Genomic DNA, 72,089 nt, shown 5'->3' with positions numbered 1-72,089 from the left:
ATGGAAGGTATCACAACACCAACCTGATGAGACAGCAGCGTGAACAGTTGAGGATGAACTAGTGGGCAGAGCCAGTCTCTCAGGTTCTCTGGACTTAACACCGTATGGGCAGGGAATCTTGAGGGAGGAAAGAAAAAAAGTTCACATTTAGTAAGTTTGAGTCTAGAGATTGAAAAAGTATTTTACATAGGCACATGAAGTTATTTGATAAACCAGGTTGGTGAGGAAAGATGGATGGTCATCATTATTTGAATCCCTGTGTGGTGGTTATTGGTCACACATCTGTATGACCAATCATTACGTTACATTAAATAAACAAATATTTATTTTCATGAAGATCCAACTCCTAACAACGTTTTATATTTAGATAGTCACCAAGTTTTCTTTTTGTTGAATATTTAGCAAAACATAATGGACTCAGAAAAACCCATAGAAAAGAGAACATTAAATGCTATCTATGTGTTTGAATGTCTGTGTGTATGTGTGTGCACTATGGTAACATGTACATATTTATTTATTTATTGTGACACATACATGTTTAAAACATTAATGGCAATACCAGTGTGGACACAGAATAAAAATTCTCAGAAGTTTTTATAAATGCTTATTTTTCTTTAACATTTTTTTTTACAAATAATCTATTTTTATCAAGATTAAAATAATGTAAAAGGATATACATACAAAATGATGTAGAAAAATATTTAGTGACTGATTTCCTACTATCTCCTCTATCCTCCTCTATCCTCCTCTATCCCCAAATTCCCAAGTTTGTTATGAACATTTCTAGACATTTTCTGGAAATCATTTCTCTCAATCACATGCTTCCTTTGTCAGTTTAAGGAGACATCAAAGTCCTTACACAAATGAACCGTTGAAGTAACCCTGGAGCACAGATTTTTATATTCAGCCAAACACAATCATTTTAAAATTTATTTTTAGTCTTCTTTCAAAGGACAGATTTCTTCACTTGAAAATTTTCTAACCCCATTTTTAAACAGAAAATTATGTGGACATTTAGAGAAAAATTTATATTTGCAAAATTCTTGATATTAACCATTCTCCGAAGATTTAGTTCTCATTCTGTTTGTCTTTCACATAGGTCACGTACAACTTTTTGTAATTTCTTCCTCCTTCAAGTCCAGAGATGCTTCCTTCATAATTTAAAGATAATCCTTAAATCAATCACAAGCAGAGTCAGGATTCTACAGAGAAGTAAAGAGTGCATGGATCTGGTAGAATTTTTTTTTTTTGGCCACTTGACTTTGTAAATTGCATGAGTCAAATCAAATTTCTAAATTGGATACTGCCTTTTTTATGTGGTGTCATTTAATTTTACAGTAATCAACTCATCATTTCTCTGTGGTTAATCCCTTATATTAAACCACCATCTTTATGAGGAAATAGGTCTCAACGGTAACTCACAAGATCCCACTGAAGGAGTAGTATCTGTCTCACTCATTATGACCAAAGGGATCATTTCTTTCCATTTGGCTTCATGAAATTTGTTGTTACAATTCTCTTCATCCGTTTGTCTGTGTCTTGATCCTCTCACTCACCGCGAGCCTCCCACCCTGGAGCCCTCACTGGGACTTACATTTCCTTTCTCTAAAGACATAAAGAAAAGCATTACCCAGTCTGAGAGCCATTTCAGTGTTTTTTAGCTCTGTTGTTTCCAGATTTGAAGTCTGTGCTCTTCTATCACCAATTCTAGGTCAAGTGGGCTGAATTTGAGTATTTTCTCAGGAATCAGCCTCCTAGGGGATGGGTTTCAGGGTACTCCCATTGTGTTGTGATGCCAGGTTGCTAGTTCTGATTTAGAAGTGGCACTTGGACTCAGAATTAGTAAAATATAGCTCAGAGGAGAAATCATTTTACTCAACTGTAAGTCTACATTGATCCTGATGATGTCCCTAAGACTCTGATTCCCATAATGCTTACAGACTTCCTTGACTTTATCACATCCATCACATATTATTTGTTCATCGAGCGTGGAAGATCATCTTAAGCCTGCCTGTTGCATAATAGCTTAGTAGAGAATTTCCTTGACTTAAATCTATGGTCCTGGAGCAAAAATGCAACCATTCTTCCACTACCTGCTCTTGGGGTTAACAGTTGCCTGAAGTGTCATTGTCAACCTACAAACTCAAGCTCATATAAGAATATTAGTAAATAGAATTGACTGATTCTATAATAATTTTCCTATTGGCCTAATGGATGCCAGAAACTATTATAGCTTATAGATTACTGTAAGGATAGTCTAAGAATGCTGCATCCTTATGGGCCAGTTGGGGAGATTTTTAAGGAGTTAAATACATGTAATGGGCAAAGATGAGAGCCTGGAACATAATAAGAACTCAAGAAATATTAACTATTATTGATGCTACCATCATATTCTCGGATTGGTGCCAAAGGTGGATGCTAATTATCTTCTTCCTTTTTTGTAGCCATGCAAATTTGTTTTCCTATGCAAATACTGAAATATACTTCTCAACAGGAGCAAACCCCAGCAAGCAGAACCAGACTCCAAGTCAAATTTGAACTCTGTTAACACTGGCTGTATGAGAATACATAAAAATCCTGGCAGAATACGTAGTGGTCTGGGTAAATGATTAATTATGAAATAATATTTCTGTGTGGAAATGATACACAGGAAATACTAAAGAAAAAAAATTAAATGTAAGTGGGTCTGAAGACCTTAAAAACTTCCTCCTACTCTGAATATCTTTATGTATTTGACAAAAACAGAGATTGAGTATTCACAGAATTGAAGAAAAATATTAGAGCTGCCAAATGAAATTTCATGACATATTTGTGAATACAGTTGAGTTAGCAAACTGTGATTCAAAAATATTTTATGGGTATGTTATTAAGAGAAGACTTTGAAGGTCAGAAGTTTAAATTTTACTTAAAATTTAGATAATTGGATATGGACATTTATTGCCCCCTCCCCCAATAATGTGTTAGAATATACACAATATTGTACCAAAAAATAATATGTACATAAAGTACATGCACATCATCTAATTTCACTTCTTGAAGATCTTTTAAAGACTTTGTGTTTATCAGGCAAAACCATGGATCTGTTACCCAACATGGCCTGGACAAGCTCTCAGCTGTTTATGTCAGTAAACACTGCTATAAATGACATCTCTAAAGCAATTCTGAATCCTGGGGCTCAAAGGGCAGAGAACTTTGGAACATTTTCCAAACTGGAAGCTGGGTATTGCTTCACAAGGTATGCCTTCTTAATGAGAGTGTTCAACCTAGGCTTTTATGAAAATTGTTCCAATTAATAGTCTTATATGATGGATATGGGATTGTGGTTATGAATTTCCATTCCAGTTCACTTCGTGCAAGAGCAGTCATCCTTAAAGGCTCATAATTTCTTTTAATCGGTTATTTCATTACCAGGCAAGGGTACAGAGAGCAAAACTAATTTTCCTCTCTTTTATTTAACCCTCTTGATTTGGGAGTAAGTGCTTATGATGTAGGCCTAAAAAGCAATCATTATTCCTGCTTCTAAAATTAATTTGCTGAACAATGGAGAACAAATGATTTCTTCTTCAGTACCTCAGTTTCCCTTTTGGAAAAATGGGTTGCTGACAACTACATTTCAAAAATAAAAAAAAAATTGAGACATTAAATTGAACAGGCTCTTCCCCTATAGGTTCACTTTTCTACTCGCCAAGGAGTATCTATCTCCTCAAACTTTTAACACCTATTTCCTACTCTCACATTCAGCTGAAAACCTTGTCTCGAACTTTATGGAGAAAGTAGGAGTCATAAGAAACAAATTCTTGTATCTTCCCACCAGGAACCCTACAAATCTTCCTAAGTTTACTTCCATCTTCTCTTTGCCCCCTACTCTTACTGAAAGCAAATTCTTCATCTTTTTCTGTACTGGATCATTTAATTTGCAACTTCCAAACTGCTAAATTCAACTGATATGTTTTTATCCTCATCTTGCTCCATCTCTCCCGGAATAGAATAGAATTAACCATGCTCTTCATCTTAACACACACTCTTCTCTTGTCTTCTATCACACCTTTGCCTTCTGGTTTCTTTCTACTTCATTGACATTCCTTTTCAGGCTCCATTATTAGCTCCTCTTTCTCCACCTGACCATAGATGGGAGTAGTTGGAAGTTCCATCCTGGTTTTAATTCCTTAGTTATATTTCCTCATCAGGTGATCTTTTTCTTTTCCTTGCATTTATTAGCAGTATTTATGTTGAGAAATTAAGTCATCAGCAGGAATTCTAAGTTTACACATTCAATTTCCTGCTTTTCATCTTAACTTGGATGTCTTAGAGGTATCCTTAAGTGACTAGGAACATTAAACTCTAAATATTAACCAGGAAAATTAAACTCTTGCCTCTCATCTCAATGAATCCTGTAACTTTGTAACTTCCCCTCTTCTCTCTATTGTTCAATCCCAAACCTAGGTATCTTACTTGAATGTAAGCCTTCAGTAAATCCATACCACTCTCTTGCTGAAAGTTTTTCATTGACTTCCATTGCAGCTAAATTAAACCCAAACTTTTTAAAGTGCTCTCCATGGTTCAACATGATTTAGCTCTTCAGCTGAATCTCAGCTTCCCAGAAACCAAAGTTCTCTTCCCAGCTCCAGTCAGGCTGGTCTATTTTCACTTCCTGGATCGTGCTAAATTCTTTCCTACCTCAGGACTCTGGCACGTTCTCTTCTGTTGGTTTAGAATCCCTTCCATCATTCCTAGTGTAATTAGTTTTTTTTCTCTTACTTTGGATATCAGCTTAAATCTCCTCAGTAGGGTGTTTATAGCCACCATATCTGAAGTAAAATGTATTCCCTGTACTCACTCCATTATTCTCCATCTCAGCATTTCCTTTTTTCTTCATGGGAGTTACGATGACTTTTATAATTATTTATTGGTCCCTTAACCTATTTTGGGTATCGTTTCCCCTCTAGTATCTCTGTCCCTGAAGCAGGAACACATTTTTCTTCTTGCTGTTTCCAAAGTGCCTGGCTCATTTCCTGAGCATAGTAGTCACTCTATAAATATTCATTAATGAATGAATTAAATAATGAATGAGGAAAGAGGCCTACATAAAGTTAATATAAGGGTCAAATGAAATTATGTAGGTCAAATCACCTTTAAATATATGAAAGTGTTAAAGCAAGGCATTTTTAATTCCATTTTTTTCTGTGGTGAGTGATAGGCCTAGGGTGATTTCCATCCTCCTATCTTCCATGCCACCTTTTTGCCCTCATTCATAAATCTCCACAAATTCTATCCCATGCAGGAAGCCTGAACAGACCAGGTGGGTTGGGAGAAAATTCTCACCTCCCTCACATATTTATGCCTAGCAACTGCCTTTCCCATATGTCCAATTATGTCTACAAGACAAGAAAAGTGAAAATTATGTGGAAAGAACCCAAGAACCTTAATTAACTCTGAAGGATGAATGTTAATTCTTTTCATTTGTGTAGGGATGTCAGTGCGTGTGCTGTACGTTGGTTTGCAGCATGGGGTTGGGGTAGGGTTGAGCTTCATGACTTTTAAGTCTCCATCCACCCTATGATCTCGGTTCTTTTAGCATTATGTGGGATGTAGTCTTAGCCACAGGACAGGCTTAAATGTTTAATAATGAAGGACTTTTCTTCCTTGTTCAAAAGGTTTATTTAAACTGAGGTATCTTGCTTGTGGGGTCCCTTCAGTTCACCAATGGGTTAAAATCCTTGCATCAATGTTCCTTGCTCCTACAAGGTAAAGCCTATACCCTTGGCATATCAGAGACAAGGTCCCTTGTGAACTTGAACCTCACTTTCTATCTATAATCTATTTCTTTTTTTAAGCCTCTTTTCTGTCCATCTCAAACTCCTCTGGATACTTTGAAAAACTTACAGTTTATTGGCTATAAACCTCATGCTCTCTCATGCCTCCTCCACTTTGTTTATTCCGTGCCTTCTTCCTGAGAGCTTTTAGCCTTTTTGCCCCTCCACTTTGGAAAGCATCTATTTATCCTCAAGAATCAGTGAAAATTTTACTTCCTCTATCAAGCTTTATTTAACCTCACTAGAAAGAGTTGGGCACTCTTTCTTCTGAGGTGTCATATCTTCAGAATATTCCTTTGGAATATCCATATCCATATTCATATTCACAACCCCCAGGGTACCACTCACATCTTATTCTATGTGAATTATACTGTTTGGAGTACACAGTACATAGTCTTGGCCAGATGTGATCCATCTCTATATGATATTTTAATGTTTTTCTATACATGTTATATGTATCTCTTCACATCACAGCTGTCAGTCCTAATTCTTTTTCTTACACCCTCTATATTTACCAGTTTTTCTTATCATTGTAAGAGGAAGTATTGTTTCCTTTGCCTCATGTTTTTAAAAAATTTTTATTTAAATTCAATTTAATCGGGCGCCTGGGTGGCTCAGTTGGTTAAGCGACTGCCTTCGGCTCAGGTCATGATCCTGGAGTCCCTGGATCGAGTCCCGCAATGGGCTCTCTGCTCGGCAGGGAGTCTGCTTTGCCCTCTGACCCTACCCCCTCTCATGTGTTCTCTCTCATTCTCTCTCTCTCAAATAAATAAATAAATAAATAAATAAATTCAATTTAATCAACATATACTGTATTATTAGTTTCAGATGTAGAATTTAGCAATTCATTCATCACATAGAACACCCAGTGCTCATTACTTCAAGTGCTCTCCTTAATGACCATCACCCAGTTACCCCATCCCGCCACCCACCTCCCCTCTAGCAACCCTCAGTTTGTTTCCTAGGGTTAAGAGTCTCTGATCATTTGCCTCCCTTTCTGTTTTCATCTTATCCTTTGCCTCATGTTTAAACGTGGTGGAATTTCTAGAGCAACATACCTGGCCTCTCTACTCATTCCCACTTACATCTCTCAATTGGTTATAAATTTGGCGGTAGAAGACAACTGCTGCTTATAGGTCTTCACTCAAATCTCAAGACTAATCCACAGATTAGTTTTTCTCTGAAACACAAACATTGCTTTATTGGATAAAGCCTCATGGATAAGATTTAAGACAGTCGGAGTTAAAATGTGGTAATTTGGCTAATAAAAATGTTTCAGTTTTGTATATTGGAAACTTTTAAACTTTTTAGTGAGGCTTATTCCGCAGTGGTCCAATTCTGTTGCTTTTTCTCACTGAAATGTCATCTATAATTTTAAGCAGTGAGCCAAGATTTAAAATAGAGTAAAGCAAGTCTAAGTCTTGTGATCAAGGTTTGGAGTGCATTTGTACTTTATTGGAAATCATGTCACTTCTAATAAAAAGCAGAGTCCCCTTATAAACTCAGAAATCGATAGTTTTTTTTGGTCTCTGCTTATTTGAAGATCCTATCTATTTATTTTTTATTTTTTAAAGATTTTATTTATTTGATAGAGAGAGACAGCGAGAGAGGAAACACAAGCAGGAGGAGTGGGAGAGGGAGAAGCAGGCTTCCTACGGAGCAGGGAGCCTGACGCGGGGCTCGATTCCAGGACCCCGGGATCATGACCTGAGCCGAAGGCAGATGCTCAACGACTGAACCACCCAGGCGCCCCGAAAATCCTATCTATTAACAATTGTTCTTCTGCTAGGTTTTGAATATTAAAAAGCTAAAGAGGACAGATACTTCCCTTACATAATTTGTTTGAGTTTAGTATTGCCAGTGGCTAGAGGGCAGTGATAATGAAGCCAAAATCACAGGTTTGATGTGAAAATCCACCAGTAACTTTGCTCTGGTATATGGCCTCAATTACACTGTTAACCCTGGTTGACTTATGATTGTGAACCAATTATCCCAATAAACATTAGAGGGAATAAAAATACATGGATGCTAAATCCACTACCACTAACGTGAAAACAACTCATGGCTTGGCTTAACATAATTTACTCCATTTGTCAACAGATTAGGTGAACTTTACCAATTTTATGGCATTAAGTGTAATTTTTGTGTTGATAATGCTCCAATTTATGTCTCCTCTTTTGACTCCAATTCCAAGTCATATGCTTGTTGATATCTTCATTTAGTATCTCTTTAGCATCTCAAATTTATGACCAACAAATCAAAACAAATAAAACCATCAAAAAACCTCCAAAAAAGCAACAAACCCTGTTGCTTTCGTTTCCTGCCCAACCTATTTTTTTTTCTCAAGTCTTCTTGATCCCAGTTAATGTCTTTACCACCTACCCACTTGCTCAAGCTCTCAACCTAGAAGTCATTTTCAATTTCTCTCTCAATGCCATCCCTCAAACCCATCCATCAACTGGTTCTATCATCATATTCCCAGTTATACCAACCCACTTCTGCCTCTCCGTTGCTATCAGCCTAGCCTAAACTACCTACGGAGCAGGGAGCCTGACGCGGGGCTCGATCCCAGGACCCCGGGATCATGACCTGAGCCGAAGGCAGATGCTCAACGACTGAACCACTCAGGCGCCCCGAAAATCCTATCTATTAACAATTGTTCTTCTGGTAAACTTCCAACTAGCTGTCTGCTTCCATTTTGTCTCTATTTAATTTATTCACTTCAAGCCAGTCAGTTACCTTTAAAAATGGAAACCTAATTACAGAACTCTCTAGTCACTTCCCTTTGCACTTAGGATAAAATTCAAACTCCTCTGCATTGCCAATAAATGCCTAACTAAGGTGGTCTTTGCCTACTTTTGCAACCTCACCTCAATTTATCATTTCTCTCCCTTGCTCAACCCATTCTAGACACATTGACCTCTTTCTTTTCCTCAGACTCACCGAGTCTTCTCCATCATAGGCCTTGCATCTGCTGCTTCTTTTTCTTTAACTGCTCTGTTCCTAGATTTGATTTCCCCATGTTTGTTTTCTCATCCTTCAGGGCCAAATTCAATGTCACTTCCTATCTGAGATGTTCCTTTGAAGATCAGATCCATAGTAGCTCTCCTATTTCTCAGTCACTTGCGATTACATCACTGTTTTGTAGTCTTTGCTAAGACTTATTCTGATCTGAGTTTATTTTGTTTATTTCTTTTTTTTTTTTAAGATTTTATTTATTTGTTCAACAGAGAGAGAGAAAGCGCACAAACAGGGGGCAGAGGCAGAAGGAGAGGGAGAAGCAGGCTCCTCGCTGAGGAGGGAGCCCACCATGGAGCTCAGCTCGATCCCAGGACCCCTGAGGGGAAGGCAGACACTTAACTGACTGAGACATCCAGGTCCCCCCCCCTTTTTTAAATTTCTTTACTTGTTTATTTTCTAACTCTTTTAATGAAAGGGGGAACTCTATGAGAATACAGACTTTATCTGCTCTGGTCATGCCTCTGTTATATATCCAGTATGCAGAGTAATGTCTTAAAGCTAATGGGCCTTCAATGAATATTTTTTGAAAAAATGAAAGTTGGTTTGCTGTAGGAAGATTATGGATCATCAGTGACAAATATTGTTCCCCATTTGACAGTCTGGTACATTCCTTAATTAATAGTTCTCTTTACATCTTCAACTGTTTAAAAATTTGAGGTTCAGATTGAGTCTTCTGAATAAGAATGATGAAAAAATTAATATTTTTGAGAAGGTAGAAGGTCCAAAGTGAGCTAAAAGTAGCTCATGATGAATTCCATGAGAAATATAAGATGAAGCAAATATAATTGGAAATCAGTAATAATAAATATTGTCATAAAATTGTAAGGGACACGCAGAAGATAGGAGATCAGAAAAAAAATTGGAAAAGCTTAAAGAGAGATGCTGTGAGTTTGAGTTAGGTGAGATTGAATAGGAAAAGGATGAGTTATTTGTAGATTATGTTCACTTGTCAGTTTTGTGTGGTGGAGAAAAAAGTTTGTGGTTATTCTCCTTTGCAGAGGGCTATAAAAAGCAGATAAAAGTGTCACTTCCTCTGGGAAACCACTGCCTTTGGTGGTGTTTCCTTTCTCTAATTTCTTTGGAATATTTGTCTAAAGCATGTATTTTCCTATTCTCATTATCTGTTTGGTGCTTTATAATCTCCAGAGAACCCTGAGGGCAGAAACTATAACTTATACTTGCCCTTTGCACCCACTTATCCACAGGTTCAATGTTAAGCACGTGGTAGATGCTCAGGCCGTACACATTTTCTGTGGTGGTTACAAGCATAAGCTTGGTATCAGGACATCTGTGTTCTACTCGTGGTCCTGCCCCAATCAGTAATGCAGTCCTTCTAAGATTTCTATTGTGGCAATTTTTACATACAAGTTTGGACTACTTGGTTAGCTATAGAATCCCCCTTTGTTCCAGTGAATTCGTAAGCAGAGGCTTGCATCTAAAACAGAAATTGGCCGAGTTTGGCTGCAGAAGCTCCCAATGTGCCACAGAGCACTATGAAATTGAAGGTCTTCAAATTTCTCCACGGTCTGAAAGTAAGAATTCTATGGGTAGCAGGACATCAAGTGAACTTTTCCCATTATCTGAAAATTACAGCTAAGGTATTGTGTGGTCGGGGATTAACCTTGCCCGAAGAAAGATTTGGCCTTTCTCCCCAGCTCCTTGGAGGTAACCTCTAAGCCCTTGGTGTATCCTGCCTGAAAAGAGTGTCTTTATTTACCTGAGAGTGGTGAGCCATGTCAGAGAGTCAATGCTAACAATCTGATTTATAATGGAAGCTTGACCTCTGGAAGGGTTGGAGACTAAGATCAGCTATGTGTATATAATCAACCCTTAATAACATCTTTGGACACCAAGGCTCAGGTAAGCTTCCCTGGGTGGTACTACTCTGTGCATGTTGCCATACATCATTCCTGGGAGAAGTAAGCATTCCAGAAATTGGAAGCTCATGCTTAGAACTCCCCTAGACCCTGCTCTAGGCACCTTTTCCCATTGTTGATCTTAACATTTATCCTTTTGCTATAACAAGCCATAAACATGACTATAACAGGTTTGTTCAGTTCTGTGAGTCCTTCTAGTGAATTATTAAACCTGAAGTTTGGGGACCTCCTCTGCTCCAGGCACAAAGCCCCCAATAAAAGGCACTAATACTGCCCTACCAAGCTGCCAGACTCTTCCCGTGGGACTTACTTAGAGGTGAGATATAAGTTCAGCACCATGAAGTACCATCCCGCCGCCCCTCCCCGGTCCACATAAGAAGTCTGAGAAGCACGTGGTGTGGGGGTGTGGGAGCGAGCAGACATTGGCCTTACATAGAGTGCGGTGTCATGGTGAGAGACTTTTCCACCCCTTGAAGCAAGCAAAGAATTCTAAGAAACTCAATCATAAAGGTTGAGGGTAGATTGGCAACTGCTCCCAATCAGATGCTTTTGTATGGATGGTTTATAGCCCGCTCAGTGCTGTCTTGGCCATAGTAGGTGGGAAGGCTCTTGAGAGAGCCTGACATGAGTCTTGGAAAACCTGGGGATACATGTGATCATAAAGATTGATGCTGATGTCTACTTCTGACCTAAATGTCTTGGAAGGAAAGATCTTCTCTGAGTATCTCAAAGAGCGGGACTTAAACAGATGGTTGTGCACCCTGCCCAGCCCCTGTGGCTCTCAGAGGGTGGTGTAGAGGATCTCAGCACTTCCAGTGGGTCATGTGAAAGAAGCTGGAACTTAGAGAAGGGGCTTGACACACGGGATGGTCTGCATGGCTGCTCAGGGGAGCACTGGTAGTCTCAATCCCAGCGCAGATTTGTGGGTGAGTACCTCTGGCAGGATTGGGGGATGATGTAACTGTCCTCCTCTAAAAACATCCCCAAGGAAGGAGGAAACTGGGGTGATACTGGATGTCATTCACAAGAAAAACATCCACATCCATTCGGGGCCCCCACATCACCTTGGGTTACCAGCGGTAGATGCGACGAGAGAGAAGCCAGCACCACCTTGCACTGTCCTGTGTGACACAAGACCAGTCCGTTCTCTCCTATTTCTTTCTGCTCACTTCCCCTTTCTGTTTCTTAGCAAGGGAGTGAAAGGGTGCCATGAACAGTCACATCCTCCTCCCCACCTCAGCCACATGCCTACCCTGCACTAGAGGACAGGAAGCATTTTGGAACAAATAGGAGGCTAAAGTTTTAAAATGAATTGAACATGTTCAATAACTGAATATAATTGGAAATGTATGGAATCCAAGACATCATAAAAAAATAGAAAAGGGGATCTAGCATAGAGTCAGAGAAATTTATGACTTAAATAAAATTTATATTTATATCCCCCCAAATGGAGACTTCTAACAAAATCAGGAGTATTTTCCCTTCCCTCCTTTTCACCTCCCTCCCACCCTCCCTCCCCCTACCTCTCTCTCTTTTATCTATCTTTAGTTATCTATTTGTCTATCTTCTATCTATCATCTCTCTCTCGTCTCTTGTCTGTCTGTCTCATGGCATCCCTGCTTCTGAAAACTGATAGTCAGAGGTGGCAAACCACATACCATACAAGAATTTCCATCTCCACTAGTGATTGAATGACAGAAACTTTGCTTTCCATTTATTATTTTTTCTGTAGACATTTGTTGAAGAACAAAAGGAAAAATGACTATATACTATTCTCATTATATCGCTTTTTAAAAGACATCCTTAAAGTTCAAGGAAACAAATGATTCTTTGGCTGTATTAGTCTCCAGTAGCCCCATTGTTAAGTTTGCAAGGTAGCTCTGACTTCAGGATGGCTGTTTTTCAGCATTGCTTCAACATGGCGTTCAGTATGAAAGCTTTCCAAGTGTGTCCTCTTAATGAGACAGCCCAGACAGGCGGCCAAGGCCATGGGTAAAGAACTCTTTGTCTGGATGAAAATGGTATCTGTGAGGTGTTGTGTAATGTCATGATCCACATGGAATTAAGGCCATGAAAGATTACACACACCTTAGGAGGTACTTTTTCTGCTACCTTAAAATATTACACTTTATGTAAGAAAGATCCTGAACTTTTTAACAAGCTTTACTCATTAATGACTCAGGTTGCATTGATCTCCCAGGTCTCTTTAACCCCTAAATTACATTTGTCAAATAGAAACAACTTAGCCTTTTAGGGTCTCAGTTTCCTAATTTTTTAAAAAAATAAATGCTGGGATTAGGTCAGATGATCTCTCAGAACTTTCAAATTCTAAAGTCTGTGATTATTTGAAACACCTAGTAATGGGAGCAGCAGGGACGTTTCACTTCGGGACCAGCTGCATGATGAGCCTGTTATACCAATGGGACACCAGCTTAGCAGCAACAGAGTCCAAAAGACTCACAGGCTGGGTGGTTTCCTTGTAGATTTTGGTCATCAATTCTCAAACAAGAAATCACAGAAAACTCATCTCATCGTCTTCACAGTTGGAGAGAATTATTGTACTACCCAAATTAGGCCAAGGACTGAGCCACAGTGGGGACTGAACTGCCTCCTTAAAAGCTGCAGTCTCTCCAAGTCAGGGTAAAGGGCATCATCAAGGGAAACCTGCATCAAGGCTAATGAGGACCTTACTGAAAGCAGCCATGGGAATACTTTAGAAAAACTGCCTTCCTGCCAGTGCCCGAATCTAAACTCTACCGTTCTCCAGGAAAATAGACTTTACTTGTGCCTCCTCCCTGCTGCCAGCCCACTAACTTAATTCAGAGGGAAGGAGAGCTGGTGCTGGCTGTGTCTGTCCCACCCGCCTGTCCCCTTTCACCTTCAGGGCAGCATGGCAGGACTCACTGCAGACCAATAGAGAGAACCAGGGAACTCCGTGCGTTCCCTGAACAGCTCCTTGCTGACCACTGACTTCAAGTGCATGTCGTTGTTGTTCGGTTGGTTGTGTTTCCTCAGTGATTCCACACTAGACTGTAAGCTCCATGATGGTAGCAAGTGTATTACATTTTTGTCCCCCCCCCCCCCCCCCGCCGCCACTATATGCACTTAGTGTCTAGCACTGCCCCTGAATCATCACTGAAACCTAAGAAGTATTTGTTGGGTGAATGAATGGTCTTCTCTAGATTCTCAGGAAGTATTTTATTAACTTGGGAGGTCTTCTCCGTATCATTTTTTTTTTCATTGAACGAGTATTGGTTGAGCACTCTTGCAGGCCAGGCACTGGTTTGCATGTTGTGTACATAGCAATAAACAAAACTGACAAATCCATGTCCTGCTCGTATTCTAGTGGTGAGAAAGTTTTTTTTTTCAACAAATAAAAATTGGATACGGTTAAGGCATAAACGGGATGTTTTTGATATGGTGAAATGATTGCCACAGTCAAGCTAATTAACATATCTGCTACCTCACATGGTTGCTGTATGTGTGTTTGTGGTGAGAACATTTGAGGTTGACTCTCAGCGAATTTCAAGTGTGTAACACCTGTAGAAATGGGGCAGAAGGGCATTCTAGTCATGAGCTAAGAGAAGAATGTGGGGGAAAGGTTAAATACTATTGCAGTGCTTTGGGTAATCTGTTAGTTACTTGAGCATATGCATGATGGGGAGTTGTGGGCATCAGGACTTTGAGAGTTAGGGTGGGAGCAGACCAGGGGGACTCTGCCAGGCTAAGGATCACAACCTTTATACTGTGGGTGGTCAATAATAGCACAAAGTCAATAACAGTGTAGGCAGAAGAGGGCCCTCCCTCATCAGTAGTGTATTGAAAAAGATTTACTTTGGGATATTACACAGGATGGACCAAGGCTGGAGAATTTGAAGGCAGGAAATATATCAAAGAGGACACTGCAGACACTTGACGTGACAGTGACCGAGAACTAACCCAAAGCAATGGGACTGCAAAGGAGAAGATAGACAGGAGAGCTATTATGAAGAAAGCTGGCTGCATTGGGTGATGGAGAAGGAGACATTCTAGGTGGAAGGCAATTTGGATTCAGCATGAAGCGCTGGTTAAAGGGACTGGCTGATAAGCCAGGATTAGGAATTCCTGAGATAAGATTAGATAAACCTAAATTCAGGTTTAGAGATGTTGAGTTTGATGTGCCATAGACATCCAAAAATATTGATAGCTAGGAGGTAGTTAAAAATGTAGATCTGGGGGGCGCCTGGGTGGCTCAGTTGGTTAAGCGACTGCCTTCGGCTCAGGTCATGATCCTGGAGTCCCGGGATCGAGTTCTGCATCGGGCTCCCTGCTCAGCAGGGAGTCAGCTTCTCCCTCTGACCCTCCCCATCTCATGCTCTCTCTCTCTATCTCATTCTCTCTCTCAAATAAATAAATAAAATCTTAAAAAAAAATGTAGATCTGGAGGTAAAAAAAAAAAAGAGGCTACATACATGGTTAAAAGGGTCAGGGAAGTGACATAAATAAATGATAAAGGATGGAAATATATAACATAGAAATGTATGAACTAGAGATTTTTTTAATACAGAAAATGAAAACTACAAATAGAACAACATAATTATTTATGATCTTTCATAATTTGTTACTTCTTTGATTTGGAACTCAAACCCTTATAGCTTATTTTAACAGAACGAAGATATGAATGTTAGCCTTGCATTTAAAAAAAAATTTTTTTTATTTGAAAGAGAGAGAATGAGAGAGAGAGAGCACATGAGAGGGGAGAGGGTCAGAGGGAGAAGCAGACTCCTGCTGAGCAGGGAGCCCGATGCAGGACTCGATCCTGGGACTCCAGGATCATGACCTGAGCCAAAGGCAGTCGCTTAACCAGCTGAGCCACCCAGGTGCCCCTAGTCTTGCATTTTTAAAATAAACATTTATTTATTTATCTGAGAGAGAGAGAGAGCAGGAGTGAGCGAGGGGAGGGGCAGTGGGAGAGAATCTTCAAGCAGACTCCCCACTGAGTGCAGAGCCTGACTTGGGGCTGGATCTCACAACCCGAGATCATGACCTGACCCAAAACAAGAGTCTGACTCTCAACCCATTGAGGCACCCAGGCGCCCTTAGTCTTGCATTTTGAATTTCAGTGTTCAATAATATTCAACCATAATGCTTTTAAGTGGGGGCAGTGTTTACATTTTATTCATTTTCATAATTTGAAAATAACTGATATAGGTAATTCTGAATATGGATAGTATTTTAGCACAGTTGTTTTTGTATTTAGTACAGCTTTATCTGAGGTACATGTGGAATTCTTATATTTTAATATCGTTGTATTTGGTTTCCAGTCCTTGGTTGCACTCTACTTTAGTATCTTCTGTTTGGTTCTTCCTTCAAAGAGGAAGGCTAACTGCAAAATGTTTGGTCATTTTTATAAAACGTAAAGTCAGATGATAGTTTTTCGAATTCAGTCCTCAATTCCACAAGTTCAAGAGTGTAGTTGAGGCAATACTTTCATTTCTAGAAATCAGTTTCAGGGTAGGAAGGTGACCTAGTTATTATTCCTTGCCCAAGGCCTTCCCAATGCCACGATTTTTCTAGAAGTGAATGGAATCATACATTTTTGTATAAGTACATATGAACACCATTCAAAGAAATATTCAGGGTTAGGTGGGTTGTGAATGTCTACTCAAAAGAGCAAACCTGATCCAGTTTTGACTGGTAAACTAGTCTGGGGGTTTTTCTTGGATAACACAAAGCAAGTAAAGTTTTTTTGAATAGTTTAAAAAATAACCTCAGCTCTGTATCACCACTAACCCAGCTCCTTTCCAACAGACAGTGTCTAATTCATCAAGCCAACTACTGGGTTGTCTGAGATTCACACAGTCTGTGTAGTAATGGCTACTTTGACAATGAATTTCATTTTTAACTTTTAGCACAGAGATCTCTCTGGTGAATGATGCAATGTTCTATAACCTAGGAACATGTTGCTATCTTGAATTAAACTTGTATAGCACTGACCATTATAGGCCCACTGTCTGTAGTCTTGACTACTAATTTTGAATTTGTCCAACATGACCATTTTCCTAACATACACAAAAAATCATTTCCTGATGTTATTCCTATCATGGGCATTCTGCCCAAAAGTCCTTTGGTCACATCAAAATTCCTTTTGACATCATGAATAAATATAGCTAACTGTGTGGTGTTATTTATATCTGTGCTTTCATCAGCTGCAATAGAAAATGCCACAAAAGATTTAACTTTTTCATGCACTGTGTCCTATAAATGCTTAGCCAAATCTACAATACATTGAGCTACAATATTTCTGGCTGGACGTATTTTTGCAATTGATTATTTCTGCTTAATGCACATAATTTGAGGCATTCCCTAGACACTTTTTCTTTTTTTTTTTTTAATAAGCTCACCACCTGCAAGAGGTTTTAAAGCCTGAGGAAATTTTCACTTATTACATAGTGGCATTGTACTATAGCAATGCTTATTTTACTTACCTTGAAAAGTTTAGAAATTTCAGTTCTTTCTTTGAAGTTCATTGATTTTTCATCACTCACCTTTTCTGTATACTGATCATAGTTTGCATTATGGTTTGCCTAATCGTAACATACTAAGTCATATTCTCCTAACACCCACTTTCTTTGCTCAGTGAATACATTATATACCCATTTTTCTTGAAATATTCCCATTGGCTTGTCTCTCCTTGCCCATTTTATTTATTTATTTTTAAAGATTTTATTTATTTATTTGTGAGAGAGAGAGTGAGAGAGAGAGCCCAAGAGGGGGTAGGGTCAGAGGGAGAAGCAGACTCCCTGCTGAGCAGGGAGCCCGACGTGGGACTCGATCCCAGGACTCCGGGATCATGACCTGAGCCGAAGGCAGTCGCTTAACCAACTGAGCCACCCAGGCACCCTCTCCTTGCCCATTTTAGATAGTGACATGAGTATCAAGAAAAGCTGTTTACTATGCAAACCAACAGAATGGCTAGTAATGATAATGCATCATTGCATAATGATGAATAGCCACTTCATTCTGTCCCGCTTCTGGCTCAATAGGGACTAGTAGGGACTGTGGTAAACTAGATCTGGAATTCCCATATACAGGGGATTCCAAGCTTATATAATATACGTTGTTATCTTTGAGTTATTGATTTCTTCATTACTTGCATTTTGGTTAGAGAATGTCAGCCATGTGATACCAATCCTTTAAAATGTAATGAGAGGGCGCCTGGGTGGCTCAGTTGGTTGGGCGACTGCCTTCGGCTCAGGTCCTGATCCTGGAGTCCCTGGATCGAGTCCTGCATCGGGGTCCCTGCTCGGCAGGGAGTCTGCTTCTCCCTCTGACCCTCCCCCCTCTCGTGTGCTCTCTCTCATTCTCTCTCTCTCAAATAAATAAATAAAATCTTTAAAAAAAAATAAAAAAAATAAAATGATATGTGTTTCAAAATATACTGCAGGTATGGGTGCAGTATTCTATGTAAGCTCATATGTCAAGCTTGCTAATGGACAAGTTTCCATGTGCTACTGATTCTTGTCTGCTTGATCTATTGGTTCCAGAATGATGTGTTAAAATCTCTCATTTCACTGTGAACTTGTCTATTTCTGCTTATGGTTCTGTCAGTTTTTGCTTTATATCTTATGTTTTGATACTGTGTAATTAGGTGCATAGATAAATTTAAAACTAACCAATTAAAAGTCTTATCACAACCTTCCCTTATTTCTTGCAATGCTTTGTACCTAATACTTGCTTTGTTTCTCATTAGTATACATGTACCAGTTTGTTTTGGGTAGTATTTGCCAGACATATCTTTGACTTTCAACATTTCTGTGACTTTATTTTTTTTTTTTTTTAAAGATTTTATTTATTTATTTGAGACAGAGAGAATGAGACAGAGAGAGCATGAGAGGGGGGAGGGTAAGAGGGAGAAGCAGACTCCCCGCCGAGCAGGGAGCCCGATGCGGGACTCGATCCCGGGACTCCAGGATCATGACCTGAGCCGAAGGCAGTCGCTCAACCAACTGAGCCACCCAGGCACCCTCTGTGACTTTATATATTAGATCTATCCCTTGTAAATGGCATATAGTGGGATAAATATAAAACCTGGTGCTTGTTGCTCATACTAGGAATTCACATTGCTATTTTATAATGATGAATTTGAGATTGTGCTCTCTCTCTCTCTCTCTCTCAATTTTTACTTTTTAATTTGAAGTGATTTCAGAATCATAGAAAAGTTTCAAGAACGTACAACACCTGCATACCCTTCACTCAGATTCTACTTTTCTTAACATTTGACCACATTTGCTTTATCATTCTCTCTCTCTGTCTAGCTTTCTCTATATTTTCTGTATCATTTAAGAATAAGACACAGATATGATGCCCCATTAACTTTAAATTGTTGAATGTATATTTTTCTAAAACAAGGCTACTCTCGTACATAACAGCAGTAAATTTGTCAAAATCAGGAAATTAACATTGGTACAGTACGACACCTTACCCTCAACCTCCATTCAAATTTCTTTCCACTATCCCAGTGTTGTTACTTATAGCAACAATCAAAGCAAGAATCAAACAAAAATATTTGACCTGCTTCTTTTTTTTCCTCTTTTCTTTCCGGTCCAGCATTGAATCTGGGATCCTGTATGGGATTTAGTTGTCAAGTTGCCTTAGTCTCCTTCACTTTGGAACAATTTCTCAGTCCTTCCTTGGCTTTCATGACTTAATACTTTTAAACTGTAGAGCCCAGTTAATTTCATGACATATTTGTTAAATATTTCCTCATGATCCAATTCAGGTTCTGTGGTTTTGGCAGAAATATCACAGACTTGTTACTCTATTCAATCCAAGGTTGATTTGTCTCATGGCAGCTGATGTTCATTTTTATCACTTGGCTAAAAGGGTGTCTGCCAGATGTCATCACTGTAAGGTCAATTTAAATTTACTTGTTAAGTACCACAATTAATACATATTTCTTGGAGAGCTACTTCCAGATTATGAAAATATCAAACTTCACCCACTGGTTTTAGCATCCACTGATGGGTCTGCTTCTTAATTTGTTATTTTCTTGAAGGCTAAGGAGTAGGAAAAAAATGGAACAATTAGGATCTAAGTGAATTTCTTGTCTTTCTCTTTGATAAATGGATGGGTATAGAATTTGTTGTTCTCTCGCGTATGGTTTCATCCTGTGGACCACCTACCTTTGGAGTCACTTCAGACATTTGTTAACTCTGCCCCACCTGGGATCTACTGAATCAGAATCTGAATGTTGGGAGATGGAGATTGTAATTTTTCACAGGTTCCTAGGTGGTTTCTAATTATAGACAAAAACTCTAATAAGAGAGTCAAGTGACCCTTGGTTTAAGAATTTGCCTAATGCTAGCAAATTGTGTACAACAGATACAGAGGTTGCATTTAATGCAATAGGTTAAAGAATATTGCATCAGATATGCCTTTGAGACAGGATGAATTTATTCCATTTAGGATGCTCACGTTCTGTCCCCAAATAGATGAATGTGCAGCAGACCATTTAAGCAGAAGGCTGTTCTTCTCTACATAATCCAACAAATGAAGTGGAAAAAAAAAAAAAAGAGAAAGAGAAAAAAAGAAAGAAAGATACTTTCTCTATAGTTCTAAGGTCTCCACCCACAGTCTAAACTTTGTATTTTGCTTGGTGACTATCAAAGCACATGGCATTTCAGTCCTATCTGGTTTATTCAAGCCTCCCATCTTCAGCTCCTTATTTCCTCTGCTTTCTAGTAGCAAACACACTATTATCCATCGAGTTGCTAGGTTCTTTGTCTCTTGAAAACCTCAGCTGCTGTGCATCATGAAAGAAAATTCTATTTTTGTGTATAACACCTTTTCAGTGGCTGTTTTACCTTGGAAAATTTATCTGAGCCACAGTCCCAGACCTGTTACTTCTGGCCACCTTTATTAAGTCGCTGGTATGAATTGGCATCCCATGAACTTTTCACAATTATAGTCCTATTTCAAATCTCCCCCAAGTGCCATAATTTTGCCCAAGTGGATTTATTAAGTACTCTTTAATCAGCTCAAACCTAAATCTCATGAGTAAAATGCAGTCTGGGCTTCCTCAGTTAATATTAATACCTTTTTCATGCAGGCTTTTCTGTAATTCAACCATAGGGTATTTCTTTGCAAGGAAATTGCCTACCAAAAATGGTCACTCATAGTTTTTCCTGGTTTTAAGTGGATTGGTGGGGTTTTCAACTTATTTAATATGACAGACACATAGTTTAGAATTATTTTTCACTTGAAGACTATTCTTCATAATTCTGAATAGAAATGTTGTCATCTTAAATCAAAACATAAAAGATGGAGGTATAAGGGAAACCACCTGCAAATAAGAACTTTGAACACAGGAAAAAAAAACCAACAACCCTGCCATTTCTTGAGTCTTAAAGAACAGAATGATGAAACAGTAAAAGTAGTTTGGTTAAAACATTTGTATGCCGTTCTGAGTATTTATTAATACATTAACGGGTTATCTTTTATTCATTCCTCTACTGCTTACCAAAAACTGATTTTACATACACATCATGTTATTTTGACACAGCTGATTTTTACAGATGTAAACGGGTGCTCTGGAAGGCTAAATAACCTTTGCTAATATTAGAAACAGCCACGCCAGTCTAACTTTAAAATTATGCCTCTCCTTTTCCATCATCTTGTTCATTATGATTCCCATCACATTAGGTACAGAAATTATGGTCCTTGGTGAAGTCAAATATTGGCATAAATCTGAACCCATTAGGTTAAAGTGACAGAAAATTTAAATTTTCTTAATTTCAAACAAAAAAGAGTTATTGCTAGATTTTCCTTTGCCTCAAAAACAAAAGATGATTTTTTGCAAATGAAACATTTTTTTTTTCCCATTTCTTGCAGAGGAGATTGTGATTAGGAAATTATATTTCTTAGAAGGATTTGTAAGCTTAAAAACTCCATGGGCTTCAAGTTGTACTGGCAAACTTAAGTGCTTATTGGTTTTTTCCTACGAATAAGAGCAATGCTAGCAAAACCAAATAAATAAAGTAAAAAGGTTTTCAATGTCCCATTATTTGGAGGCATTGGCAGTTTGTACACCCTGGTGGATATTTGAGCAGGCATATGTGTGCCTTCCACCTGTGCACCCAGATACCTGTTTTCTCCCCTCCCTTCCCCTCCCCTCCCTTCCTGGCCCCTTCTGTCGCCTTCCCTCCTGTTCACTTTTCTTCTGTCTCTCGCTCTGTGTTCTATTTCTAGTTTTCTCACTTGACACTTAGAAATCAATACCCACCTATAGTCAGTGTGCATTGTGCCCACTCCAAATTCCTCCATCTCCTTTCAAGATGCATATATATTTAGTCACTTTGCCAGGCCTTGGCAAATGAAAAATAATCATGTTTCAGTTTCAACAAAAATTCTGATTCACTCAACATTTAATTTACTAATTACTTTGGAACTTTCCAAGATAAACTAAAAAAAAAAAAAAAATCACCTTTTCACTTTGAGGATTGAAATCCTCTCAAACAAAATACGTTTGTATTATTGAGAAAGAAACTATAATATGAAAGAAAAACCAGTTTTTAGTTGTTCATTCTTGTATTTTATTTTTGTAATATGTGCTTTGCTTTCTCAATTTATAAAAGCAATTCAATATATTATTTAAAATTATAAAAAAGTTTATTGAATAAAATAAAAATTTACCTGCCATTCTATGAATGTGAAAATTACACTTTTATTTAAGGTTTATTTCCTTCTAGTTAGTTCCCAGGGACCTCTCAGAGTTGTCATCTAAAAAAATCAAGGGATTCTTCCTTGTTGCCCTTCCTCAACTCAACTGGATTGTGTCTCCTATTATATGTTATCATAATTCTCTGTGCTTCTCATTCATAGCACATAAACACTTTAGGTGTAGTGGATTTATTATCCACCTCCACTTGAGGCACAGACTCTGTCTTAGTTCTTTGCTTTGATGGCCCAGCTCTTAGCAAAAGGAACAAATTAATACAAACATACAAAATTTTGAATGGTACTGTATTAGTTTTATAGTCTGTTTAAAAATTAACATGTGCAATTTCCCTTGTTATTATTTTCTGAAACTATATATATGTGTGTGTGTTTTATGTGTATCTATATGTATAACGATAGGTAGATATAAATGTAGATATTTTCCATGTATTCAAACATAGTAACTTTTTCCTTGATAGATTCTACCTACATTGTTACACGTTATAAAGACTTATATATATGTTTACCAATATTTTCCCCAATATTTTATGGGTTTTTTATTTATATTTAAACATTAACTCTCCTAGAATTTTTTTTTTTTTTTTAACTTCTTGTTATGAAAATGTAGAAAATAACGTAAGGAGCTCTTATGTGCATTATAATGAGATTTGCACTTACAAATTTAGGGTCAATCCTGTTTCATTTATATCCCTACCCACTCCTTTCTTCTTGATTATTTTGAGGTGAATCCCAGATGTCATCTCATTCTTCTGTAAATATTTCTTTAGGTATCTTGAGAAGGCCTCTTCAAAAGGATATAACCACAATACTATTGCGGTAACTAAAACAATGAACATTTATTCCTTAGAGTATTAATTTTTTATGTACTGAATGAAGTAGCGGGTCTCTACCATTTTCCCTCTGGGTTCTTACTGTCTGTCTCATAAGCAATTTTTGAACAATCCATGTTTTCAGTGTAGTTCTTTCTTCTTGAGGAACCTTGGCAGAGGGGACTGCCTGTCTTTGTCTTTCTGTGTCTGGCCCCTGGGGCTCATGTAGTTGTCTGTACTAGTTCTCCACCTTCTTCCTGCTGATTCCTGCAGTCTTTCAGTTGGCAAGGATAGCGTGACAAATCTGGGGCTTTCAAGTTTCTTTTGGATGCTGCTCATAAGGTGTTACCTACTAGACAGCATGGAGTTGAATTCCAAGTTGAGCCACGCCTTCCCCTCTCACTGTCAATGTTCTTCTCAATGCACAGCCTTCCAAACTGGGAACGTTTGATTTGGATCTTCCAGTTTCCTTGGCAACTTGTTCCATACTGCAGAGCTTTCTCAGGAGGAGGAGCTACAGTGTGTATCTCACGGATTGTCTTCAATGTTTCCTCTGCGTGTATTTTTCAGAGTTTTCTGTTTGGGGCTGCATTTTTTCTTTCCTTCTGTATCAGATGTAGACTTTTGCCCGGATTAATGTTCTGCTGTCCATTTATTTTAATAGAAACTTGGAAGGGGGGCTGGATATCTGAAACTACATGATGTTACGGGAAGCCCCCTATGAACTTTTTTGGGAGAAAATACCTTAAGGATTATTTCTGAAGAGGCAAAAGCTGGTAATTGTCCAATAATTCAAGAAGCTTGAAGCCTTTACTTATTATGTTAAGAAACACATTTGGCAACTTGGTAATAACAGCTAAAATAGCACTCTGAGATCGGGTAATGACTTACATTAATAAATGAAATGCCAGCTCTTTTCAACATAAAATATTGACTTCTTTTTTTTGTTGTTCTTGTTCTGTCCCATAAAACCATTTTTCATCTGGCCTTGGATTCAGATTCTTTGCAAGACAAGGTACATCCACATACTCTGGCCTCTGACTCCACAGAGGCGACTGTGACTTGTGAGAAAGAGAACACACTTAGAATCGGAAAGACTTGGTTTTATTTTCTCATCCTCTCTGTCCTAGAGCATGTCACTTCACATCCTTCAAGTTTGGGGTCATTAACTGTAAGATGGCTTAATAATTGTTTCACTCACAGGATGGTGGTGAAGATGAAGAGATGGAATAAATATAAAAGTTTGAAACATATACTAATATTAGTTCCTCTTATGAGGGCGTGTTTTGCAAATTAAGATGGTTGGTGATAGCTGGTCCTCATTGTAAGATGTAAGATCCATGGAAAGGAGAATTTGAATGTCCACTAATCTTTTTTTTTTTTTTTTTAAGATTTTATTTATTTATTTGACAGAGAGAGAGAGAGAGAGAGTACAAGCAGGGGGAGCGGCAGGCAGAGGGAGAGGGAGAAGCAGGTGCCCCGCTGACCAGGGACCCAACATGGGGCCTGATTCCAGGACCCTGGGATCATGACCTGAGCTGAAGGCAGACACTTAATGACTGAGCCACCCAGGCGCCCTTCCACTAATCTTTTTCTGTGGGAACCACTGGCCTACTTAGTTTTGGAACTCACTTGCAGTTCACAAATTCTTTGATTCTATAAACTAGAGGAATTGTAAAGCTAGTGCGATTCTTGTGCGGTTTTCTCAGGTTAATTGTTAGTTGCTACAGACACTGTCTTTCTGAGGTGTGAAGCAGACTATTTAGTAAGTTGGGTTCCCTGGGAAAGCAACTGAGGAGAGATTTGCATGCAACGTACAGAGGCTGCTTTTAGTCAACAGGCTTGAGCATTGGAAATCTGAGTGAGGGAAAAGGGCCCATAGCAACGGACAATGGACAGACAGAATGCAAACAGGGAATGCAAACAGGCTCATGAAGCAACCTACCTCCAAATAACCCTAGGCTCTAACTAATCAATTACAACCAGGCACAGTTCCTAAGATTACCAAAGAAGGGAAAACGCCATACTCCCTCCCTCTGCCCTATCACTGTGGCCCCTCCTTACTGCCTTGTCGCCCACAGTCTCTCCTCTGCTGTCCTGCCCACCGCTCCCTGAGTATTCAATAAACTTCTCTCTCTTTTGTTCTGTCTTGGGTGAATTCTTTCACCACCTATATCACTGGCTCCCACCCAGTTGGGACGCCCCACAGAATGTTTATTGGAGAGTGCTTGTTGTGACAATGTCCTGAGGGGTGGAGGAAGTAGTTTGGGTGGGGGAGATGTTCAGCTGAGATGTTCAGCCTCACAACAGAGGCTTCAGTCAATCCCATCAGGAACCTTGGAATTTGTGTGGCCCTCCTGAATTGTTCTGCCCTAAAGCAAGGGAGCTTGACCTCAGTATTTTCCCCCTTCACCACCAAGGGCTGCCTTAGGGGAGAGGGCATGACCTTAGTGGAGGTGGTGCTCTTTGGCCAAGGGCTGAGCTCTTGAGTTGTCAGTCATTAATACTCCCAGCAGCTGGGGGCTTGAATACCTCCAACCTGAAGGAAGATCTGTCTGTACAATGAATATCATTCACTACAACTGTCTTTATCTTGGAAACACTAGTCTGCTACTGGGGTCTCAATTTATCTTCACAAATTGCATTTTCATTTGTTTTCTGTAGCTAAATTCTCTAGCATCTAGCATTTATATAAGCTTGGGCAAAATAAATTCACGGGTCTGAGCCTTAGTTTCCACATATAAAGTATATTATTCTCACTGTTTTTTTTTGTGAGGATTAGGTGAGATTCCATTCATGTTATAGATAAGGCAAGTTGCAAATCAAGTGCATCATGGTATCTTGTGGGAATGAAAGTCTTGAGACATGACTTTAGGGTTCTGGGACATGAGAAATTATAATGTCTGGTTATAAAACATTCTAATCTGATTGCTAGGTCAGAATGGTAGAAAGGCTCCTTTTTGTTTGGGTTTGAATAACTTCAAAGGAATGCCCAGCTTCCAGGGGACACATTTTAGGAATTAGACTGGATTTGGAATTTGAGTAAAAAAAAAATCACTGCGTGGCTTAAACAATGGCTTGGTGTAATTGATACCCTATTCCTGCTTTTTGATCAGCAATGAGAAGTAGAGGGGGTGCCAGAAATCTAGGGGGCAAGATGGGTATTATTATTTATACTGCTTCAACTCACTCTCTGATTATGGTAAACCCTTTGAATTCTTTGAAGGAAGATTAGTGGGTGTTAAAGATCAACACCTACATAAGAACCTCCTCTTAAGAGTTCAAAGTACCAAATGGCCACACCACCTCTATGCATTGTAGTCATCTTGTCTCAACTGGAAGACATGAAAGCAATTCTTGATTGTTAGTTTTATTTATTTATTTTTAAAAAGATTTTATTTATTTATTTATTTATTTATTTATTTATTTATTTATTTGAGAGAGCGAGCACGACCCAGCAGGGAGAGGGACAGAAGGAGAGGGAGAAGGAAAGACTCTCAAGCAGACTCTGCGCTGAGTGCAGAGCCCGACTTGGGGCTCAATCCCACAACCTTGAGATCATGACCTGTGCTGAAACCAAGAGTCAGAAGCTTAACTGACTGAGCCACCCAGGTGCCCTGATTGTTGCTTTTAGATCTTGACCTTAAGTTATAACACAATCTCATGTGTATGGGTTGTGCTAATATCCTGTGATAAAAAAAGCAACTAGCTTATACTGAATTAAGTAGTTTTCTAGAAGAACTTTTTTTGAATGGGAAGGTTATCCATTGAGGAGTTCTCTTAACTGGGCTGAAGGATCTTATAAATCCATTCAATTATATTTATAGGCCTTAATTCCTCCTCTCTGAGGTCATAAGGGCCAAGGTCAGCCACATCCCTGGGTGCTACCAACAGATGGCCTTGTACCTTCAGCACTGGCCAGCTACCGACATTGAAAATACCAAAGTTTTCTATTGTTTTTTGGGGGGCTAAATAGAGTTCTTTGTTATAATGTGAATACCCTAGAGATAAGAGTACAAAAAATGGTTTTCCATTAATACCCTTGGTATAAATCTGTTAATTTTTTTCAATCAGAAAAATAGCTTGCAGCAAGTTTTAAAAATAGAGAAAAAACATAGAGGAGAGCAAAATACAAGCTGCTTGAGCCTCCCCTTTCTAAAAATAATTTCTAAAAGTTCAAAAATTCGTGTATCATTGTGAAAAGAACATTGTATTAGAATTTAGAGGCCTGAGTTCTAGAAGAATCTCTGTGAATTTTGGCAAAAGTACTTATTCTTTCCATGTCTATATTTCTTGTGTTAAAATTCAGGACTTTGGACTAGATCAGGACTCAGCAAATTTTTCCTATAAAGGCCAGATAGTAAATATTTTAGGCTTTGGGGGGCCAGACTGTCCCTGATGCAACTACCCAACCCCTGTAGCAAGAAGGTAGTGGTAGATAATAGGTAAATGAATGGGTGTGGCTGTGTTCCAGTAAAACTGTGTTTACGAAAACCTGCAACTGGCTGGATTTGACCCAGGGTCTGTGCACTAGACAACAGTTTCTAAACTTGAGGGATTATTCCTGAACGTATCAGGTATTTGTCGCCTGGCATCACATATATTGTGAATAGAGTCCCAACCAAAAATCTCAGTTGCATACAACAAAAAAGTTTTTATTTATCATGTTCCTGTGACTCCACTGAGTTGGTCCTGCTGGGCTTGCTGACATGTGTCCAGCTCAGCTGGGTTTAGCTCTGCCTCCTGCTGCAGATATGTGGGTTGGTTGGGACCTGCTGGGATGGTTCTCTTCCATATATAATCATTCTGCAGTTATTCTAAAGCTACCACCGAAGCTTTCTCTGTATCACTGGTGCAGACACAAGAGTGCAAGTGTGAATGAACATGGGAGGCTTCTTAAAGGCCTAGGTTTGAAATTGGCACAATGACAATGTTACTTCTGTCCACATGTCATGGTCCAAAGCAAGTCATAGGGACTGGCGCAAGTGAAAGCGTGGAGAAGTATAGTCTACCCGTGATGAGGTCATGGCAGGAGTGTGGATAGAGGGTCATTTGACTCATCAAACTGGGGATTTATTATTATTATTTTTTTTTTATATCACACTTTTGGGCCCCATGCCAGAGGTTCTGAATCAGCCGGTCCCCGGCTGAGTTTAGAAATATGTAGGCGCTTAGCCATCTTGATGATCAGTCATTGCAGAGAACCACTCCATTAGAAAGCATTAGATGCTTTCTCAGGCCACTTGCAACTCCATTTCATTTGATTCTATGAAATGAAGAATTTCTTTTTTTTTTTTTTTTTAAGTGCACTTGTTCTCAAAAAGTTTTAAAATTTGATAGCCAGGGTCTGCAGCTGCTTGGTATTTCGGGGTCACAAAGCAGGCTGACCACGTCCTTGATGGAAACTCTGTTCGCCCCCACACAGAGCTCTGACCTGCTTTTTTCTCACCGGCTCCTCCACCTCCTCCCCAGAACCCTCCTGGTGGGGCCGGCTCATCAGGCACTCGTGGAGGCAAGTTGGTGATAGCCATCAGTCGGCACAGCTGGACTAAAACCAACTCATTTCACACTGCAGTGGCTGGTAATCAAACGGTACTACATGCTTTATTAATTTGTAATCACCCTTCCCCCCCGCCCTTCCCTTTCCTTTTCCTCATAGGTCACTTAAAAATTCCTTGATTGTGCAACAGTGGGGAATAATCTTTCTCTAAAAGAGGTGGCACTTTCATTATACAAGTGCTAAACTCAGCATCTTGGGGGCATTGCTCATGAATATTAAATGCTGCATTTTAAAATTTATATTTGGGGTGATTTTTCTTTCCTCGTTTGAAAGAAGCTTTTAATTGTGGCATAATGGCTGGCCTGTCACCATCAGTATCTGTGGGTCAATAGTGTATTAGCAGGTAACAGTGTTAGGTCTCTGTTAAATCATGGCTGTGGTTAGCGGGAACATGGATGCCCGGAGAAGCTCTTCTGTGAAAGCTGATGTCAGCATGTCATTGCCAACCACAGAAGAATTATATTCATCATTTGGCTCGCTAAAATAACATGAATTTCTTTTAAAAGTCCATACATTTAAATTGCCAGCATATGATTTATGCAACACCAGAATTTGTCAGCTGGTTTAAGCCTACAGAGACTTATGTAGGCAGTGGGTGGGAAGAAAATGCACGATGCAGAACCCAGAAGTACTTTTTTTATGTTAGATATTACTCATTTTTATTAATACATTACATTTATATAGAAACGTTCTTTCACTTACCATGAAGCTTCTTAAAAAACGTATTTAATGAATTCTACTAATATAACCCAGAGTAGTTGGGCATCACCCCCTACAGGTGGCTAGAGGTAGGACATTTATTGTGTTGATGCTATTTTTTTTTTAAGTGACAAGTAAAACGGTATTCATATTGTCTACAGTATTTCTTTCAGTTGGTTTGTGAATGGTTCCACTTTGGGGAAAAAGAATCCACAAAAGGCCCAAACTGTCAGGAATCATTTAAAAGACAAGAAGCAAGTAATAGAGGGCAGTGATCTTACAAGGGTCAGCAGACTTTTTTTTTTTTTACAAAGGGCCAAGGTGTAATATTTTCACCTTTGTGGGCTCTATGATCTCTGTTGCACTATTCAGCCCTGCCACTGTAGCATGAAAGCGGCCGCAGACAACACATAAACAAATGATGATGGCTATGGTTTTGTTTCGGGAGGCACATTAATGCTCAGAGACTTGAGTTTGTATTTGCCAGCAATTTATTTAACACAGGTTCACTGTAGGAATTTCATAGGCCAATAGCGTATTGGAAAATGTTTCTTTATAAGCAAAAAGAAATAACAAACTCCAAACCAATGACAGATTAATCACACTATTGTTCCTGGCAAAGGAAGATGAAAGGAGTAAAGTCTAAGGTCTAAAGGAGTAAAGTTGAGGTGTAGCATTATATGAGGCGGTCCTCGGGAGAGATGGCTTGGCCGACCCACAGCTGATGTCTAGCTGCCATTGCAAAAGTACAAGTCCCCTGTTACCAGAGCACGTTGCTAGGGAACGATGGCACTGGTGTTGACAGGCAAGAGGATCTTTCTTGGGGCTGCTTTTTGGCTTTCATTACTGCCCATAAAAGAGTTGCCTTTACCTCAGCGGGATCTAATTGTCCCAAGGTTCAGAGAGCTATTTAGATCAGCAAAGTGTCACCCTGCTCAGATGGAACACTCTCGGGTACTCCTCACACACTCTCAGTATTTATAGTCAAATGTCCCCTTGCCATAGTTGCTTCTTCATGTTTTTATTGATAAGCCCCAGCCAGGCCCCTCAGCAGCTGAGCTGAGACTTATCAATGACAACAGATGAGATGACAATATCCTGTCACAGCTTACTTCACTCTTAATCAAAACAACTTGACTCTTAAAAACAATTTCATTTTTTGTCATACACAAGTGGATTTGAAATCATATCAAACCAATATACAACAGCTACAGTCCAATAAAATTTTATTTACAAAAATAGGCAGTGAGAAACACCAATTAAAAGACAGAGATTACCGGAGACCCAATCATATATTGTCTATAAGAAACCTACTTTAAATATAAATACACAGATGAATGAAAAGTTAACGGGCTAGAGAAAGATATATGGAGCTAACACTAATCAAAAGAAAATGGGAATAGCGATATTAATTTCAAACAAAGCAGAGTTCAGAACAAGAAATATTATCAGGGATTAGGAGGGCCATTACATAATTATAAAGAGGCCAGTTCTCCAAGAAGACATAATAATCCTTAATGCATACATGTCTAGCAATAGAGCATCAAAATATATAATGCAGAAACTGACACAACAGTAAGGAGTGGTCGACAGGTCCACTATTATAGTTGGAGACTTCAACACCCCTCTATCAGTAATTGACAGATCCAGGCGGCAGAAATTCAGTAAGGACATAGTTGAACTGAACAGCACCATCAATCAGCTAGATCTAATTGACACTTACAGATTATTTTGTCCAACAACAGCAGAATACACATTTTTTTCTCAAGTTCACATGGAACATTCACCACGATAGACCCCATCCTGGGCCATGAAACACACTTTAACACATTTAAAAGAATAGAAATCATACAAAGTATGTTCTCAGACCATAGTGGAATTATATTAGAAATCAAAAACAGATAGTTGGAAAATGCCAAAATATTTGGAGATTAAACCACACACTTCTAAATAATGGGTCAAAGAAATCTCAAGAGAAATTTAAAAATATTTTGAATTAAATTAAAATGAAAATACAGTTTCTCAAAATTGTGAGATGCAATAAAAGCAATGCTTCGAGGGAAATTTATAGCATTGAATGCATATGTTAGAAGGAAGAAATACTAAAATAAAAAAGAGGCAGTGGACTGATTTAACCCATGGCCATATAGTGTTGACCCTTGATCTACCTGAAGGGTGATCACTTTGATTCTAAAATAAACCAAATAATTTCACTCTACTCCATGTTTATAAAACTATGGAAAACCATCCTAAGCCACTGGGGTATCTATCAAAATGGAACTGCAAGATAGATTAGACAAAATAAATGCAGACCTTTGTTACCCTCAGCATCCATCTAACGGATGATTGGCACTAGTACCCCCATCAGGCACCCAGCTCCTGCTACCTTATCTAACCCTCCTTTGAACCTGGACAGCTCCTTCCCTCCAATAATCTCAAACTGGTCTTCCCTCTTGCCCTCATTACAATTTACACTCTTCATGCAAGAGCCCAAGTCATCTTCAAAAAATCATTCATCTGCTTAAAATTCCTATGTTTTTTTCCCACGCCATTCTGATTAAAAAAAAAAAAATCCTTAACACCTGCAAGACCTGGCATAATTTAGCACTGTCCTCTCTCCCCAACCTAATCTCATGCTTTTGTTCCCATTCACTTATTATTCCTCCAAAATATTGAATGCCAAGGATTTTCTTCTGTTGCACGGGGTATCTACTGTTCTCTAGAAGACATCTTCATATTCCTCTCTCTTCTTCTAGATAACCCCTTCTTGCATTAATTTCCTATTTCCTAAAAATAACACAATTTATTACAGTTCTGGAGGCCAGAACTCCAAAATCAGTTTCACTAGACTGAAATCAGGTTATCAGCAGGGTTGACTGCTCTGGAGACTCTGAGGGGAGGACTTGTTTCCTTGCCTTTTTCATTTCTAGTGGCTGCCTATATTCCTTGGTGTGTGGCCCCTTCTTCCATCTTCAAAGCACATGATCCACTCCCTGCCTCTGTCATCACATTGCCTTCTCCTCTGACTCTGGTTGCTCCTGCATTCCTCTTACAAGGATACTTGGGATGTCATTTAAGGCCCATCCAGATAATCCAGGGTATCTCCCCATTTCAAGACCCTTAACTCAATCACATCTCCAAAGTCCATTCACCACGGATGGTAACATTCACAGGCTCTGGACATTAAGATGTGAACACTTCTGGGGGACATTATTCAGCCTCCCCCACTATTCATCTTCCACATCTTGGTTTCTATGTCTTTTCCCCAGAGGGGATGACTTGACCTTCCAATCTCTAGGTGCTCCCTCACATTGCCTCCTGCAGCAAACCCTCTCTTTTTATTTCATCTCAAATACTTTTTGGTTTAACACCTGCCTCCTTCACCAGACTTTAAGCCAAAAGAGGTCAGAGAACATGTCTGTTTTCTTTATCATTGTTGAATAAATGAGCTGGTGACGTAGGGATGCATTTTTGCGTTTGCCACCAAAGGGCACAACTTGGTTTCCTTAAGCAACTTGAATTTATGATAATGACATTTGAAGTAACATTTTCTTTTTTTTATTGCTCATTTTTCCCAGTGTGCTTTCTTTCACAATAGCATTTTTAGGAGGTTTTTCTTTCTGGCAAGAGAAAAAAACCCCAAACACCCCAAACTAAAAGCCCTGTAAGCATATAAGTTAGTTATCAAGTGTTTTCACATTTAGTGTGCTCTGTCCTCTTCTCAAAAAAAAAAAAAAAAAAAAGAAACTATAATATCTGCACAACAATCCTTACCAATTATGGGTTTTTTGCATTTGCATTTATATGGAAGTACATTTAACATACAATAAAATGTGTAAGTGTTAAGTATTTACCATTCACATTTTAATTAACAACTGAATGCTTGAAAGCTAGGTCTTTGGCAGGTCTATAAAAACAAAAAATAAATGACCTTCAATTTTTAATTACTTTTTTATGGCTTTAAGCAGTATACCTGTTTATGGTAAAAAATATGGAATAGAAAGAACCCAAATAGGAAAACAAAAATTGTGAAGAATGTCACTACCTAGCAATCATTAGTTTTAATCCTGAGTGGTCAGGCATCATTCTTGGTCCCTTCTATGAGCTCTCTCCTCACTATTCTCAGGCAGGTCTCTCCAGTCTCAGGTGTAAATACTGTTTATATGTCAGTGATCCCCAAATCTATTATCTCCTGTCTTTTACCTCTCCCTGGCCTATGGAGTACTTGACATCTCTGCTTGAATGTCCAGTGAACATCTCAAATGTAACATTGGCTGAAATAGAACACGTGACTTTTGCTCCTTCTCATTGTCCTTCCCAGTAATGTATCACCATGCACTTATTGTCTCAGTCCAAAAATTTAGGTTGTGTCAATGAAAAGTGATGATGCCAAAAGATCACAAAAGTAACTTAAATTAGTGCAGAACTCTTTTTAAACTAGTTAGAATTTAACACCCAGGGAAATAACTAAATATACTCTATACACAAGAAGTTAGTGTCTGGAAAAGGTCAGAGGGTAGAGGGAAAGAGGGTTTTGTAGTGATGGTGAATATGTCAAGTAGCTAAACATTTGAGAAAGGTGTAGGTTCTCCAGCTCTCTGTCTCCTTCTCTTTTTTTGTCTCCTACTCTTCCAAGTTTAAATTCTCCAAAACTGTGAAACTGAATGATTCTACCAATTGTTACTCAGTATAGGGCATCTTTTGAGAAGAGCATTCACACCAGCCTTTATAGGGACAAGCCAGTCTAGATCTTTGGGCTTTGGGTCAAATATCTCTAAGCTAGGCCTACTCCATGGGTATGTGACATGTGTAGTCACATGCGGTCCCATGCTTAGAAGGGCCCCAGGCTTAGAAGGGCTCCATGCTTGGTTTAATGCTCTGCTTTCACTACCCGGAAATTCTTAATAATTTTTGAACAAGGGACTTTGTTCCATTTTATTTTGCACTGAGTGCCACAAATTATGTAGTTAGTCATATTTTACTGAGAATGGTCAACAGGGGTTTAGGGATCTAGAGAGGGGCTGTGGTACACAGGGGATCTCAGGCTTCCAGAAAAGCATACTGTGACTTGAAGTTATCTTGCTTGGATTCCCAGAACACTAGTACAAAAGTAGAAACAGTAAATTAAAAATTATTAAATCTGTCCATAAAATTTACAATCACTCTGTTAGTAAAAATAACTAGCAATACAGTTAAAAGACAAATGAAGGGGTGCCTGGTTGGTGCAGTCTGTTGAGCGTCTGACTCTTGCTTTTGGCTCATGATTCCACCACCTATGAGATCATGACCTGAGCTGAAATCACCAGTCAACGCTTAACTGACTGAGACACCCAAGTGCCCCCAGTAATAACTATTTTCTTAAAATATACATATTCTAGCAGTGCTACTTCTGGATATTTGTCTTAAGAAAATAATTACTTTTATATGCAATGATATAGCTATAAAGCTGTTTTGAAACATTGTATTTGTGAAAAATTGATCTTACATGTACAAAATAATATAAGTAATATATTTTACATCATATATAGCATATATATGTATATACACACAGTATACACAGTATGTAGAAGAATACATATTAAAATTTAAATGAGTGATTTTAAAATTTGCATTTAAAAATTAGAAGTAGACATTATATAAGCAATTGTAAAAGCTATTTCCAGAAAATGTAAGCAGTGACAAGTGGAAGGATATTTTTATCAAGGAAAAGGAAGCAATTTCCTCCAAGGCCCAGTGCCAACTTTTCCTAAGTAATTCACCTCCAGGAGTAAGTCCTATCCACTGCAGCAGTCCTGGTCTTCAAGGACCTTCAGATTCCTTCAGTGCATGGGAGAGAATCACAAATCATGCCGTACGTCTCAAAAATGTGATCAATAATTCAGTAATTTTACTTCTAGGACTTACTCTAAGCCAATGATTTAAAAATGCACAGAATGATTCACACGTAAGAAGGTATATTATTCCATGATTTATGATGAAAAATGGAAAATTTCCTGAAAGTCTAACAAGAGCATATCACTAAATAAATTATGGCACATTCCCATGCAATTATTTAATTTCCCATATCCAAAGAGTATTTTAGAATATGGACATGAACCCATTAGCCTTTGTGAAAAGAAAGGAAACCTCATGTAAAATGGAGTTGGGCAGCCCTGAAGGGGCGCTCTCATGCAGAACCACTCCTTGCAGCCTGCAAAACCAGCAGGAAGAAGGAACATAAGAATTATTTTGACAAGGGAAGACATTTTTCACACAAGAATTTTATCTTCTGCCTGTAATGGAAGGAAGGAGGACCCCTCCCTAGCCTGGCAACAATGCGCTAACCACTGCTTGCAGCCAATGAGAAACCATTACAACTCAAATTCTTCTTCCCTAGTAAACTTTTGTTAAAAGCAACCCTCCCCAATTTCCTTAAAACCTAAAAAAAGCCAACCTTCCATTTGTCTCTTTGGACCTGCCTATGATTCACCATAGCTTGCTTGTCCCACCTTGCCATTCCTCTGCTTTTCCTAATAAACTCATTTTTACTTAAATAAAATTTCTCTTAGCTGTTTCAGGTTAATGCCTTCCTGAATTTATTTTACAAACATTTAAGCCTGTTAAGGATATCTTGCTAGGTTCTTCTGGTCGGTTGAATATTGGCCCTCTAAAGATGTCCACATCCTATCCCTGGAACCTGTCAATATGTTACTTTACATGGCCTAAGGACTTTGTAGTTAAGGATCTTGAAATGGGAAGCCTATCCTGGATTATCTGGGTGAGCTAATGTAATCACAGGGGTCCTTTTTAATGGAGCAACTTTCCCCACTGTATTCATAGAGAGATGTTGTTGGCCTTGAAGATGGAGGGAGGGGCCACAAGCCAAGGAATATGGGTGGCTTCTAGACTCTGGAAAAAACAAGCAAATGTATTTTCCCCTAGAGTTTCTTCAAGGGAACACAAACTTGCTGAACTTTGGTTTTAGCCTGTGTTGGGACTTCTGACCTACAGAACTGTAAGATGAATTAATGTTGTTTCAAACCACTATGTTTGCAGTAATTTGTCACAGCAGTACAGAAAACTAATACAGTTCCTCTTTTGAATGAGAGAGAGAGGGAGAAAGAGATTATCTCTAGATTGGAAAAATACTTCCTGAGTTTGGAGAAGACACGGAAGTTATGAGAAGAGGGAGGTCTTGGGTCTGAGAGAAAAAGATGGCAAGATTCTGAGGGGAAGTATGGCACCATGAGTCTAGATATGTGGGAGTGAAGAACAGTATGGAAGCAGCAGAAGGCTACCAGATTCGAAGGGGCCATGCAGCAAAGAACAAGGAATGTCACAAGGTGATGCTAATTTTTTATCCATTGCTTCTTTCGTCCAACACCTTGATATTGCGTAAACTCAGGAACTCATCTAATCCTAGAGAAGGAATGAAGAGGGGGGTCTGAAGAGACTGAGGACAAAGACAAAAGTTTCTTGCCAAACCAGTGAGAAGGGGGTGCAAATTATATGTTGAGTAAAAAAAATTAAGGAAGTTATATTTTTTCACAGCTGAGTTTATAGCCTGACAAGGTAACACACAGAATCAGATCATCAGATCAGACTCATAAGAACCAGAACCAGAAATCTGACCCTGTATGAAACTTTGCTAATAACTTTAAGTCCATGGAAGATCAAGAAGACAAAGCAGAGAGAGGTCTGAGACATCAAGGGTGGCTCCCCAAGTACTTTCCCACATGGATCCTACTCTCTTTAGCTGGAATAAGGGGGTCACCATGAGAGGTTTTCTGGGTTTTTGACATAGTAGGCACTGTGTGAATTATGAAACATTGCCATTTTATACCCTTCCTATTATATAGTTAATGTGACATCTTTAAGGGAGCCATGACTCATAGATGTATCTATTGTCAGTAAATGGGTTTATTTTTTATAAGTGGTCCTTTAACCATAGGCATCCTGTTGAGGCTGTTGTTAGATAAGGTCTCTTTCTCTTTCTCCTAGGAAGTATCATTAGTCTAATTACCCAGTGGTCCAGTGGAAAAGGATCTTAGGTATATTTTTTTCTTTTATTTATCTTTTTTCTTGACCTTGGGGGCATCCCTCCAGTAAAGAGAATGAATGGATCATAAGCTGGTGGCTTTAACTCCTTTCTTTCATCTGATAATTTATAGCAACTATAGTAACTATTATCATCAGCATATCCCTAAAAAGAAAAGGGCTTTAGAAAATAGTAGGCAAGCTGGAAGACAAAAGATAATGTGGAACATACTTTTTAAGTACAATCCTCAATTTTTAAGGTGTCCTCAATTTCCATACCAGTTGCTGAAGTTAGGACAGTGTACAAAGCTTTACTATTTGTGACCAATTTAAAGTCAAAGGGAAACCTGGGATTGATCTTGTTGTATCACTGATCTGTAGAATTACATCATGAATTCCTTGATAGCATAGATTCAAAGTGTCAGATGGAGCAGAAACCTTGCTTATAGTCCAGTCTCCCACCAGAGTTGTGTGGAAGATGAGATGGAAAAATAGGTCATCATTACATCTTCTGTGTCCCAGGACATTCCTGTGAGGTTTTGGGGAGGGAAAGTTATGGAACAAGGCAGAGTAGGGGCAGTAAATTCTGTGGCATGGGTTTAGTCTTTTTTTATTGATAGATGTGAACTCTTTTAGAGAGAGCAACTGGTAGCTCTTAAGCAATTTTCTTGACTTTAGGAATAAAGAGATGTGGTTGAAGCCAGAGTAATGGATTATCCCCTTATCCTCCCCGGTTCAACACACACACACACACACACACACAGAGCACATTCAATTTTTTCCTCACTCTAGATTGTGGAAGAAGAGGGCTTGGGTTGGGCTTCATGCCAGAGATTCTTTCCTGGGTCAGTGGGAGAGGAACAAAGCTCCAACAGGCTTCTAAATAAAGTACTGGGGACCATCACTCTAGGGCTTCTTTAATACTCTCAGTTTCTACTATGTGGCAGACATATTCCTTGAACTCCATCTTCCATCTCTCTTGCTGAGGACCAGAATAGTTTATGCCCAAACTGATGGTAACTACAAGATCACCTAAAGTATTTCCATTCCAGAATATGGACTGAGAAAAAAATACATATATCTGTTCTATTTCTTATTTATTTGTAGTGTCTTTCTTTTTTAAATACAAACCTATAGTCTTCAAGCTACTATTGGTAAAATAGGTTTTTCCAGTGAGTCTGAGACTTTAAGCTCCATTTAACTGCATTGTTTCTATGCATTTTGAGTTCTCAACCAGCACCAACCTGCCTAAGAACTTTTGGAACATAGCCCATTTGTAGCCTGGAAATGTAAATAAGTCCCAATATAATTATCAGACTCACTTATTCACAGTGTCATTCCCTGAACTAATTTACATGTTCGTGTTGTTGGCAGCACACACCCTTTAATGAGCGGGATGCCCCCCATTAGATCGTCCTGTTTTACCCCAGCAGGCCATGACACCCTGAAACACTCAGCTTAGAATTAGTAATCTACCATAGTAATTAGCAGCCCAGTAGAAATGAAAAGATCACAGCTAAAGTCATAGCTATTTATTTAAGAGAAAATTATTAAGTAGGTGTTCAAGATCGTTTCTGTGCGCTCAACCTCAGGGAGTGTTCTTGTAAATTTCAAGTTTGCTCTCTCCAAAATAAAAAGACCAAACAGCAGCAATAAATATATTCTTTGGAGGGAAATATAGACATTCAATGTGGATGGTTGGCTTTATCAAAAAGTATTGTCTCAGTCATATGTGAAAACACACACACACATGCACACACACACACGCACACACATGTGCATGCACACACTCACACAGACCCACACAAATGCATATACACAAAGCGAAAGCCATGGCTGGTAGTGTTTTTCAACTGATGACTCTATTATATCACTGAAGGTTCCACGGCACATAAATCCACTTTAGAAAAATGGAAATTTACAGAAAAAAATGAGCAGTTTATAGATGAGTACAATCCTCATTCTTTGATTTATAGCTGTAGAGTTGTGAAAAATACAGTGTTTAAATAGAAATAATTTTATCATTAGCGTGGGTGATGGTCAAAGAATGTTATTTCTCAGTCCAAAGAAAATTGCCAAGCATACTTCAATGCCACAGTTAATTGGAACCATGGTATTTGTTACTGTTCTGCTCACAATGAATATAATTCAAGTGTTTTCTTTTAGGAGGAGAATGTCCCCTGCAATGTAGAACCTTACAGCTAGAACAGGAAACCACATAGTTTAAATCAGATTTATTAAACAATTAATTTCATTTTCTCAATGTACTAAAGTTTAAGAGAAGTCAGATACTTGGGACCTTTGATAATCCAATTCTAACTGGTATTCCCCCCAGATTTTATTTCTATTGCCCTTGAAAAGCCTGTCTGTTCAGATGTATATAATGCTCCTTAGACTTCTTGATCTTGTCTTTCTTGCTGTCCTAGCCACAGCTGCCAGACTCTGAGCATGTCCACACAATTCTATAACAGGCAAGGCTGGAGCAGCTCGCCTTATTAACACAAGTTTGAAAGTTTTTCTTATTGTCAATTTTAACAATATAATAGATGAGAAAATGGAAGAGAGGGAGGGAAAAACAAAACAAAGCTTCAATCCAGAAGTCATCTATTACCTTTAGCCAAGAGATCTCTCCAAGATTTATCCTGTGTTCTATGATGCAAGATGAGAAGCAAACCATATTTTGTTTTTTTCTAAATTATTTCCCTCAGAAGCAGATCTATGTCATGGTTTATTCTAAGGGCTTTACAAAATATTACTCATTTTTCTTGCTCATTCTCTCTTTTAATTTGTTCTATTTTGTGTTTTTAAGAAGAGATCCCCAAGACTGTTAGATAATTGCTGTTTGTCAGAAATAACCTACTCTTTAAGCTAGTGGATGGGGAGGAAAATAATAAGAAACATATACATGATGACTCTTTAAAACCTTTTGCCTGAAAGGACCAATCTCACAACAGGATATCATTACCCAACACAATGACAGTCTTTTCTGATCCGATTGCATAGAATTATTTTCTTCTGCTCTATTCAAAACCACCCATTGGCTAAAGAACTTCTTATCTTTTCACAGAATAAGCTCTAGAGAAAGTACAGTTGATAAAAGAAGTTCTGTCTAATGGTTAAAGCTGAGAATTAAGTTAGAATGTCCTGGTGTAAGTTGGTCATACAGAGATTTTTATATTTCCTGCTCATCTTGGTTTAGTTATCACATCTGAAAAGTATTGCCAAGCCATGAAATAGGATTACTGATCTTACTATTAGTGAATTCTTTTTAATCTTCAGAGGAGTGTTTTTGCATGGGGATAATAATTTTCCCTCACATTTGATGGTGTTTTGCAATTAATTATCTATTTAGTTCTTTTATACTGTCTCTGTATTTATATCAATGTCTCTTGGCTTTCCAACATAAAAATTAAAATAAGTTACTATAGGGAGGGAATCATATTTATCATATACTTTGGTTGTATTTCCTCATGTAGGGGAGAGAAAAAAACTGTATAAACTGATAGTTATTTAATAAATACTTAACTGGTTTGGGCTGACCAACTGGGAATATGTTGTATCACCTAATAAACCTGTCATTCTTCCACATGCTGTAAAGTGAACAATCCTATAATACTTTTCACTAATTCACCACAATGTATTCCCACCTAACACCTTTTGCCTGAATTTTTTCAGTAGTCACTAAAACTTTCTTAATATAGATCTGGTACTTTTGGCATTGGGAAAACTTTTCGTTTCCTTCGACTGCAACCTCAGAATAAAGAAAGTTATTGGTGAAGTTGTTTCTCTAAAGAGAAGGCATCTCTGTGCCTTGAATGAACTCCATTTCTTCAATGATTTACTGGAAAAGGAGTAAGGATGTGATATACTGGAAAAGACTCCTGCGATGAATTTTAAATGGGAACTTAGGAAAAGGAGACAACATATCCTTTTGTGTTTGCTTGTCTGTTGATGTTTTAGGAACAGAGCTGAATTAGTCATATCCCATATTTAATAGCACATGTTACAATTTGTCCTTTCAATGTTTTTCTGTTATCTTCTGTATTTAACACACTCCATCCCTATACGAAGACACCTAGTTTAATGTGTTTGATACATGTACTAGGATATTTATGCATCCTTGAAAAATATGTTGTGTTATTTAGCAAATATTTTAATTTTCTCTAAATAGTATTATAATTTCATGCCTTTTTCACTATTTTCAATCAATATTCTGTCTACTTTGCTGTATCATTGCTTAGATCTATGGTATAGTCTTATATAGTGTGCATCCATCACATTTTACTTATTCTTTCCCCAAATAATGGGCATCGAGGATGCTCTCAATTCCTTGCTACAACAAACAACACTCTGTAATATCCTTACATATGGCCTTTTTGGAATGTCTCTGACAGTTTTTTAGGGAATAGGCCTAGGAATGGAATCAGTGAATCATATAATGTGATTCACATATTTATTAAATATTGAAACATCATCCTCCAGAACAACTCTACCAGTTTACATTTCCACGGGCAATGAAGGGAGACTTTTATTTCTCCATGTTTCTCTAGTACTTGGTGTATCTATTTCTGTGTAACAAATTCCTCAAAATTTTATGACTTAAAAAGATTTATTGTCTCAGTTTTTGTGGGTTAGGAATATGAGTGGGTTCTTAGCTGGATGACTCTGGGTCAAGGTCTGTTGTAAGGTTGCAGTGAAACTGTGAGCTAGAGCTGTGGTCTCATCTGAAGACTCAAATTGGGGAGGAGTCACTCCAAGTTATTGCTGTGATTGTTGGTAGGATTTAGTTCTTCATGAAATTTTGAGCTGAGGGCCTCAATTCCTGACTGGCTGTTTGCTGGAGGCCTCCTTTAGTTCCTTACCACAGGGACCACTTCCTAGGACAGCTCACAATATGGCAGCTGACTTCATAAGAGCAAGCATGTGAGAGAGGAAGAGAGAACAAATGACATAGAAGCCACAATCTTTTTTTTTTTATGATTTTATTTATTTATTTGACAGAGAGAGACACAGTGAGAGAGGGAACACAAGCAGGGGGAGAGGGAAAAGGAGAAGCAGGCTTCCTGCTGAGCAGGGAGCCCGATGTGGGGCTTGATCCCAGGACCCTGAGATCATGACCTGAGCCGAAGCAGACTCTTAACGATTGAGCCACCCAGGCGCCCCTAGAAGCCACAATCTTTACAATCTAATCTTCAAGGTGACATCCTCTCACTTTTGTCATATTATGTTAGAGGCAAGCCAGTAGGTTCACACTCTGTTTTCTGCCCCAGTTGAGTTGTTAGGAGGCAATCATGCATAGCACTTAGAAAAGGGAGTTTTGGAGTTAGACATTCCTGTATCTGGATCCTGGTTCTGCCTTTGCCTCATTATGTGATTCTACGCAAATTGCTTACTTGCATAAATCTCAGTTTTCTGATCAGTACCATGAGGATAATACTAGTGTCTATTTAAAGAAATTATTTTGAAAACTTAATAAAATGAAACATTAGAAATGCTTAGCATAATGTATATGGCACATATAAATTTTTTAACCAGTATCTCCTACCATTATTTTAATTAAAGAATGTCTTTCATACTGAGGTTTATATGGAGAGAATGCTGACAAAAATATGCTTTTTTAGGGTGTATATTCTGCAAAAATGGAAAGGATTGGAAATAAGATGACATTGGATGTTAACGAGAATATTCTTGAATATGAAAGAATCTGAGCCTATCTGGAGTATGGTCAAAATAGACATTTTTTCTGTAGGATATGAAATATTTTTTTTTTAAAAGATTTTATTTATTTATTTGAGAGAGAGAGAATGAGAGAGCACATGAGAGGGGGGAGGGTCAGAGGGAGAAGCAGGCTCCCCGCTGAGCAGGGAGCCTGATGCGGGACTCAATCCAGGGATTCCTGGCTGTTCATTGAAAATGAGTGATAGAGGCTGCAATTCCGCATGGGGACATGGGAGGTGAAGTAACATCAAAAGCACTTCACACTTGTGTTTTAGAAGCAGTAAGAACCCAGTGCCAGGGCCAATGGAACTACTCTGACAAGGGATCTCTCCACATGTACTATGTACACAGGGCTCCTGTCAGTCAAAGCTGATCAGTCATCTGCTTTCAACAGCAGTGCTGGCCGACTGGTGTTTTACTGCCATGCATTATTCATCTCAACATAAAGGATAAACTCAGCTCTGTTAACCAGTGCCCGAGGGCCTTCAGAGTCAAGAAGGGAATATATGGTTTTGGAATTGTGTTTCTTTATGGGAAGGGAAAAAGCAGACTTGCCAAAAGCACCTGCCAATACAGTTTGGTTAATAAAATATGTGTAGTCAAAGTGGTATTTAGAGGTTGCTTATTATGGTATGAGAAAAATTTCTAGAAAAGACCAGAGTAGGCACAATTAGTTTTTACTTCATTTCTATGCAACTTTACTTAGATGAATTCTGTTTCTGGACAAAGTATATTCAGTTGAGCTGCCTAGTAAGTAGATAAGGAAACCATATAAAAATGCTGAAATATGTCAAAAATCTCAAAGCATTCTGTTTGAAATCTCAGCTTTTGACTGGCAATAAATTAAATAGTAAGGTAATTAAAATCTCTCAGAAGCATATGAAAACAAGTTTATGTGGTGAAAATGACAAAGATGATCAGTTAACACCTATAAACACACAGTCATGCGCGCGTGCGCACACACACACGTACACAGAAAACTAAAGAGAGAGAGGGAGGGAGGGGGAGTTAGAGGGAGAGACATAGATGAAATGAGGGAGATGGATTTTTTTTAAACTGTAAAAATCTAACTCCCTTTATATTAAAGTTATAATATAAACCAGAATTTACCAAAATTTTCTTTTTTTTAAAAAAAAACAGCTTTCTTGAGGTATAGTTGATATACAAAGAACTGCACATATTTAATGTGTACAATCTGATAAGTTTGGACATATGCGAACATCCATGATACCAGCACCAGAATCAAAGTAATAGACATATCCAATATCTCTCAGAGTGTTCTCATGTCCCTCTGTTTTTTTCTTTTTTGTGTGTGTTTGGTAAGAACACTTAACATGAGATCTACCCTTTTAACAAATTTCAATGTGCACATTACCATATTATTAACTGTAGGCATTATGTTGTACAGCCCATCTCTAGAAATTATTCATCTAGTATAACTGCAACTTTATACACATTGAATAATAAATCCTCATTTCTCCAACCCCCAAATCCCTGGAAATCACTATTGTATTATGCTTCTATGAGTTAGACTATTTTAGATAACTCATATAAATAGAATCATATAGTGTCCATCCTTCTGTCTTGGCTTATTTCACTTAGCAGAATGTCCTCCAGGTTTATCCATGGTGTCACAAATGGCAAGATTTCCTTCCTTTTTAAGGTTGAATTATATTCCATTGAATGTGTATACCTCATTGGCTTTATCCATGCATCTGTTAATGGACTCTTGGGTTGTTTCCTTATCTTGGCTATTGTGAATAGTGCTATCATGAACATCAGAGTCCAGGTTATCTTTTTGAGACCCTTATTTCAATTCTTTTGGATATATGCACCAAAACGGGATGGCCAGATCACATGGCACTCTGTATCGATTTTTCATAGCTGCTGAGCCATCTTATATTCTCATCAATACTGTGCAAGGATTTCCATTTCTGCACAAACTTATCAACACTTACCTTTTTTTTTTTACATTAATATCTATCCTAATAGGTATGAGGTGATATCTCATTGTAGTTTTGATTTGCATTTTCTGGATAATTCATGATGTTGGGCATCTTTTCATATGCCTGCTGACCATTTGTATGTCTTCTTTGGAGAAATATCTGTTCAAGTCCTTTGCTCATTTTTTAATTGGGTTACTTATTATTATTTGCCATTGAATTGAAGGAGTTCTGTATATTTTTTGGAAATTAATACCTTATCAGATATATGGTTTACAAACCCTTCTATTCTGTAGGGTGCCTTTTCATTCTTTGGCTTATTTATTTTGCTGTGTTGAGCTTTTCAGTTTGATGTAGTCCTATTTGTCTATTTTTGCTTTTGTTGCTTGTACTTTTGGTGTCATATCCAAGAAGTCATTGCCATGACCAATGTCAAGAAGATTTTCCTCTATGTTTTCTTCTAGGAGTTTTACAATTTCAGGTTTTATGTTTCAGTCTTTTATCTATTTTGAATTGATTTTTGTTTAAGATGGGGTGCAATTTCATGGTTTTGTTGCATGTGGATATCTAGTTTTTCCAACACTATTTGTTGCAGACACTATACATTTGCCAAAATATTCAAAGTATTAGTCCAACAATTATCCTCTTTAGTTTACTCATTAAATATTTGAAGTAATTTGTATTGCTAAATTTTATATTTTTCTTTATCATAAAAGTAATACATGTCCATTGGAAAAAACTTGGAAATTACAAATGAGCAAAAGGAAGGAAAGGCATCATCCAAAAATAATTAGTATTAATATTTTTATGTATACTCTTAGTTTTTTATTTGTATAAATTAAATACAACAGTTCATACTGTTTTGTGAATATTCCTTTATAATATTATGAAAAACACAATGAAGAGTTCATAGTGTTTTATGCATATTTCCTTGTGATGTTTTAAAAAAACAATAAATCCATATCACTTACTATGTCATCCCATGTTAATCTCGGCCTTACGTGGTTTCATGGTCTCACTATGCTCAAGGAAGGCAGACTTCTTGAGGTCTTCTATGCCAGAAGCTCTTCCCTGCCTTGTAGCCTTAACCCATACTCTTACCTCTGATTGGAACACTCTTGGCTCCCTGCTGCACTTAGCAAAGGCCTACCATCCTTCAAGTCTCAGCTTAAAAGAATGCCTTCCCCACAATGAAACCTTCCTGAACCTTCCTGGTGCCCTCTGTATTAAGTCTCTCTGTTATACTCTCTCATAAGGCCCTGGTTAATCTCATGAACTCTGGGGGTAGAATGGGTTCAAATTCTGGATTTACCATTTTTTTAAAAGATTTTATTTATTTATTTGAGAGGCAGAGAGAGATAGCAAGAGAGAGCATGAGCAGGGGGTAGGGAGAGGGAGAAGCAGACTCCCTGCTGAGCAGGGAGCCCAATGTGGGGCTCGACATGGGGCTCGATCCCAGGACCCCGGGATCATGACCCAAGCCGAAGGCGGACACTTAACTGACTGAGCTACCCAGGCACCCCTGGATTTACCATTTATTAGCCTTGTGACCCTGGACAAGTTACTTAACCTATCCATAGTTTAGTTTCCTCATTTATAAAATAGGGATAAAAATAACACCCAACTCCTCAAGGTGATTGTGAAGATGACATGAGTTAATAAGCACAGGAAGGCTTAAAACAGTGCTTAATACATGGAAATATTTTCTGTTTTAGACATTACTATTATTGTCAGTCTTTTTTTTTAATGTTCTGTAACCTAGTTCACAGCTCTGCCTTTGTGGCGTGCTGGTTCCATGTCTTTTTTATCCCGCTTGACCACAAGCTTCATGAAAGCAGGATCTGGGTTTATTCATCACTACATACTATTCCCTAGCATAGGGATGTGGATATATTTGTTGAATGAATGATTATTTATTATTCCATTTCTTTATGTTCTCATTTCTTCAGACGTTTAATACTCTGTAAACTTTGGTAATGCTTTCCAAGAGACATTTCGCTTTCACTTAATAGGCAAAAATTAAGGCTCTGACAATTTTATCTCTGTTTTAATGATCCATTGTAATATTGTCAGCCATCGTTTTCCTCAAGCACTTTTCCCAGACACCCAGTTTTACGGTGCAGTGTCTGGTTTAATACAACGAAATGATTTTTATCACACAGTTTCTTGCTGCAATACTCTTTTTCACTTTCTTGTTGGTCCTCATTTTGAATCCTTTCCTTCACCAGAAGATATTGGCCGGATGGGCTGGGGAAGAGGCGATTTCTCACTGTTGACAACATTCAACATCAAACACTATAAGACACTTCAATTTCCAGGGGTGTGGCTTCCCGTATTTTGCCTTCTGGCATCCCCTCATCACCTGGGTGCTTTGGTCATCCTGTTGGACACGTCCGTGTTATTTAACCTTTTTAGCACATATAATACTGGTGACACTGTCAGCCTCTGGGAATGCCTATGATACATGCTTGCCACAGTACAATCTGGGAAACATTCAGTTGGGCAAATGAAAAATAGTGTGGGTGCCACTGATCCTGCTAGAACACTCTTTCATAGCTACTGGGGTCGACAGCAAGTAGAAGAATGCCCAGCACTGTTGGGAGGGCATGCTACCCGCCAGATAGAAATGGAATACTGTCCCTGGTCAGTGCTTCCACAACAAACATGGAGAGGAAGCTGTTAACAAAGAGGCCATTTTCTGTCTCAGCTTCATCCGGCTATAGCTCCCTCCCTGGTGCTCATCAGCTATCAACCCCCTTCTTTGGTCAAGTGAAACCTTATGAATCCAAACTTGTTCCTTTTTTCCTTCTGGGCCTAAAGGATTTTTTTTTTTTGGGGGGGGGCGTTAAAGATTCAATATGAACTCAGACCAACTCTGACAGAGCCTGTCTCAATTCCCAACACGAGACAAGAGTGCTTTATTCTTAAAGATGAATAAATGAAGGAGAACAGAAACTGGAGAAGATTTAGCAGTTCAAAAAAGGATGCCCATCAGAGTCAGTGTCTTCCTATGAAGCAGAGTTTCTATGGGAAATACAATATAACTGCAGAAAATGTTGAATTTGTATTGCCAAGGACTGCTGAGAGACCTTACCATTTGTGAAAGCACAGAAGGCCATCAGGACAAAGGAAGAGAAATCTGGGCAGATTACATGAACCCTGCAACCTACCCTTGGGGTGGTGTCATTCCCTTCTAGTAAGGCCATGACAATAATTCCTAGTCAGTGTGAGATACTTAAATGGCAAATCACTGCATTTACTGAAGAAGCCACCTTCTTTATCCCTATCCACATTTACTGTAATTCCCCCTTTTCCACTTAGGGCAAATAAGACTTCTTCTCCAAAATAAGAATAACAACCTTAGCTCATTTCCAGCAACACTGGGGTCCCAGATACAGGTGCCCAGTGGAAACCTCAGACTCAGCTCCCTATATCACAGAACTAACAACCACTGTATTAGTTTCATAGGCCTACCATAACAAAAAACCCCCCACAAACTGGGTGGCTTAAAACGACAGAAATTTATTTTCTTAACATTTCTGGAGACTAGAAGTCCAAAATCACGGTGTCAGCAGGGCTGTGCTCTCTTTGAAGGCTCCAGGGGAGGATCTTTTTTTCCTCTTGCTAGTTTCTGGTGGTTGCTGGCAATCCTTGGCATTCCTTGGCTTTCCAATCTCTGCCTCATTACATGGCATTCTGTCTGTGTCTGTGTGCTCTGTATCTTCACATGGTGTTCTCTCTCTGTGTCTGTGTGTCCAAATTTCCTTCTTCTAATAAGGATACCAATCATTGGATTAAGGCCCACCCTAATCTGGTATGACCTCATCTTAAATTGATTCCATCTTCAAAGACCCTATTTCCCCAAATAAGGTCACATTCATAGGTACTGGGGATTAGGATGTCAACAGATCTTTTTGGGGGAGCACAATTCTACCCACCACAGCCACCCAACAACTTTATATCTGATAGTTATCTGACAAGGCATTTTCTCAATCCCCAGCTTCTGTTCTGCTAGGTCCAAGAGGATATTTATCATCCCCAAGTATTCCCTAAACACACCCTATAAAAACACATTTCTAAACGACATTATTTAAAATCTCCTTCAACACTTTCTCTCACATTTGCAGGGATCTGAGCCACTACCAAACCATCTAATACACTGTTTTAGTAAAGACTTACTCCCAGTATTTTGGGTGGTGAGTATACAGTAGTAAACTTTGTACTTCTGGTTTTTATGTCTCAGTATTGCCAAAGTTTAGATCCCTAGTGGCATGGTGATAAGAGTCTAAGTGGAATTACCACTAGTATGATATGCATCATGATTTATTCTTGTATCTCCTGAACTTCAAGTCATCACAGACCATATCCTCTGGTACCCACCTATTTTCAGCACTTTGTGTAGCAAATTACCTCCTAAGGTAAAGGCTGTTTGACAGTAGACAAACATGCATTGAAATACCCATCTTTCTAATGGATGTAGCAACATTATTTTTCAGAATTGATTAGAAAGGATTTATTTTTTTACCGAAGGACCACCATGTCAACAGCTATGGGTCAGTGAATGCTAGCTTTCTCTTCAATCTTAGAGGCTCTCTTGACATGCTGTTGGACATAAATTAAGATCAACTTCCTCTGGCACTAAAAAATTAGTTATTTTGTGATGTGTTATATTGCTATAGAAGAGGTGAAATGCCTTGAAGATATTAGCTGTTCCCAAGATTGAGAAACCAGTGTACACATTAGGTTGCATTACGAAGTCTCTCATGCTGTCACCAAAATGAGATTCTTGTCACTAGTTGTAGTTGGGCAATATATTTGTTTCGAGGCCTGCCTCATAGGCCTTGCTCACTACAAATTCAGTCACTCACTGAGGAATAAGGTCTATTGAAATAAGCCAAATATTACAATTTTGTATTATAGTCTCCATAGTCAATGCTAACCCAAAATTTGGTGGAAATTCTTCCTTATGAAATCCCTACAATCCCTCTGGGACAGAATAACATCCCTTGTCTTACAGATCCCCTTCTCAAGACATGTTCAGTTGCCTGAAATTTACATAGGTGCAGTTCCCCACTGTGCTTGTTCCTCAGTTCTGAGATGATAGGGAAAATGGTGAAAGATCCTGACATACACTAGAGTGGTGTTAAAGGATGATTTTCAAAAGGGAAAATTATGACTCTCATATAGACATAAAATGAACACAAGGCAAAGATTTTATTTAACTCAATTTTAATGAGGGTTTCAAGCAGATGCTAAAACTGAATCCAAAGAACAGAACAATGTATAGATCAGGGGTATTGAAAAGGCAATATCGAAGGAGGCAAAACAGGATTCCCACTGGGGAGCAATGTAAAGATGTACAAATGGAGGATAAAGTGCAGAAGACTTAACATCAAAAAAGGATGCCCATCTGCGTCAGCATCAGTTGAACCTCTACAGACAAGATGGAATTTACACATATAGAGACAAGAATTATTTTTGCAATTCTTCCCATTGTCCTTAATTTGCAGAGTTGTGAAATAGCTTCTATAGAATCAGAGAGGCCTTTGGAGTCTAGACAATGCATAATTTTCCATGGAAGTACGTATATCCTCCTGATGATATCCAGCTAAGCCCAGATTTAGAAGTCTTTGCAGTGTTTTCATTATATCGGTTTATAACATTACAAACAAAATCCTCTCTTCTGGTGTGGAAAAAAAATATGGAAGATGAGGGAAATGTACTTATATATTTCTAGGGTGTACAATGGACAGAGAGGGAAGGGAGCATGACTGGTGAGATGATGGAGAGAGAAGGACAGAGAGAGAAAAAGAACCTGGAGGGACCAGCCACACTTAGCAAGTGCTAGTGCTGGACTCCCAAGGACCAGGCCAAACCATCCCAGTGCACAGATCAGTGGAGACCCATAGATGAACAAACTCTCGAAGCTCCTTCTCCTCTACAGCAAGGCTCTGAAAACTTTCCCATGCATCCAGATGTCTTCTTGGGAAGGAGGAAGGGAAAAGGAATCTTACTGAAGGAAGACAAACAGCCCTGATAGGAAAATTAAATTTTGAATAGAGTAGTTTCCTCAAAGTGACTAAGCTAGAAAACGTATATGAAATGGGCTACAAGAGGCCACATTTCTTTAAGGTACAAAATTTATTTCCTCTATCATCATTAGGAGTGGGGTCAGCTGTAAATAATATGAGATACCATTAAAGATGAGATCAATTGTAAATAATATGAGATTCCTTTAAAAAAATACATTGTAGACTTGGTGTTTACAGTTTGGTCCACCCACTGTACACTCTGGAGATAAGTAAGTACATCTCTTTCATCTTTTATAATCTTTTTGTCCATACCAGCAAATACTTGGAAATTGTAAACAATGGGTACTTTTTTTATCTCTCCAGTATGTTGGAGTTGGCTTGATGGTAATTTTATTGGGACTAGATTGGTTAGGAACTAAAAGATTCTATAATTTTATATGTATCTCATAATTGCTAATAATTATTGACTATTAATATAATTAATATAACATAATATAATTAATTTTTCTATATTTTATAAATGGACACCACTTTGAATACACTTATTGGTTTTAATATTTGTCCAGTGATTCTTGATTATTTAAGGTAGTCATATTTGCAAACAATGATTTTTTTTCTTGTCAGTACATGTGCTTATTATTTCTTATCCTAAATTTCAGAATGATATTGAATAATACTGTTGCATTTAGGTCAACTTCCTTGTCTCTTTTTGACTTCAGTGGAAAAGTCATGGGTTTTAACTTTAAGTAAAGTGTTAGTTGCTTTTTTGATATTGATGTTATTCAGCAGATCACAAATGTATTCTTTGATTTGTAGCTATAAAAAATCAGAAGAGAATGTTGAATTTTTCTCCTTGACTTATTAAAGTAATGAATTATATTGATAGTGTTCATAATATTGAACCATTCATACTTCTGAAACAAAACCCCTTTGGTCAAAGTGTATTGTTCTTTAAAAGCACGTTGTATTCTATCTGCTATTTTTATTTGATTTCTTTGCCATTATTTATGTTTTATTGCATTGAGGTCAGCGAATATAAACTGTACAGTTTTTACCCTTTGGAACGTATTAAGGTTTTCTTTATGGCTGAATATATGAGCTACTTTTGTAAATGTTCCATTGACATTTGAATAGAATATAAATGTGGTATTTAGAGGGTATATAATTTAATGTTAGATAAATCTATTATATTTAATTCAGTATTATTATAGGCATCCAATTCTTTATTTTCTTCTTAATTTGTTGAAGGCTGAGAGCTGTATGTTAAAGTTTCCTTTTTTGATGATGACTTTGTCAGTTTCCTTTTGATCACTCACACACTTACTAAACTACTATTGCACCTCTAGGCTTTTCTATCCAGTTTAATGTGATGTTTATATTCATTTATGTCTACCTGTCTGGTATTTTTCTTTCCCTAACTATACCTAGAACATTGCTGTGCTTACATAAGTTGCTATATAGATACTCACTGATTTTTTTTTTTTTTTTTTAATATTCCCTGAGAAATGTTCTGGACAGGAATTAGTTGAACCAATTTCAAGCTTAGTATTTCAACCATTACAAGATTGTTCATATGATTTATGCCCCACCCTGTTATCACTGATAATTTATTGCAACAAGTCATCTCTTCTTCCTCTTTAAACAAGCCTTTGTTACTAGTTAATTAATAGACTCCAAAGAAGAAGTACCCCCCAAAAGGTGGTCCTTAATAAATTCTTTTCGTATTTGCAGTTGGATTCTGCAAAAATTCGGCTGTGGCAGGGACTTCTTTAGCTGCTCTGAAAAGAGAAGCAAATGAATAACTTCAGTTTTCTTCATTTAACTAACATTTGCCCTTCCTTCAGTGTCTGTATTCTTTCCCAGAAATTGTGCTTTGAAAACCTAATGTGAATGATAAGTTCCTGAGTGGAGCTATAGTTAAAAATAACTCCCTGTTAACAGTTAATAAGTGTTAGGGTGGCAGAGACCTGATGTTATAGTGACCTCATTGAGGCAGAATCAAAATGAGCTGTGCTCTAGGACAGAGGCTTTAGAATCTTTTCCTACTTCCTCTTTCTTGTGTCTTAATCAGAAATTAGTAGAAAGACTTGCCCTTTTCTCTGAAGCTGACTAGCTTTGTGTGCATTATCACTCCTCTCGCTATACTAGTCAAAAGCTTTTATTCAATAGTGGCTGTTTCCTCAGATTCTATATTTGTTTATATCACCCACTGAAAGTCCAAATGCATTAAAGTTTTGCTTGTGACTGGTTATAACTACTGTGATAGATAAGGGGAAGGTAAAGAATACTTGTTTGTTTTATGAAATCTATGTAACTCAGGAGTTTTGTATATACGCCAACAGGAGGAAAATAAAAGAACCCCAAATTTTATATGATTAAAAATAATATAAATTGCCTGATTGGTGGTGGTATAGAGCACGGGGTATATTTCTAAGGCCCTCACAAGTTTTGAGCTAGACAAGGAAACGAGAGGAGATTTGAGACTTTATTGCAGTCTTAGGTAGGGTTGTTTTAGGAACTGCCTCAAATCAAGGGGTGATCCTCTTTCCAGATGAGACTGTATTTGGATTATCTAATTGAAATCAGATAGAAGTTTTAGGACTGCAAGAGAACTGGCAGTGGTCAGAGGTATTCACATGCCCTTTTATCCTCTACTAAATGCAACAGCGAACGACCTGTTATTACCAACACTTCTTTCCCACCTGCAGGTGGAGGACGCGACTCCATTAAAGGGTCTTGTGTTCTGACTGCCTTTTCTTCCTTGGTAATTGGGGGTGAAAGAGAAGAGAGGGACAGGATCTGCAAGGCTCTGAGTTGCAGGGCATGACAGTGTAGAGACAGTGGAGCAATGAGAAAATCTGTCTCCGTCTTTCCAGGGCTTAACCTCATTATAATTGGGGATAGTGGGACGTCCCTGCCAGGCAATCTTACTAAATCTTAAACAAAGCAATACGTTTCTCTCCCTGCAGTTTCGAGAGAGACACATTTCCTAGGTGTGGGGAGCGGGACTCCTAAGTGAGAGTATGGGATTTGTATATGCTGTTCATTGTTGTACAAACAAGGAGTTATCTTTACAAGAAAGGGTACAGCTACCCAGGGCAAAACACACTTGGAAACAATGGTCCCTTATTATCAAGAGAGGGGCAAATTCAACGTGGTTGACACCAGGAGAATTTTATGCCTTTAAGGAAAATGTTCCCGAAGATTTCCCAAACTGATCTCACATAGAAATTCCATATGAATGCTGGCTTTTTTGAATGAGGAATCGAGGCAAGGATTACTCTTGTTCCCACAGTGCTGGGACGAATCACCAGGTTAGTAAAACCTATGTTCTGTGAATTAGACAGGCTTCTAACTTTTGTATAGCATCCTGGAAACCTAAAGTTATGTTTAGAGGGAAAAGGTTGGGCCAAATAAATAAATACTTAGAATGGATAGTACTTTTGAAACCCATTGATTTGATATGGATAGTTCAAAAGCAGCAACAGAATAAATAATGTCACTATAAAAAGATGAATAAAACATAAAAAGAAAAGTGTGATGTAAATCCAGAAGCCTTGTTGGGTACCAAAACCAGAATTTGGAGGAAAAAGTAAAAAATAAAATTTTACGTATTAGTTGATTGAATTACTTAAGGCTGGTAGTGCTTTGTATTAACTTTTTTTCATACTGCATTTATTTTATCAAAGTTTTAAAAATTATTGTTCAAAATTTGGGTAGTACAAAGAAAGCATGAAATGGAAGCTTGCCCTCACTATAATTTCCCAACTAACAGGTAATTATGATTAACATTTGATATGTTTTCTTCTAGTATTTTCTATATCTATTTTCTTTTTTTTTTTTAAGATTTTATTTATTTATTTGAGAGAGAGAATGAGAGACAGAGAGCACGAGAGGGAAGAGGGTCAGACGGAGAAGCAGACCCCCCGCCGAGCAGGGAGCGCGATGCAGGACTCGATCCCGGGACTCCGGGATCATGACCTGAGCTGAAGGCAGTCGCTTAACCAACTGAGCCACCCAGGCGCCCTCTATATCTATTTTCTTCTAGTATTTCTTCTATATTTTTCTTGTAGTATATTATTTTAAATTCAGATGATTTTTACCTCTCAAAAATTATAGATATTTTCCATTGTAATTACTAACCTTTTGTAAAAATGATATTGCATTTCTAATATGAGCATTGGGTCTTTTAAACAAAGTGTTTTCAAAAAGCATCATAACCCAATTTAGAAAAAAGGCCCAGGTACCTAATGCAAAGTAGACACCCAGTACATGTGAATTCCATCCACCCTCTCTTCCAATGACATGCATGCAAAAGACAGTCAATAAATGGTTGTTAGATTTAGAGTAGATAGGGCTAGCAGAAGAGGCCTCACTTTTTGGAATAGTGTAGGATTGATGACACACCTTTAAAAAATGACAAATGGCTTGGCTCAGCTGTTAAATATGGTGTCATTCTCTTAAAACAGTCATATCTGGTATTTATGCCTTTGTATCAGGCTAAATGTATCAGAACAGGGTTTTATTATGTGTTAGGAAACATGATGTGACTGGTAGTATTTCTAAGCTGTGTTACAATGAGTTATTTCTCTGGGAATACCAGCTCATCTTTAAAACCCAGTTGGTGTTACTGGTGGGTAGTATGGTACTACTCCATTTTATTCCGTTCATACAATGTTTGTGGGGAGGTCTAATGAGATGGTGCTTTCTGAAAAAAGTCTCCCTCTTTGTGGCTGGGTGCACACTCCTGGGAGGAAAGTCTCCTTTTTAGGGGAAACCTTACAGATCATTCATTTCACCTAGGGAGTTCCTTAACAATGCCCCAATTCCAAAGGCTCTGATTTAGTCACTCTTGGGTGGGACCCAGCACCCTTTATTTGTAGCCAGTGCTCCAGAGGAGGGTTCTGATGTGCATTGTCAGGGACATGCTTTCATTTTCATTTGTGCTGAATTTGGTATGTTGAATAAGAATTGCTGATTGTAGAAAGTTGATAAGGGATGACAGGCAAGAGATTTTTCTAAGAAATTTTCATTAAGTCTGGCTCACTCTCTTTCCTTGCAGCTTGGTCTTTAGTTCACCTTTTCAATGTTCCTATATATACATATGTATAATATACACATATATATTTCTATATGTACATACATATATATATAAAGAAAATTACTTCAGCTCTGCCTCATGTTTAGAACCCTTTACAGAATGGCTCTTAGGTATCCATCTATTTGTGTGCATTTCCCTGTTAACCAAAATGAACCAAGGAGCAATGGCTTTCAGAGGGTCTCTGAGTCATCCCATCAGGGCATGTCGTGGTGAGAAAAGGTGAGAGCAAGTGGATGGGGGTCCATGAATGATGATCTTCCTCACCCTTTAAATATAACGGTGTCCCTTATCAGTCTTCCCAGTAAGCTGTCCTTTGAATTACAGGTCCCATCATCCTACAAATGCTTGAAAACCACTATTCCAGATGTTGCAAATAATTCTCGTGAAGTTTTTTTTTTTAATTGAAGAAGTGATACATGAGTATATTTTCACTGTAAATTATTCGGGATATATATATATATATATATATATATATATATATATATATATATATATATGGAAGCTCCCATTTTCTTAGGGTGGCTATATAATGTATCTTTCAAACAAGGACACTTTTGAAAATAAAAGGGTGGCTCTTAGTGATCACACTTGCATAAACTGAGACTCTTGCAGGCAAACTAGGACCTATGGTGATCTTATAGTTTCTCCCCTACACTCATTCTTTTCTACTTTTCCTCTTCTTTCTCCAGACGGCACCACCAATTATACCTTACCACCTATTCTCTCATAGTTAGGATGTGGTAAAATTTATTATTTATTTTATTTTATTTTTTTAAAGATTTTATTTATTTGAGAGAGAGAGAGCACATGAGAGGGGGGAGGGACAGAGGGAGAAGCAGACTCCCCACCGAGCAGGGAGCCCGATGCGGGACTCGATCCAGGGACTCCAGGATCATGACCTGAGCCGAAGGCAGTCGCTTAACCAACTGAGCCACCCAGGCGCCCCTGGATGTGGTAAAATTTATTTTACCACTACCCCTCTTCTTTGCATTTTCCCCTGTTTTGAATGATTACGAATAATGCTGCAATGGCAATGAACAAGTCTCTTAGGCCCACATGTGTGTGGCATTGCTGGTTGCATTTTTTATTTTAATCATTTATGTTCAAGACTTTCTAAAATAATTACCATCATAAAACAGGCTACTTTGAACTTTATTTGATGACCTGATATCATGATTATGCATATTGATTCTTGCACTGAGGGCAAATAAACAGTCAGGATCTCTGGGACTATTGACCCTTATCGTAATGGTCCCTTTGAGTTATTGTACTTGTTTATATTATTAATAAAATCACATAATTAAAAAAACTATGCAGGACCTGAGAAATCATCAAATACGATTCCTTTCCTTTACAGATTAAAACACTGAGGTCCATAAAACTAAACTTACCCATGTAAGGAAAGCCAGTAGATTTGTGATTCTAACCAATGTTTCCTGGGTGCTAGCCTAATTCAGTGTTTTTCTTTTCTTTGCTAGCTAAGCTTTCAGTTAAGCTTCACGTGCCTAACAACACGCCTCCCTGGACTAGTAGGGATCATTCTTTTCTTATTTGCTCATCTCTATATGTGTGGCAATGCCCCGTTAAGAAAATTTTGGTTCCAAATGATAGAAACCCAAACAAAATTGACTGAAACAAAAAAGAAAATATATTGAGTCATACAGTGGAAATGCTGAATAGTAGATGTAGGGATTCATGGGTTAAAGGGGCTCCAGGTACAATTCTCTGTGACTCTAGACCCTACCCCTCTTTTCCTCTCAGGGTTGCCTTCAGGATGATTCATGGAAACAACATGGCTGAAGCTTTCCCAGAAGTCCCGTTCTCTCTCCAGATTGTCTGGAGGACCTAATGTCTCATGATGGCACCCACAGGAGCTGGGACAATTTTATTTTTCCTGAAGGCCCCATCAAGACTCTACTAGTGCATCATTGGTGGAAATTGTGACTCATGCCTTCCTAAGACTGTCATGTGGTCAGGGAGAAGGGATAATACACTGATTGGCTTAAGTTAATTAGAGTCCACTTGGGGCAGGCATTGGGATGAGTCTCACTGAAGCTACAAGGCTGAGAATTTGGAAGGGGATTTCTCAAAAGAAAACCTGGGTGCTCTTGTTAAAGAATTAGATTTTGAATGGTGAGGAGGCAACCTATAAATGAGCATGCTATGTAGGAATTCACGAGCAAGGTTTACTAGAACTGAGAAGAAAAAGAGAACAAATAGGCAGTGAGTGAAGGTATGACTCTTTCTTCTATGATTAAATTTGGTGTTAATATCTTGTGTGATTCATTCGGCCTGTCCGAGAGCTCTTTTTAAGCTTTTTGGGGGGATCATTATTCTACATAGTTGAGTTTTATGAAAAAGTGACAGTTGACAATAGAGTCCCCCAAACAATTTGAAGATATAGAATAACGGCTTAACCTGGGGGAAGAGGGAACATCAACAGTGAACAGGAGTAATGGGAATTGTATAGAAGACTTAGAGACTTTTTGGTTGTTGTAGAATTCAGGCCATTGAGTTAATTTGGGCAAGAGCATTTGTTGAGGGCTTTCTGGCCTCCAACGTCCACTGGGCTTTCTGATTTTGTTTTTCTTTTATTTAGTTCTATCTCACCTCAATTTGAGGTTTCTGTGAAATTACTCTCTGAGAATTATAACATCTAGAATGCCAGGATGGACTCCAAGGGCAAGCAAGAACCTCAGAGATACACTTAATTAATGAGAAAGACTGGGAGACATACCGTTCAGTTTTTCTTCCAGAGTGGGAGTTTGAGGGTGGTCATATGACTTGCTTTGGTGAATGAAAAGGGATATGTACTATTTCCAAGGAAGGCTTTATGAGTCAGAGTATGATCCAAACATTCTCTTTTACTGCCTTGGTAAACTGGGGGGCATTGGTCAAGATTAAGAATTCATTAACTTTACCTCTATGACGTGAGTGACCTGATGACCTATGGTTGATATTTAGCATGAATGAAAAACACACACAGACACGCACATCCAACTTTTGTTGTTGAAAACCAGGGGTATGAAAACCATGGAAAGAGTTTAACCTGTGTTAAATCACTGGCATTTGGGGTCATTTGCTACTAGAGCATAATCTAGCCCATTCTGATTGATAAAAATTAAAACAAATATTTTCTCTAAAAGCGTTAAGATGTAAAATAACAACAACAAAAAATCTTCAAAATGATTTCTCTTGTTACTTATAATAGGCAAACATGGAACATTTAGTGTTTTTAAACCTCTTGAGTTATGTGATTAGTACTGCCTCAGGCAAAGGCCAGGAGGTGTCTGAGAGCTGGATTTTCAGAGATAATGTGCAAAATAACTTCTTATACCTCCTTCTTGGGCAATCTAGCACCCTTAAAATAAAATCAAGAAAAACAAAATTAAGGGAGAAAACATTACTTTTAATGGATTGTTTTGTTCTCTTTTCATTTTTAATGCATACATGATTCTAAAGATTATGACTAAAATGACATGCTTCTTTTCCTCACTACTTTTCTAACTTTTCTGAAGGCCTTTAAGTTGTGATAAATATAAAGAAAACACCAAAAGTGCCAATCACATTGCCTTTTCCAAAAAAGATGTGACCTTTAAATTAAAATCAATGAAGCCCTGGCATCTCTTATTCACACTTTTGGGTGACAAAACAAGATTGATATAAAGAAAAGAGATAGAAATTTAAGATTTTTGGCTTAGTGCTTTAAGCCACCTACTTGAGAATATTCACTCATTTTATCACTCATTTCCTTAGAGATTTGAAATTTCCATGATTTTCCAAGATCAGGCTGATTTAGACTTATTGATCCATTAATCTAAGACCCTTCCCATTTTAGGGACAAAAGGAGCTAAGATACGGATGTGTAATTTGGACTCACTCACATAAGTAGGTGACGACAAAACCAGATGCCAAGTCTATGTATTCTTTCTATTATTCCATGATATGCCAATCTGTCTTTCTTTAGTGTTTCAAATACTACAACCAAAGAAAATGCCATAGCTACCATACAATCTAACCACCCGTCTTGCCATTTCCCTTCCCCTGACCCCCATCTCCTATTAGTGTACCTGATCCCACCACAGGGTATTTGCATTGACTCTTTCCTCTTCCTCAAGCACTCTTTCCCCAGATATCTGCATATCTGCATGGCTCATTCCCTTACCTCCTTCAAAATGAGGCCTAATTCTGATTCTGCATTTAATATGAGAAAACTCCTCTTCTGTGCACTCCAGATGTCCTTCATCTGTGCTTTTTTTTGCATAACATTTGCCAGTTTCTACCCTGATTATTATGCTCATTAGTATGTCTCTCCTTCCTAGATTGTAACCTTCATGTAATCAGGGATTTTGTCTGTTTGGTTCTTTGATGTATCTAACATGTCTACAATAGTTCTGACACATAGTAGGGATTCAAAAATATTTGTTAAAAGAATGAATGTACAAAGAGATGACAGAAAATAAATCCACATATGATTAAAGGAGTATAATTATGTGCTTAACACTTCTCGTGCCTGGCTTTTGTGAATTCTTCTCCATATAGGAGAAAAGAAACTAACATTGGTTGAATACTTGGGTTACAGGCATGGGCTTAGGAGCATCACATAAGGGCTATCACTTCTCTTGAGGTTGAGAAACCTCAACTGGAGGTTTAAGAAATTTGTTCAAATTACTACAGCTATGATGTGTGGATTTCAATTCACATCAGTTTGGCTTTAGTGTCCTTGCTCTTTCCATTGCATTATGGGTAAAGAAAGAAGGTGGAGAATGAATAAGATTTTTAACATTCTTAACACAGACATGTATTTTGTGCAGACATACCATAAGCTCCTATGTTATCCTCTTGAACAGAAAGTATTAACTCACCCTTCTTTATCCTTAGAAAAGAGCTAGTCATTGTATATGACCCTATCCATTATTCTAATTCATTCTGAGTCAGAACCTTAATTGATTTTACAATATTGGCACTTACTTGGAATACTCATCAATTCACAAATATTGTCAGTGTATGCCTTTGACCCATGGCCCCCAATGAGGGGCTAATATCTCCCAGATATCACACATTTCAAACGATAGCATGAAGCTGGTGATGAAAGAAGAAAAAAACAAATATTCCCCTGGCACATTCCTTGAGCAGTTTCTGTTGCATGTGAAGAAAGTTCCTTTTATTGGGAGGTAGACATGCATGAAGGCCTTTGTCTGGCATGTGTTGGATAGAAGTCTGAAGAAGTAGTGACTGACAGACTTGCAGCTGCACAGTGCTTCCTGTTGTCGCTCAGGGCTGAGGGCTCTTGCTGTCTCCATAAAGACGGTTAAGGTTTTCTTTCCCAGGTGACAAAAGCCCTGTCCACTGTGCTAATAAGCAGACAAGAGGCAGAATGGCCTCATGGGAAATAACCTGAATGGGGATTCTGAAATGGGTTTCTGTCAGTTCTACTGACATCTGCATTTGTACAAATAATGTTTTCCTATTCCTCAGTTTCCTCATTTGCAAAATTAGCATATTGGTTGAGACAACCTGGAATCCACCTTTAAGGTCCCAAATTCTAGAGTTTTCCATAAACTTATTTACCGGAAAGTCATAGGGAAAAGGCATTAGGCTCATCTTTAATATTATTATTAACTATATTAACTAAGAAAATATTTCTGAAACTGGATGGATGCTACTGCTTTTTTTCTCCCCCCCCCTCTGGTACACGGTACAGACTTTTCAAATAAAAAAGGAAAGGTTACTTCTTTCTGGGCAGAAAATTGATGGCCTTTACAGTATTTTAGAACAGTCATTTTGAAAAAGTTGATTAAAGTGACCTTTAGAGTGCAGAGTTTATCAACAAATTCTGTGGCCTTACTAAGTGTGAAAATGGGCACAAAATGCACAGCTTTTAGGAGAACTCTAACTTTTGCTGAACTTTTATTCTTGGGAATCTTTAATTTACAGCTCTCAACAGCTACTCAAAGACAGAAGCTACAATCAAACTACAGATTAGGCAATTGGGTGATAGTGTGGAGGTGTGCGTTTCAGTTTGGGAGCTTTAGTCCTGTCCCCCCGTACTCCCAGCCTCCAAATAAAAAGTGCTCTGTGTAGAGGAGCAGGGGCAGAGATGGAGATTGGTTCAGAGTTTATACTAGGGATTAAGGTTTTTTTTTTTTTTAAAGATTTATTTATTTATTTGAGAGAGAGAGCATGGGGAGGGGCAAAGGGAGAGAGAGAGAGAGAGAGAATCTCAGCAGACTCCCCGCTGAGCACAAAGCCCAATGCAGGCTCTTTGCTGGGCCCTGAGATCATGACCTGAGCTGAAATCAAGAGATGTACGCTTCACTGACTGAGCTATCCAGGTGCCTCTAAATTTTTATTTTTTATTTTTATTTATTATTATTATTATTTTTAAGATTTTATTTATTTATTTGACAGAGACATAGAGAGAGAGGGAACACAATTAGGGGGAGTGAGAGAGGGAGAAGCAGGCTTCCTGCCGAGCAGGGAGCCTGATGCAGGGCTTGATCCCAGGACCCTGGGACCATGACCTGAGCCGAAGGTGGACGCTTAACGACTGAGCCACCCAGGCGCCCCTAAATTTTGATTTTTTAAAACAACTTTTCCAAGTTCCCATTATCAGCGATCCAGGCAATGGAGACTCCCGTAGAGTTTTGCTGAACCAGAATCTGCTAGATATTGTGAATTAAGTTTGGAGTGAAGCAAATCAAGCTTCCAGTCATCTGTAACCTGAGAAAGATATTGAAATAATCCAAGTGCATATATGGGGAGGGGAGACAGGCAATTTAGTGGATAGAGTTTTGCTTCGTTCAAAGAGAGTAAGTAGAAACCTCCCCATGTGCATGAGGAAAACTACTAGAGAACAAAGGACATAGTATCCAGGAGCCTCAAAGGATGAACTTTTTTCCTTTTTTTTTTTTTTTGTAATAGATCTACTGAAAGGTCTAGCTGTCATTTTTAGGAAAGTCCTTAGCATCTTCAGAGTACACAAAAGCACTGTCTCTATAAAAGAGAAACAGACATTCATTAGGAGTGAAGAAAGGGTGCAGAAAAAACAGTAGAATTGGAAGAAAGACTGACAGTTAAAACAAAGACTGGCCTCCGAGAAAATAAAAACCTAATGACAGAAATAAAATCCATATTTTGAGCTATAAAGAATTGAAGCTGCAGAAAAAATCAGTCAGGGATATGGAGGGTAACTTGAGAAAAGCATCAAGAATTTAAAGGGAAAAAGATAAAGAGGAAAATGATGAGCCAAAGCAAGTTGAGATGGATGACATAAACTATAAATAATAAGTATGCCTGATGGAGAGAACAGAACAAACAATTCAGTGGATTCAAATGAAAGAAAAATTTAATGACTTTTCCAAAGACTGGTATATGTGGACTGGGAAAGCTCAATGTATTCTAGACAAAGTCAATGAAAAGAAACTTAAGCATAGATATTTTATGGAAAATGCATTTAGATTTTTAAGGATAAAGAAAAGGTAACTTTTTGGGATTTAAGCAGAAAACCTTATTTCTTCTCCCAAGTAAAATATCTTCAGTCTTCAATTCTGCAACATCCAGTCAGTGTAGCAATAATTATAGAGTTTTGAGGGGGGAAACCCACTTGCAACCCAAGAATGAAATATATTTTATGTGGTAGCTCTTTCATATGTATATTTAATATAATTTTAACTTCTGGAAACTTACTAGTAGGTGACGGGTCATAGCTGAGAGGCTGAAGGGTGGAATAAGGCGTGTGAAAGCATGAAGGGAGAGAACGAAGTGATTGTAAGAAAATGGAGATTCAGTGACTAAGGTTCTTGATGAAATAAACTTATATAGTGGATTTGAGAATAGAAGGTTTGACTTTAGAATGATGGATTAAAAGGAACTGTTGGTCAGAGAACAAGATACTGGCATTTGAGCCATTCATTTTTCAGAAGAACCACCCTAGAAGAATAACAAGATCCAAGGAGTGGACGTAAGAATTGGAGCAAAAAATGATAAGCCAAAAAGATATTAGAGTTAAATCCTAAGAAGCCAGTATGTCATTTGGACTGTCCAGAGGTCATTCAAGTGTCTAAATACAGCAGTAGGAGTTGGTGAGAAGGGCAAGAATGTGAGATGGAAACCAATGTAATAAAGGAAATGACATGGTTGGTGAATTAATGAAAACGATAATGAGTTGATAACTGAATGGAACAAGCTTCAAGGAACAGAGGAGCTTTATAAGTGGGTAAGAATAAGGGAGCCTGAGAGCAGATTTAGTAATCAAAGAGAAAGCACATACCAACTTTGAACTCTAAGATGTTTAAGGTTGGTAGAGCCAGGATATGGAGAAAATATTTTAAGAACCGATGAAGTATTTAGAGGATATTATTTACCATGAAAGAGCTATTCTAGAGGGTACAGAGGATTTGGGGGAGAATATAAAGTTAATGAAGAAATGAAAGTAAATTCAATCTTATTTAATAGTCAAAAAATTCAAATCAAAGCAAGACATACAGTTTTCTTCTCCAAATTGGCACAAGTGTTACTCAATATTATCGATGCCATGGCTGAATTGTCTCACACATTCTCTGTAGTGATTTAAATGGTGTGATCTTTCTGAAAGGCATTTTGGCAATACACACTAATGTGTTAAAATTGCATATACTTTTGATGCTCTCATCTCTTTCCTCTTTATGCCTAAGGTTACATACAGTTTAGATACTACATATCTAACACTTCCTAGTTTTCCAAAGCTATGTTGTGTGCCTTTCCTTTATGCTCAGATTATGCCCTGTACTCCCTCTGACATAGCACTTACCACAAATTCCTAGAATCACCTGTTTACTTTTATGTATATTATATGTATTATCTCCCAACTATAAGCCCCACCCTGTTTGTCTACTGTGACCATCACCATTTACCTCTGAATATACAGTGGTTTCTAGAACTTAAGATGTGCTCATGACTGTACAAGTGAATGAACAGATAAATATAAGAACGGAGAAAGGAATAAGGAAAAGAAGATGTACGTATGTTGGCAAAAATATTTTAGAGATGGGGAGAGAGAGAGTGTGTAAGAATGGGGGAGTGGTTTAGACCTTAAACCTCAGCACTTTAAGGGTAGTTATAAATAGGGATTGAATTTACAACAGTTTTAATTATTATGATTTTACTAGTCTGCATTAAAAAAACTTTTATAATAAAACAGCAAAACCACCTTGAAAATGAAATAGATCTCAAGCCAACATCATTCTTCATGGTAAAGACAAGTCAAATAATTAAGGAAAAATGGCAGTATCTTCATTAGGGGGTAAATAATGTAAATAAGAGAAATAGATCTGGTTTAAAGCAATAGAGAATGGCCAGCACTGTGGTAAACTGTAGAGTAGAAGCCCATATAAAAGACTTAGTTTTAAAATTAAAAAAAATCTGGGCAGGCTCAAGATGACATATCATTGAGAGCTGACTTTGACCTTTAGATTTCCAGAAGGCAACCTCAAAGCCAGGAGGAAGGCAAGTTTGCCTTCTATCATCATTATTATTGACTACTGCTGGGGAAGTTCTTTCTAACACATTAATATGGGGGGAAGCACTCTGACTATTAGAAATAGGGAAGGGCGCCTGGGTGGCTCAGCCGGTTAAGCGTCTGCCTTCGGCTCAGGTCATGATCCCAGGGTCCTGGGATCGAGCCCCGCATCGGGCTCCCTGTTCCGCAGGAAGCCTGCTTCTCCCTCCCCCACTCCCCCTGCTCATGTTCCCTCTCTCACTGTGTCTCTCTCTGTCAAATAAATAAATAAAATCTTTAAAAAAAAAAAAAAGAAATAGGGAAAAAATCACTTTAGTTTGCTGTTGGAATGATTATTTCTCAAGAAAATCCAGAGCAATCAAGTGACAAACTAGTAGCACAAGTAAGAGCAAGGTGGCTGCAACAGAACAATGTTAAAGATTCTACAACCTGGGGCACCTGGGCGGCTCAGTCAGTTAAGAGGCTGCTTTCGGCTCAGATCATGATCCCAGGGTCCTTGGATCGAGCCCCACATCGGGCTCCCTGGTCAGCAGAGAGCCTGCTTCTCCCTCTCCCTCTGCCTGCCACTCTGCCTACTTGTGCTCTCTCTCTCCCTTTCTGTCAGATAAATAAATAAATAAATCTTAAAAAAAAATTCTACAACTTTACTACATGCCCCAAATTAGCAATTAGAAAGCCTAGTAATTAAGATAGCGCACAAGCACACTCCTTGATCTTTCCCCTTATAAAGAAGCTGTTCAAAGAGCAATGCCATGAAAGTGCTTAATAATACAACCTAGTAGAGGAGTTCTGAGAAGTTCTTTTGAGAAATTTTTTGATGAAAATAGAACTTGACTGATACAGAAAAAATTCAGCAGAAGTAGTGGCAAGCAACCTATAGAAGAATGCTGTAGAAGTAATCTTAACTCAAAAATCCTAGAAATATTCAAGCTTGGAGTCAATATTCATAAACAGGAGACCATGGGCAAATTCTTGGTTTAATTGATTAAGGAACCCAGTCAACCAACTGCTGTTCTCCCAAGACATTCTCAGTGTCTGATAAGGGATATAGCTTCTTTTAGGTTAAAACTCCTAAGACTCTATTCTAAACTAAGTGAATGCTCTGCCTGTGGACCCCAGCTGGGGGAATTCTCATGGATTTCAGTGTAAGCAGTGATTCTCAGTTGGAGGTAGAAGGATTTTCAGTTGTCAAAATGACTGGGGAGTTCTACTGGCATTTAATAACTAGGTTCTAGGAATGCTAACTGTCCTGCTGTACACAGCACACCCCTGCACAAAGCACTATGATCTTTTTCCGAATGATCTAGACCAGGCTTCTCCAATAGAAATAAAATGCAAGCCATTCATACAATTTTAATTTTTCCTAGCCAAGTGAAATGATTCTGGTAATATATTTAATGAAATCAGATATTTCCAAAATATTATCACAGTATGTAATCAATATAAAATTATTTAAATTTATAATTTAATAATATAATTTAATAATATTATATAATTTATAAATTATAAAAATAATATAATTTATTATATTATAATTTATTATATAATATGATTAAAATATATAATATTTTATGTATTTTTTATTTGTACTAAATTTTTGAAATTCAGTGTGTATTTTGTACTTTTAAAGCACATCTCAGTTTGGATACTAAGTTTTCATTGGAATGACTGATGTACATATATATTTATATTTATATTTCATGAAATACATTGAAAAAGTAGATTCACATATAGTTGTTCCAAGCATACTTAAAATTTTTTAAAGAGCTCTTTTATTTTTCTCTGCTACAGCAAGTGGCAGTTGCCAGTTACTGTGAAATTTGTGTGTACCTTTTTCAATCCCTTTTTTCACTGTTTTGATGGTAGTATTAGCTTGTACATCTCCACTTGATTTTGCACCAGTACGACGCTAAAAATATTTTAAAGTAAAACATAATTGTCCTTATTTATTTTTAAACTGGAAACATAATTTTTTTTTTAAAGATTTTATTTATTTATTTGAGACAGAGAGAATGAGAGAGAGAGAGCACATGAGAGGGGGGAGGGTCAGAGGGAGAAGCAGGCACCCTGCCGAGCAGGGAGCCCGATGCGGGACTCGATCCAGGGACTCCAGGATCATGACCTGAGCCGAAGGCAGTCGCTTAACCAACTGAGCCACCCAGGCGCCCTGGAAACATAATTTTTATTTATTTTATTTTATTTTATTTATTCTGATCAGCTAGGGTAAACTGGAAACATAATTTAATTATGCTATAATTTCAGGAGTATTTCAATTTAATTGTCAGTTACAATCTACATAGGTATCACTGTGATCATGCAGTCTGCCTAAAATATTCAAACAAATACATTCAATGTTACATCAGCGTATAGGAGAAAATCATTCAAACTGGACAACTTGTTGACACTGACAGATCAGTGGTGTGTTTATATGTGATATTAAAACCAATGCATGCACATGACATGCACATTGTAATACAACTCTTTCTCACACAAAGTGATGATAACAGTAAAAGGTGTCCTAGAAACAATAAATTTGCGTTTAACAAAAAATATTTTACACTGATTCAGGTCTTAAATATAAATCCAAATTCATTAAAACACAAAGTCCCAACATCTGGCATCTTGTTATCTGTTTGACCTCAGCTCCTGTCAGTACCCACTGGTCACTTTTGTCTAGCCACACTGGTCTCAGCTGTTTGCCGAACATCCTAGATGTGCTCCCACCTCATGGATTTTGCCCTTGTTTTCTTTCCTTGAAGGTTCTCCCCCAGATAGCTGCATTGGGCCTTCTTTGAGAATGCTATTTAAACTGACTTCCCTCCTCCTTCTCCCTGTACACCTCTCCCCTGTTTTACTTTATGTCACATCATATATCACCACCTCACATGCTCTGTGATTTGCATATATCCATTTCTCATGCTTATGAGAATACAAACTGCACGAGGAGAATGTTGTCAGTTTTGTTAACTAGTAGTGTGTATACCCCTGGAAGCAAGAACATTGTCTGGCAGTAGTTGAAGCCCAATAAATATGTGTTGGATAAATGAATTCATAAGAATAGATATGAGCTAGACAATTTTTAGATAAGGAGAGGGAAAAATGGAACAAAAGTAATTGATGTAATAAAAGGCAAAAATGAATGAATGAAAAAGAATTTATAGTTAAAGAAAACATAAAATAAGATGGAAGAATAAATCCAATCAAATTATGAATCATAAGAGTGAATGAGTTAAACTCCCCTATTAAAAATGGAGCAAAAATCCAATTAAATGATCTCCTAGTTTCATTAAGGAATAAATAAAATGTAGGAAATTTGTAGAAACTTGGGTCCATAATTATAGTGGAAGACACCTAGTTAACACACTTAGTTAAATTTACATATAAAGTAGACCCAATTAAGGATATGGAGGAGTTCAGTAATATAGTAATAAGCTTAGTATTGTGCATAGATAATATTCTTTATTCAATCAACAAAAAAGTAGAATAATTTCAAACATCCATGGAACCTGAGACACCATAATACCATGACTAGACATTAAGCCCCAAAGAAATAATCTAGATTTTATTAGAAGGAAATTTGAAAAACTCACACAGTATATAATATATACCCCTGTTGACCTTGTTATTTTACATCCCAATTCTATACTATAGAAATACTCACAGATGAAAAGAAAAATATATGTACAGACATGTTAATTGTGGCATCATTTTTAATAGTGAAAAACTAAAAGTAACCTTCAGTTTATCAGTGAGAGAATGATTAAATAAAAAAAGTTAATCCCTATTATAGAACACTATATAGCAATCAAAATAACCAAGGTTTCTATAATATATTGCTCATCGTAAGTGTCAAAGAGAGACATGTAGATTCATCACACTTATTGAAGCAATACATATAAATATGTAAATGAATAGATCTGGAATTGACAGAATATTTTCTTAAAATTTTTTTTTCTTAAAAAAGCCTTTGACAAGGAGGGGAAGAGTGAAGGGGGGGAAATCGGAGGGGGAGACGAACCATGAGAGACGATGGACTCTGAAAAACAAACTGAGGGTTCTAGAGGGGAGGGGGGTGGGAGGATGGGTTAGCCTGGTGATGGGTATTAAAGAGGGCACGTTCTGCATGGAGCACTGGGTGTTATACGCAAATGATGAATCATGGAACACTACATCAGAAACTAATGATGTAATGTATGGTGATTAGCATAACAATAATAAAAAAAAGATATAAAAAAAAGCCTTTGACATTAGCTAATTCTGTGAAGAGACATCAAAAAGGGTAAAATAAAGTAGGGAGCTTTACACTTTCACATACTTTTTGTGGAATTAGAAAATATTATGAGATTATTTTGATGTCTTCATTATACTTCTTTTTCAATATTTTCTATAATTCTATGATTCAGAGAAAAAATAAGCTTCACAAATTTAAAGAAAATTCTTTAGCAATATAAAAGAAATTTGAATCCACTCGTCATAGTCCCAAGAAGAGCAAATCACTGAAAAACCACATTTATTGTCTCATAATAAAGAATGTATAATTAACAATCATATGAGCAGTTATCTTGACAGTTCAACAACATTTTACATAATGGATGTCAAAATCATTACAGAAATTATTAAGGTACTCTTAAAAAACCTTGTGAAATATTCTTAAATGATTGTATAATGTTTGATGGGAGCTCATGGTCTAAAATATCTTGCCATTTTAGATAAATGATAGTTCTGGTGGATTCTACTTCATTTCTTGCAACCCTTTAAACATATTTCAGGATGGTAAAGGAGTTTTATTGTAAAGTAGAAAAAGTGAAAAAAGCTGGAATAGTTGACTAACTTTATCGAGTATTTAATCAATAATCATATTTCTTTGGACACATTCCTGTTACATAAAAGAACAAAGATATTCTTTCTTCATTCCCTGTTCCTTCTTTTTTTTTTTTTTTTAGATTTTATTTATTTATTTGACAGAGACACAGCGAGAGAGGGAACACAAGCAGGGGGAGTGGGAGAGGGAGAAGCAGGCTTCCTGCCGAGCAGGGAGCCCGATGTAGGGCTTGATCCCAGGACCCTGGGATCACGACCCGAGCGGGAGGCAGACGCTTAATGACTGAGCCACCCAGGTGCCCCATTCCCTATTCCTTCTTAAAAAACATAGCTTTCATTTCAAAATGAACTTCCTTTTCTATCAGAGTCTGTAGGTATTTTGCTTTGCACCTCTTTATGAACAATAGAGTCTTACAATACTCATTGATATGGTTGTAAAAATATATTATTACTTGACACTTATGAACATATTTGCTTCTGGAAGTTACTGGATAGATACAGTGCTCTTTTTTTATAATTTTATTTATTTATTTGACAGAGAGATACAGTGAGAGAGGGAACACAAGCAGGGGGAGTGGGAGAGGGAGAAGCAGGCTTCCCGTCGAGCAGGGAACCTGACGCAGGGCTCGATCCCAAGACCCTGGGATCTTGACCTGAGCCAAAGGCAGACGCTTAACGACTGAGCCACCCAGGCGCTCCACTCTTCTTTCAATGTAGAATGATGACAGAAGGAAGAATGAATTAAGCCCTCAAGTGCTTGTTCACACATGCTTGCAGACACCTGAACACACACACACACACACACACAAATTGAAACACACAAGAACTGTAGGAAAAAAGCTAAGTGAAGGGCTGGCACAGCAAAGGGAAATCTAAATATTTGGATTGAAAAGTAGCATGGAACAAAGGCAAGTGATTGTATGAGTTCAGCTCTGCCATTTTTTGAGGAAGAATAAATATCTCTTATGAAATTCCTCATAGTGTCAGCCTGTGGAGGACTCACTTGGGTGTTTGGACAGCTCATGTTTCTTGCGCAATGGGCTGATAACTTTAGTGTGTATATTATGCGTATCTGCCAGGGCAAGGCAAGGCAGCTTCTGTTTATAAATAATGTAAGTTAATGTAATGTATCAAATGCTAAATTAGATAAAGTTTTACATGAATAATAATATCAGGGCAACTGGAGCTTTTTGGTGCCACCGAAATAAATGACATCAAAGTACAGAGCACACAGAATTGCCACCCCAGCATTAGGGATTGCATTTAAGAATTCCACATATTTCAAATGGTTATTTAGAGTTATGCAGTTTTTATTAAAAAAAGAAAAATTCTGGAACTATATTTTTCTTTCTTTTATGATACTTCTCAATCAGTATTAGACTTAAATATTTACTTGGTGGGGAAAGAATGGTCTCTTCAATAAATTGTGCTGAGAAAACTGGTTAACTACATTCAGAAAAAT

Source organism: Mirounga angustirostris, unplaced genomic scaffold, assembly GCF_029215605.1.
Source record: "Mirounga angustirostris isolate CCGP_5_RB_7025 unplaced genomic scaffold, mMirAng1.0.hap1 SCAF_10, whole genome shotgun sequence".
Taxonomy (NCBI): Eukaryota; Metazoa; Chordata; class Mammalia; order Carnivora; family Phocidae; genus Mirounga; species Mirounga angustirostris.
This window is presented reverse-complemented; position numbering follows the sequence as displayed.